The sequence below is a fragment of the Arachis hypogaea genome, chromosome 15 (genome assembly GCF_003086295.3).
Source record: "Arachis hypogaea cultivar Tifrunner chromosome 15, arahy.Tifrunner.gnm2.J5K5, whole genome shotgun sequence".
Classification (NCBI taxonomy): Eukaryota; Viridiplantae; Streptophyta; class Magnoliopsida; order Fabales; family Fabaceae; genus Arachis; species Arachis hypogaea.
Genome location: NC_092050.1, coordinates 85,013,134 through 85,085,222, shown reverse-complemented (window position 1 = coordinate 85,085,222; position 72,089 = coordinate 85,013,134). Strand labels below are relative to the sequence as shown.

General features: G+C 37.1%; 2 non-coding genes across 2 annotated transcripts; one reads left to right on the top strand and one right to left on the bottom strand.

Annotated features, from left to right (window-relative positions):
* Window positions 1-28,814: 28,814 nt before the first annotated feature.
* Window positions 28,815-28,922, bottom strand: LOC112753339 (small nucleolar RNA R71). Its single transcript, XR_003177730.1, has one exon. It is a non-coding gene; the product is annotated as a small nucleolar RNA R71 (small nucleolar RNA).
* A 39,666-nt stretch (window positions 28,923-68,588) lies between these two features.
* LOC112752697 (small nucleolar RNA R71) lies at window positions 68,589-68,696 on the top strand. Its single transcript, XR_003177121.1, has one exon. It is a non-coding gene; the product is annotated as a small nucleolar RNA R71 (small nucleolar RNA).
* The last annotated feature ends 3,393 nt before the right edge of the window (window positions 68,697-72,089 follow it).

The window sequence follows — 72,089 nt, the reverse complement described above, 5'->3', positions numbered from 1 at the left end:
CCTAAACATCAACCACACCCCCCTATACCCTTCATAGCCAATAATTGACCACTTCATTGTAACTCCTTGTGAGACGACCCGGAGTCTAAATACTCCGGTTATTTCTTATTTGGGGTTTGTTACTTGTGACAAAACTCAATATTTTAATTTGATGTGAGGATTGACTATCGGTTTGGACTATACTAACAACGGAATTATATGGAGGAATTCCGAACCGGTAACAATTCTTGCTCATCAAATTAATGGCGCCGTTGCCGGGGAGTTGCAATGGTGTTATGTTATTGGCTATTGTGAATATTGTGAATATGTTTGCCTTTTGCTTATTTGTTAGTTTTTGTTAGTCTTAGGACTTTGTTGCTTATTTTTGTTAGTTTTTGTTTTTGTTTGCTATCATGAATTCTCATCCTCACTTTGGCTATGAGTTTAGTTCAAACTATGTTGTAGGAAATGAAAGCTTCAATGAGGATGTGCATCAAGGATTTGGAGATCAAAAGTGGGAGGAGCCCCAAGCTTATGAACAACCTTCATGGCAACAACCTCCTCTGGATTCTTATGGGTATAATTCTAATCCTAATGGATATCAATCTAATGGATGTGGTGACCCATATTGTGATTGTCAACAACCACCACCACATGCCTATGAACCAACCCCTCAACATGACTTTGAACCACCTTACTCACAAGCCCCCTACTACCAAACACCTCATTATGACCCTAATTCTTATCCACCATACCAACCACCTTATGAGCCATATGAACCATACATGGAACCACCACCATTCCAACACAATTACTCTCAAGAACCACCTCAAATGTATGAAAATCTCCAACCACAAGATGAATACCACTTTCCACTACAACCTCCCATGGAAGAATACTCATGTCCTTCAATCCAAGAGTCATATGATCCTACCCATGATATCCAAGAAGAACAAGAGTCAAGGGATCATTTCAAGGAGACATTGGATCAATTTCAAGCAACCATGGAGTGTTTTGTGCAACAAATGGAAAGAATAGAAAATATTGAACCACCACAACCTCACCAAGATGAACCACCTTCCAATTATCAAATCCCCGGTCGTCCGACCGCTCGGCATTTTTGGGTGACAAGTTTCTAATCCCAACACTTTTGCATTTCATTTTAGGATTCTTAGTTGCATTTTCTTATTTTGCATATGTATATATTATGCTTAGTCAAAATCATGATATTTTCCAAGGATTTTATCTATAGGGCGCCCCAATTGAAAAAAAAAAATTTTAGAACTTGCTTGAATTATATACTTTGTGGATCATGTTCTTGAGCTAAGAACACAAGCATGTGAGATTTGAGCCTAATTGTGTGGTTACATCATATATAACCACTTATTTTCATTCTTGTGTGCATTATTCTCTTCCTATGATTGTAATCTTTGATTTGTTTGATTCTTTATGTCCATTATTTTGTGTATACATGCATTTATATGATTGAGGCCATTGTTCAAATAGCTCACTTACCCAAATAAGCCTACCTTTTATCTTCCATTGTCAGCCAATTTTGAGCCTATGCTTAACCCATTTGTTCTTAATTGTAGCACATTACAAGCCTAAGTGAAAAACAATAAATGTCCCTTGTTTGGATCTTTGATTAGCTTAGGCAAGTGAGAGTGTTTATCATTTGATTTTGGGAGAGTTGGGAACATTGGGTAGAGATAAAAGTGTGTTTACGTTTTTGTTGAAAAAAAAATCATGGGAATTGGGTACATACTGATGTATTAATCATGTGTAAACCATATGCATTGTTGTTCTTGTATACATTTTAGTTTGAAAAAAAAATGAGAAAAACGAAAAGAAAAAAAAATATATATATATATGTATTTATAAAAAGAAAAAAAAGAAAATATATAGAAAAGAAAGAAAAAGAAAAGCAATAAAAAGGGGACAAAATGCCCCAAAGCAAGGATCAATAAAAGTCAATGCATGTGGGTGGTGATCAAAAAGAGAATGCATGAGTGTGTGAAAAAGTGAAGAATGGGTAGTTAGGTTTATTTAGAATTGTATAGGTTGTCATAGGTTAGGTGGGAAGTTTAAGTTAATCAAAGATTCAAATTTCTAGCTCACTTAACCATATGCATCCTACCTTGACCCTAGCCCCATTACAACCTATGGGAAAGACCTCATGATATTTGTATGCATGCATAAAGTAATTTTTGATTGTTAGATGAAAAACAAATTTTGGAAAGTATGATTAGGGGAGAATTGAGTGAATCAACCCCATACACTTGAGCGACTAGAGCGGATACACATCCGGTGAGGGTTCGATCGCTCAATTACATGTTTCCACCCATGATCATCTTTTCTTGCAAGTTTGTAAAATCTTTCAATGATTCAATTCAATTGTGGGTTAATTTGATTGCTAATACCTTAGCCCTTGTGCTTACATGTGTACTCTTGGAAATTGACTTGTTTTGACTGAGCCATTGCATTCATGTAGATGACTTGCACATAGATAGATTGCATTTAGTTAGTAGTTTACTTTGAATAAATGTGATACCCTTTGCCTCTTTCTTGATTTTAGCATGAGGACATGCTTAGTTTAAGTGTGGGGAGATTTGATAAACCCCGTTTTCGTGGTTTATCTTGTGCTTATTTTGGTGGATTTATCCACCTTTTCCCACATTTATTCAATGAATTAGCATGTTTTTGTAATTCTCCCTTAAATTGTGCTTAAATGTAAAAACATGCTTTTTAGGCCTTAAATTGGTAATTTTAATCCACCTTAATTCCATTCGATGCCTTGATGTGTTTGTTAAGTAATTTCAGGTTCATTAGGCAATTATTGGATGGAAGAAATGAGGAGAAAAGCATGCAAGGTGGAGAATGCATGAAGAAACAAAGATTTGGAAGGAACCAGTGGACGCGCACGCGTACAAGGCGCGCACGCGCAAAAGTGGTCTCTCACAAGGACGCGCACGCGTACATGCCGCTTCCGCGCGGTTGAGGATTTGCCAATCGACGCCCACGCGCACGTGGCGCGCACGCGCCGATATTCTTACTTGGCCCACTTAATGGCAAAACGCTGGGGGCGATTTCTGAGCTGCCCAAGCCCAAATCCAACTTGTTTCTGAGTGTATTTCATGCAGAATTGAAGTCCAAGCAAAGGGGGAGCAATTGTTTGGTAGTATAGCATTATGTAGGTTAGTTTCTAGAGAGAGAAGCTCCCTCTTCTCTCTAGAATTAGGTTAGGTTAATTTTCATCTTAGATCTAGGTTTAATTCATGCTTTGATTTACTTTTCCTTTACAACTTCTTGTTCCTCTACTCTTTCTCTTTTTAATTTTGTATCTCATTCTTGTAATTGCTTACTTTGTTGTTGATGCACTTTTTGGTTCTTTTATTTTCAATTCAATGCAATTTATGATTCATGTTTCTTTATTGTTCATTTGAATTGTTGTTGTTTAATTCCTTGCAATTGAGTAGCATAGATTACATGCCTTGCAATTTTATCATGTTTTCCTTTTATGCCTACCAAGTGTTTGACAAAATGCTTGGTAGGATGTTAGAGTAGATTTTGAGCATTCTTGGCTTGGAAAGAGTAATTGGGCAATCTTGAGTCATGAAACCCAACTTATGTTGGTGATCTAAAGTTGTTAGCTAATATTGTTTCCATTGACGCTAATCTTTTGCTAGTTTAATTAGTGAGTTGATTAGGACTTATGGAATATTGTTTCCATTGACGCTAATCTTTTGCTAATCTAATTAGTAAGTTGGTTAGGACTTTTGGATTGAGATTAGCTAGTCTCATTAGACTTTCTCCCTATTTGTTGGAGTTGACGTTATGAGATAAATTCTTGTTTATAATTGTGACATGATTAATTAGTCTTGTTTGACATTCTCCCGGTGTGTGAGTTAACTAAATAAGGCAAATTAATCATGCATGACTAGGATAGAAAGCCTATGACCTCAATCCAATGCCATGAATGTCTCTTTTCTTTAATTGCTTTCTTTATTACTTGCTTTCTTTACTTTTTTTGTCATTTACTTTTCTTGCCTAAACATCAACCAAACCCCCCTATACCCTTTATAGCCAATAATTGACCACTTCATTGTAACTCCTTGTGAGACGACCTGGAGTCTAAATACTCCGGTTATTTCTTATTTGGGGTTTGTTACTTGTGACAAAACTCAATATTTTAATTTGATGTGAGGATTGACTATCGGTTTGGACTATACTAACAACGGAATTATATGGAGGAATTCCGAACCGGTAACAATTCTTGCTCATCAGTTAGAAACCACGTTAGTCTAACTAACGTAACCACTAACGTGGAATGGGAGCTAACTTGCAACGTTAATGAGAAAAGTAATCGCCAATAATGTCATAGAAGCCATCATAGCCCACGTTAAGAGTCACCTTAACTAAGTTAACGTGAACTCTAACGTGGAAGAAGAAAATGAAGCCAACGTTAGTGACACTTACCTTTGTCACTAACGTTGGACCAAGCTCATATTGGCCACGTTAAGAGCCACGTTAACTAAGTTAACGTGGACTCTAACGTGGGAAAGCAAAAGAATGGCCAACGTTAGTGACACTCACCATTGTCACTAACGTTGGACTAAGCCACTTTGAGCCACGTTAGTTGACACGTTAACTTAGTTAACGTGGAAGCTAACGTGGAGGGAGCAAGAATCGCCAACGTTAGTGACACTCACCTTTGTCACTAACGTTGGAATGAGCCACTATGAGCAACATTAACTCCCACGTTAACTACGTTAACTTAGTTAACGTGGAAGCTAACGTGGATTGAAGAATGATGAGCCAACATTAGTGACACTCACCTTTGTCACTAACGTTGGAGATGGCTATCACCACCACGTTAGAAGCCACGTTAACCTAGTTAACGTGAACTCTAACGTGGGAAGTAGGGGCGTTTTGAAATGTTAGTGACAAAGGTAAGTATCACTAACGTTCTCGAAGATGTGGCAAGCCTACGTAAAGGGTCACGTTAGCCACACTAACGTGAACTCTAACATAGGGAGAAAGGAGGATTCTCAACGTTATTGGAAAAAGTAAGTCCCAATAACGTGTGCGAAGGACCAAGAGGCAACGTTAGTGGTCACACTGATGCTACTAACGTTGAAGTTAATGTGGATCATCCTTGGGATTGGAACGTTAGTGAAAAAGGTGATTGCCACTAACGTTCTCAAACCCACACTTTCACTGAACATTAACGCCAGTAACGTCCTAAGCTAAAAGTCCCTGCCTACTTCATACTTTCTCTCTGCAAGTAAAGCTAAGCCCACTGAAGAGGATAACTGCTTCAAACTCAAGATCCAAAGGCCCATATCCAAGATTTGAAGAACCAACTAGAAGATCAGAAGAGTAGTATATATAGGGGTAGTTTTGAATTAGAAAGGGGGTTGGAAATTTGAGAACTACTCTCTGTATAATTTACTTTCTCTGCACTTCTAGTTTAATTTTCATAATGTATTTTCCATCTTTGCTTTCCATTTCCAGAGCTATGAACAACTAAATCCCTTTCATTCGGTTAGGGAACTCTGTTGTAATTTGATGGATCAATATTAGTTTTCATTATTCTTCTTCTATATTTTCTCTTGATTTTACTAGAAAGCTTTCAATCTTCATTCAATTGGGTATTTATCTTGGAAAAGAAGCTATTCATACTTGGATCTCTTCAGAACTTTGGAAGAGGAATGAAGAAATCATGCTAGAAATGCTTTCTCATGTTGGACCAAATTGGGGTTTGGATGGATATAGTGAAATATAATCCTACCAACACTTTGATTTGGAAATACATGTGGTATAATCAGTGACCATACTTCATCTCTTCTCATGAGCAATTGACCAAGGAATTGGAATTCGATCACTTAAGATTGCCAAGGAGATCAATGAATGCATTGATTGAGGAAGAGATGAAAATGAACTTGATCAGGAGAATGCAACATCTCCTAAGCCCAATGAATTTCCCATTTCTGATCTTACCCATTCTCTTTAAATTCTGCAATCTACTTTTATGAGCATCTTCCCCATTCCCATTTAAGATTCTATAATTTACTTTCCGCCATTTACATTTAGATCTTTATTTCCAGCATTTATATTTTCTGCTATTTACTTTCCCGCCATTTAATTTTCTGCAAATCTCAAATCCAATTCTGCTTAGTTAAACTAGAACATTCCTCTAATTAAAGTTGCTTGACCAATCAATCCCTGTGGGATTCGACCTCACTCTATTGTGAGTTTTTATTTGACGACAATTCGGTATACTTGCCGAAGGAAAATTATTGAGAGACAAGTTTTCGTGCATCACCAGACCAATGGTCAAGCTGAGGTATTTAACAGAGAGATAAAGCGCATATTGGAGAAGATAGTCAAGCCTCATAGGAAGGACTGGAGCACCAAGACACCCATCGGGATGAGTCCCTTCCACGTAGTATATGGAAAGGCTTGTCACCTCCTAGTGGAGGTGGAACACAAGGCTTTCCTGGTAGTAAGTGAATGCAACATGGGATTTGAGAAGGTTGGTGCTGAAAGGAAGTTGCAACTGGCAGAACTGGATACCCTTCGACTCGAAGCATATGACAACTCCAGACTATATAAAGAGAAGGTGAAGGCTGTGCATGACAAGCATATCAAGAGAAGACATTTCAGACCTGGGGAGCTAGTTCTCCTTTACAACTCAAGGCTGAGGCTCATGCCAGGCAAGCTGAGATCAAGGTGGGAAGGCCCCTATAGATTAGAGAAGGTAGAGCCATACGGAGTCTTCCACCGGAGTTATCCTTCAAGTTCCAAATTCATCAAGGTCAATGGACATCGCTTAAAGTTGTATCATGGTGAGAAGATGAAGGACAATAAAGAGCTAGAGGTCTTTCCTCTTGGAGGATCCACCAACAGAAGCAGACTGAGCTTGTGAACCGTCCAACTTAAGGACGTAAAAGCAAAGTGCTAGGTGGGAGACAACCCACAATGGTATGATCGTTCCTTTTCATTCTTAGTTTTATTTTCTTTTGTTTTGCACAGTAGTCATTCATAATTTCTGCATATTCCTCTGTATTCTGCATTTTGCATTCTGCATAAAAAAAAGCGCATGACGCGCGGGCGTACACCACGCATACGCGTCATATGTGCTTACGAGAATAAGAAGAATTGAACGGAGAGTTACGCGGGAATGGTGCAGGAAGTGTGAGTTACGCAAAACCAAGATCACGCGTACGCGTCCATGACGCGTTATTTGCAAACTTGGCATTTCACGCTTACGCGTCAAGCACGCGCACGCGTGGATAAGGAAATTGGCGTCAATGAGTGTTTGGCCAGAGAGTTATGTTGGTGTGGGGCTGGAACTGTGCAGGGAGCACAAGCCCTCTCATGCGTACGCGTCTCTGACGCGTGCGCGTCGTTTTCCCATAATGGCCATCCACACGTGCGCGTCCCTGACGCGCACGTGTCATGTGCATTTTTGGCTCTCATGCGTATCAAACAGAGAGTTGTGCGTGCACGGGGCTGCTTTCGCGCCATTCGCACAACCCATATCATGCGTACGCGTCCCTGACGCTTACGCGTCGCTTGGAATTAGTGCGACCCACGCGTACGTGTGCTGTACACGTATGCATCACATGCGACGCCCAATTGAACCCATTCACCGCCTGAATTCAATTCTCCCCTCCCCCAATCCTAATTCTTTTCCAATCCTTCTTATTTCTTCTCTATTCTTCCTCCTTTCTTCCTTATTCTTTCTTATTATCCACTCCGTTCTTCTTCCCTTCATCTTCCCCATCAGTTTTTTTTCTTTCTTTATTGCATTTAGCTATTTTTCTTTCTTCTCAATTTTTCTTTTAGCTTAATTATCCATGGTTTCTTTTTCTTTCTTTTTCATGCATTCTTATCTTGGTATTGGAGTTTATTTGGGTATTACGTTATTAATCTTGAGCTTGTGATTATTATGAGGAGTGATTTGACAATTGACATTTAATTTTGGCTCTCATATACATTTGGATTATATTATTTTCATTCCTATTTTGACATGCACACCAGGTGTTTGTGAAAAGGCTATTATGGCATTTTGAAATCTATTTTGTTTTACTCTTATACTTTAATTCCCCTTTTTCACAACACTTGTACTCCGCATGTATTGGGATTATCATTCACAATTGTCATCATCTACGTGCTCTTTTATTTGGTACGTTTAATTATTGATGCTTGAGTTATGCTTCTCATGCCTATTACTTGCATGCTTTTACTCTCTTGCATCTGATTAGTATGAATTGCCTATTTACTCTTAAGTGATGTCTTACCTACATGTTGTAGCTACCATGTATTTAAGCTATTATCTTCCCTTTGGCATTCATTATCACTTGGAATTTTCTCCCTTCTGGTTTTAGTTATACTAGCGGCTCAACAGACACTTCGTGCCTGTTCAGCTGCTTTTCTATTATTGTGAAGAAATTAATTTTATAATTTTATTTTTAAATTTATAAATTTAACAAAATAATCTAAACATTAAGAATAAAAAAGTTTAAAAACAAAAATAAAAATTTTATAAGTTATTTAACTTTTAGAATGTATAAACATTATAAATTTAAAGTAAATAAGATATTAAACAAACTTATTATGTTGTTATTATGTGTAACAACATAAAAATCAAGATTTAGAAACATTATTTACAATTAACTATTTAGAAACGTTATTAAGTTTATTTTTTTATTTTTAATAGTTTTTAATATAAAGCAAAGATAAAAATTTATATTCAAAACACTCTTTATCTTCATGCATAGTTTCAATTGATAAAAAATATATTTTTTTATTTTATATTTAATATTTTAAACAATCTTTAAGTGCATTATTCTTTCAAAATTATTAATTTATATTTGTATTATCGACTCACTATATCAAACACTATTCTTTCTCTTACTCTATACATATACATGTCATTGTCTCATCATCACTATTATATCAAACACTATTCTTTCCTTCCACATCCTCTTCATCCGATCGTTATTAATTTTTACTAAGTATCATCATCGTAACTTTTACTCTTGTCTATCATTTTGATTTATAACTATCTATTGTGTTAACTTTTATGAGTTGTTGAAGTTTTGCTAAAAGAATTAAGATATAAAGCATTTAAAATTTTTTGAAATTATCAAAATTTGATGTCAGTATGTAATCCTAAAACACAATATCAAAATATATTATCCTATCCAAAATAATAAAAAATAGTACATAATTGTAAATTTTTTAACTAATAATTATAAATTTAATTTGCAGTTTATTATAGTACCTTAGGACAGAAGACAACCATTATTATCCACATTTGACTGCTACTTTATAAGTTTTATATTTATTCTATTGTGCACATCAATTAAACTACACTTTACTATTTCATTTTACATGTTTTGAAATAACGCCGTCATATTACAAGGATGAGATTAATTTTCATAATCTAATACGAATCTTTTTATTATTTTGTTCGTCATTTTAATACTATCCATAAAAAATAGTTAGTTAAAGTGAAACACTATATAAAGAGAGACAGAAAACTTTTAGATTTATCTGGTTTGCTTCTTAAACCTCACTTAATATACTCAAATTTAATAGCTTTGATGGTAGCAATTCTTTGTAATTAGTTAAAATGTTTCAACTTTCTCTTTCTCTTTTTAACTCTCTTTACGATTTTGAACAAATTTAATTTTGTTATTAAAAGACTAATTTTTAAGTTTAGAATATTTTTAACTTCCTATATATAATAAGTATCTTTTAAATTATCTAATGCATAAAAGGTTACAACTTTTCATGTATCTTGAAAGTTAAAAATTAAAGTTAAATTATATTAGTTTTTTTATTAAGTACAAAAATAAATATTAAGTTTAAATGATATTAGTTCTTTTATTAAGGTAGAGAAACTCCATGAAAGGGTAATATTAAGTTCCATGTTCTTATATATGAGAACATGTACCATTTATTATATTATATAAAATTTTTGTACCATATAACAAACGGTGAAAATCTATAAAGTCAATATAAAGAGTTGATCACGACTTTAGTTTCTAATTTTTTTGGACTATATTTACCCTCTAACAAACCATTTCATAAAGCAAATTATAAAAACAAAATAGTCATAAAGTTTATTTTGAAAAATCTAACAAATTCACACTAAATTTATTACAATTTTATTACTCCTATAACCATGATAACACATCTCCCAATAAAAAAAATACAGAGTGTCTGTTATTAAGCGAACATCAATGTCTTCACATTTTTTACCATCTTCATGTTTTGTTTAATTCTATGTTAGTTTTAGTTTATATCCTTTATTTTATCAATGTCTTTATATTATTCACCATCTTTATGTTTTGTTTAATTTTATGTTAGTTTTAGTTTATATCCTTTTGTTTAAACCGCCGTGGTACTCTCACTAATAGTTTGATTTCACTCTAATTATTCTGTTGAAGTCTTTTTTTTGTTAAAAAATAGTTCTATCTTTTTTTTTATTAATTTGATGTAAAAAAAAACTTTTTTTTATTTTATCAATTTGATGTAGAAATAAAAAAAAATTATTTGCTATGTGTTCTTATTTTCATATTATTTTTTTAAATTTTTTATCTAATTAAACTATCTTTTATTTAACATGTCAAGAATTAACTTAACTTCTTTTGTAAGGAGTAGTTTTTAAATAATCTAATTTATAAAAAAATCACATCTTTATATTTATTCAAAAAATAAAAAAATTAAAATTAATATTGGTACTTTTAAATTAATAGAATTAAAATAAAATACAAAAATAATATATTTGAATAAAAATAAAAATATAAAATTTTAAATTTCAAAATATAAAATAATTATAAGATAAAAAATTTAGTTAAAAATAATTTTTGTAAAATACTTTATGAATTGGCATAACTATAAAATGAACTTTAAAATGATGATGTGAGTACTACTGCCCATCACGACAAAAATAAAAGATGGCATAAAATATACAAATTTATTTCTTTTAAAAAAAATTCAATAAATATATACCCAATGCTCTTCATTAAGAATAATTATTTAAGTTTAAATTCATTCTCTCAAATGGTTGATACTATTCAAACTGAATATACTTTAAAGTTTTATGACGATTTGAATAATATGCATAGACTTTCTCTTTCAATATTGAGAAGGTTTTGTACCATAGTTAGAAAAATAAAATAAAATTTGCATAACCCAAGAGATAGAAAAAGACAGAAAAAAATTATGTAATTATTGACACAATTAATACATATACCTATGTATTAATTACAGTAAGAGATCTGACTTTGATAATTATACTTTCTAAATATGAGATTAATAGGATTACCTGAAAAGATAAAAGAGAGTACTATATTTAGTGGAACAAATAAGAGGACACAATGAGTGGGAGTTGTGTGTAAAATAAAAAAATAACCGCAATATGAATGAAGAAAATTTAATAATAATTGCATTTTATTCCAGTTTTTAAAATCCAGTTTTTATTCTCCTCTGAATCAGTCTCTGCAGAGCAACATTAATTCTTACAACCCAGATGTTCAAGCTGGTTCAGAGGTCGGTTGGTGTTGGACTGGTGCGGCCTCAAAGGTTTATGATGCTCATAGTGGTTATTTATGGCTCAGTAAGAAGATGTTTAGTTGGGAGGATAGGGGTAATTGGCTTTGGCTTTGGCGTCAACATGTTCCGGAAAAGCACAAATTTTTGGCCTGGCTATGTCTTCGGGAGGCTCTTCCTACTGCTGCATTTCGTTTTAGAAGGGGCATTTCGCACACGGATAGCTGTCCACGATGTTTCTCAAGTCAGGAGTCGGTTTTACATTGTATTCGGGATTGTCCAAAAGCCCAACTTGTTTGGCAAGCTTTAGGGATCTCCGATCAACCAGTGGATTTGATGAGTTGGTTCTTACATAATAGCAAACAGCGCCCCTTTAGATTCTTTTCTAGTCTCTGGTGGATTTGGTGTTCGAGAAACAACGAGATCTTTCATCCTCACGAGCATTGGACCACAGACAAGGTGATTGGTATGGCTTTGTCCTTAGAAAAGGAGCTCCGAAATTTTTTTGAGTTGCAACGACTATCTATCCCCTCAACCATTAGTGGCTCTTGGATTCCCCCCTCAGTGGGTACCTTTAAAATTAATTGTGATGCTAGCTATCCTGGCAGTGGTGCTCGAGTTGGTTTTGCTTGTGTTAGCAGAGATTGGAAGGGAAGGTGGCAACGAGGCTGTCTGGGAACAATTGAGAGTCGTAGCATTTTGCAAGGAGAGTTGTTTGCTATTTGGAGAGGCCTTCTTTTAGCATGGGACTCGGGACAAAGAGACATTATATGTGAGACAGACTGTGTGGAGGCTTTTACTATTGTCAATAATTTACAAGATTGCTCTGGGTTTACTGATCCTTTGGTGTTAAAAATCCGAGATATCATGTCTTGGAAATGGCGTGCTGATCTTCGGTTGATCTTGAGAGATGCAAATACAGTAGCAGACATCATGGCAAAGACTGCAATGAGGACTATTTCTCCCCAAGTGGAGCTTCCATTGCCTTGGAAGGAGTTTGAGAGTAATATTCAGCGGGACTGCCTTTCTTAAGCAGTTTCTTGTCTTTTTTTTTCTTTCTTAGTTTTTGTTTATTTTCTTTTAAGTCACCAAAAAAAAAATCCCTATTTATCAATAAGGTTAAGATTGTTATACCAAAATTAGACACCATTCTCTTTGTATTCTCTTTATATATTGTTTAAAATTATGAATGTATTGTGTATTTTAAAATTTTTTATTTGTTAAATATTTATTTTAGTTAATTATTATGAAATTCATAATTTTATTTGTTATTAGGCATTTTATATATAGTAGTGTGCAAAAATATATCTTTAAATTTATTCATTATCAAAAATTCTTTGAATAAATATTATATATTACATTATGAAGATAAAATATTTAAAAAAATTATTGTTATTATTTTATCCATTAAATTTATTTTGTGAAATAAATTGTTTAAAGACAGATGATTTCTTCAAAAGTTAAACATCAAATTGTAGTATTGTCTTCATATATTGAACAGAGTACTCGATCTACAGTTATAAAAAAACAAACTTTAGATGTAAAGATGGGATAAGATAAAGAGCACCTCTCTTTTGAATCTTTTTTTTTTTTAAATTAAAAATCAGTACTCAAAAATAAAATAAACTGTGAATATAAAATACTAACCACTTATATTATTATAATATCTATTATTTGGACCAGTTCCATTATCGTGTATTTCTATCCCTGTATTTTTTTAAAAGACAAAATATAGATACCTGTGTTGGCATTGGAGTTGTATCAACTCCCTTGTCAAATCATCTGGCGATGATTTGCACGCCTTCTTGCGAATGATATTGTATTTGTTCTTCAGTGACAACATAATTATTGATATGTTGAATTCTCCCTTTCTTAATAAATGCAGAACCAAAAGATAGCAAGACGCACAGAAAAGGATCGATGACAGTGATGGATATTTATAAGTGGAGCAGTTATTTAATTCCTCACGATTGCGGTAGTTATTTGACTTTTTTGTGGGTTAATGATTTTTTTAATTAAAAACAAAAATGTATTTTTACTATTTTGTCCATAAATTTAATTTGTAAAATAAATTATTTGAGGGCAAATGATGTCTACTAAAATTGGACACCAAACTCTGGTATTGGCTTTATATATTGGTATAGATATATTTCACATTCTTCCTTTTTCTTTCTTCATTAGGCATGGGTACCAAGAAAGGAAACGAGAAGGCCACTGATAAGACACCTGCAAGGAGAGGAACCAAGCGAACACCAGCTAAAGCGTTACTATCTACCAGTGTCAAGCCACCAACAAAGCAGGTAAAGAGGATCATTAAGGTTGATGAAGCAGAAAAAGCCTTTTCCGCACGAGACTCCACACAGTTCACTAACCACTACTGCGAATAGATGTTCCCCATCCTAGCCGAGAGGAACTATAACAATGAGCATCTACTCATTGTTCCAACACACTTTGTTGATTTTGTGGAGCCCCGCATAGAGAGGAGTGATAATTAATTGAATAGGTCTAGGAAGTTGTTTGGACGCTTCAGTGAGAATTCTAAAGCTGAATCACCCGGATGGAATCATGATAATCAACTTGAAGACGGGTGCAAAAGCAAGATTTGGGACCCCGGAATTCATTCTGGCAATCAACACTCTTGGGGCCTTGTAACTTGCTTTAACTTACTTGAAGGCTTTCTGTGCCTAGTTTGGGACCCTGGAGGTTATTGGAATCACAAACATTGGTGGAGATTCCTGGATGAATACAAGCATAAGCCACCATTACAGGAAGCTCATCAAATGTCCAACTTAAGGACTTTAACTAAAAGTGCTAGGTGGGAGACAACCCACCATGGTATGATCGTTCTTTTTTTCATCTTTATTTAGTTTTATTTGTTTTCGAGTTTTATTTTATTTTATTATATTGAACCTGAAGTTTTGCATCACATTCATATTAACATTGCATTCTGCATCTTTTCAGATTAAAAAAAAAAGAAGAAGCATGCACGCGACGCGGCAGCGTCGCTGACGCGTCCGCGTCACCAGTGCAAAGGGAAGAAAAGAAAATGAACAGAAAGTTACGCAAGAGCAAGGCTAGAGGCGTGCCAATGGCACAATTCACCCCACGCGACCGCATCACTAATGCGACCGCGTCATATGGGAATAATGGCCTCCCACGCGACCGCGTGCCCCATGCGGCCGCGTGACCAGGATTTCGACGTAATAATGGTGCACAGCCGAAAGTTGTGCTAGAGTGGTGCTGGACTGGCGCTGGACGCGCAGTCCACCTCACGCGACCGCGTGCCCCACGCGGCCGCGTCACATCCTACTAAGTGGCCACTCGCACGATCGCATCCCCCACGCGATTGCGTCACCCAATATTTGGCAACTAATGATTTTGAACAGAGAGTTGTGCGAGTGCGAGGCTTCCCTCGCGCCAGTAGCATAAAACAGGTCACGTGACCGCGTGACCGACGCAATCGCGTCAATCAGTTTACAACGCAAGTCGCGCGACCGCGTGCCCCACGCGTCCGCGTCGCTTGCGCCGCACAGCTTATCCTAATTTGCCAAATTATCTTATCTTTTCTTCTCCAATCCTAATTTTTCCTCCCTCCTTCCTTACTTACTTCTTCTTCCCTCCTTTCCCTTCTCATTCTTCTTATTTTTCATTTTATTTCACTTAATTTATTTGCACATTTCATTCATTGCATCTTAATTTTGTGCATATTTTTATTTTTATTTTCTTTTCTAAAAAAAAATTATTAATTTTCTTTGGTGTTAAAATTTTCTTATTCAACTGTTGCATCTTCTCTTGAATTATCCTGGTGCTTCATGACTTGTTCTGATTGGGTAATATTATTTAAATCAATGCTAATTTTTATAATACTGATATTCTTTTTGCATTGACATGAACTTACATTGTCTTTCATTACCCACTCTCTTCCCCTTTGTTGCAACATTTTTGCACCACTGGTGTGCCATGTGCTTCTATTGTTTTCTCACTTGCATGTTGTAGCTACCATGTAATTGAGACCCTCATTATTTGGCATTAACCAACCCATGTTTTAATTGTTTCTTATCTTTATTTCTGGGTTACTGTTCTTCTTTTCCTCTTCTTTCAGGCTGGCCACCAAAGACGGCAAAAAGGAGAAACTTATAAAAGGGAGACAAACAAGTCCATCTGCACAATCCTTAAAGAAAAGCATCAGTTGGAACAACCCGTCCACCTGCACATCTCAGCATGCACCGAGGACGGTGCAATCTTTAAGTGTGGAGAGGTCGATATCAATCTCCATGGGTTAGTATTTTCTTCTCAAACAGCAATATTTTATTTTCCTTGTTAGTTGTTGCATTTGCATGTTTGATTGCATGATTATTTGATTTTGTGCATATTTTACCACTTGGTTGAAGTAATATTTTCTTTTTCAAGAAACCTTTTAAGAGCATTTCACTAATTTGAATAAAATTTAATGTTACACTTGTTTGAAGAGATATTATACTGGAACATGGTTTAGAGCTCGAACACACAAAACCAGTGAGATTTTGAGCTTATTTAAATTGGTTGCATTTTATCAACCAGTATTCTGTTTTAGTGTGTATTTTTCTCTCTAAAATTATGATCTTTGTCTTGCTTAATTCTTTATTTCCATGGTTTGATGTATGCATGCACTTATATGATTGAGGCCTTTGTTTCACTGAGCTTACATACCCATATGGCCTTACCCTTTCATTATCCTTTACAAACCAATTTGAGCCTATTTTACCCCTTTTATTCTTACTTTAGCACATCATTAACTCTAAGCTAAAAACAATAATGTCCTTAATTTGAATCTTTGGTTAGCTTAGACTAGTGAAAGTGCTCATGAATTAAGTGTGGGAAAAAGTGATTTGGAAACAATTGGTTTAAGAATTGGGTATTATATATCTTTATGAAAATAAATGTGTAGAACATGATTCATGCATTCAATATCTTAATCATATGCATTGAGAAAATATATATATATATATATATATATATAAAGAGAGCAAATAAGAAAAAGAGGAAAAAATTCCCCAAAGTAAATGTTGGAAACAATGCATATGTACTGTACTTGAAATTAGAATGCATGAATATGTGGAAAACATGGTTAATGGATGGTTAGATATTGTATTATGATTACATGGATTGTCTAAAGTTAGGTGGAAAGTTTAAGTTAATTAAGGATTCATATTTTAGTCCACTTGGCCAAATACAATCCTACCTTGACCCTAACCCCATTACAACCCTTAAAAGACCTCTTGATATGTGTATCTGTGCATTAAATTTATGTTGATTGTTAGATGAAGAGCAAGCCTTAGAAAGCAAGGTTAGTGGAGAATTGAGAGAATCAAACCTAAAACACTTGAGTAATTAGAGTGCATACACTTCCAGTGAGGGTTCGATGCTCGATTTTTTGTTCCCGGCTGTCATGAGCTATTTTCTTCTACAAGTCTATTTGTACTTCATTTTTATAATTTGAATTAGTGAAATCCAGTTCATATTTATTCTTGGAGAACTTATTTACTCTTAACCAAGTAAGTAAAAGCATTTAGCATGTAGTTGCATTCATAGGTTGCATTTCATACATTCTATCATTCCTCTTCATTCTTTATAGCTTCTCTTGAGCTTAGCATGAGGACATGCTAATGTTTAAGTGTGGGGAGGTTGATAAACTACTATTTCATGGTTTATCTTGTGCTCAATTGAGTAGTTTTTATCAACTCTTTACCCACTTATTCATACTATTTGCATGGTTTTATATTTGCCTTCCTCATTATGTGCTTTGATTGAAAACATGCTTCTTTGGTCTTAATTTAGCTAATATTAATCCTCTCTTATTACCATTAGATGCCTTGATATGTATGTTAAGTGATTTCAGAGATTACAGGGCAGGAATGGCTCAGAGGATGGAAAGGAAGCATGCAAAAGTGGAAGGAATACAAGAAGTTGGAGAAATTGCTAAGCTGTCCAGCCTGACCTCTTCGCACTCAAACGACTATAACTTTAGCTACAGAAGTCCAAATGACGCGGTTCCAGTTGCGTTGGAAAGCTAACATCCGGGGCTTCAATTTGATATATAATATGCCATAGTTGCCCTGATGCTAGGCGACGCGACCGTGTGCTCCATGCGGCCGCGTCGCAGTAACAGAAATCAGCGTGTTTGAATTCTTCTCCAGCGATTTCTGGGCTGTTTTCGACCCAGTTCTCGGCCCAGAAAATACATATTAGAGGCTATAAAGTGGGGAAATGCATCCATTCATAAACATGCATTTCCAATTCAATTTAGAGAGAGAGGTTCTCTCCTCTCTCTTAGGATTAGGATTTAGGATTTCTCTTAGTTTTTGGAGTGACTCTCAATCCCAGGTTCTTTATTTTTATTTATTTTCCCAATTCAATTTATGAACATCTATGCCAGATTTAATTTCTTTTGTTAATGCAATTTGAGGTATTTTGAGATTTAATTTTGCTTTGCTTTATTTATATTGATGCTTTTTAATTTAGATATTTTCTTCCTTTTGGCTTTGGTTAAGTAATTGGTAACGCTTGAGCTGTCAATAAAGCAGTGATTGAAATTGGGAGTTGCTCCAATAACTCTAGTCTTTCCACAGAAATTGACTAGGACTTGAGGATTAAGCTAATTAATCCACTTGATCTACCTTTATAGTTAGAGGTTAACAAAGTGAGATTAAAATCCAAATTTCATCACAACTGATAAGGATAGGACCTCCAGTTTTAATACCTTGCCAAGAGTTTATTTTAATATTATTATTATTTTATTTTTCTTATCATTTAACATACTGCTTCCCTACTTTCTAAAACCCCTACCTTACAAGACTCATAACCAATAATAAGAACATACCTCCCTGCAATTCCTTGAGAAGACGACCCGAGGTTTGAATACTCGGTTATCAATTTCAAAGGGGTTTGTTACTTGTGACAACCAAAACGTTTGTATGAAAGGACTTTTGAAGGTTTAGAAACTATACTTGCAATGAGGATTTATCTGCAAATTTCTAGACCACGCAAAAGTTCCTCTCATCAAGGAGACAGTGGGGATTTTTTAGGAGGCAGCCGCGAGAGGCCAACTTATCATGGGTAGTTGAATTCTACTCCAACTTTTACTCGCCTACCCTGCAGACTGTCTATGTTCGTCAGCACCAAGTCCCTGTCTCCGGGAGTGGCATACAGCGAGCACTGGATCTACCGCCTAGTCCAGAGGGATTGGATGCATATCAAGAAGCCTCTTTTAAGCACCAGATGTATCAGTTCGACTGGAATAGCGTCCTGGGAGTTATAGCCCAACCCAACAGTACCAGGATCTATGGGCCGCATCGATCAAAACCTAAGAGCATCTCAGCCCAGTCACTTACCTTGGAGGCTCGCATGTGGATACAAATTATGTCCCACTATATCTTTTCGAGCACTCACGAGTCCACCTTCACAGCGGACATGGCTGTTCTCATCTGTTGCATCCTGACAGAGCAACCCCTCAACCTGCCCCGACACATCTGGCAAGCAATTGGACATGTACAAATTACGGGTAACCTATTTTTCCCCGCCTTGGTTTCAGATTTAGTCTCTACAGCTGTTGTGTCCTATCGGGTGGGAGATACGAAGGTGATGATCCCTATAGCCGACCAGTATGTCCCGCATGGGAAGTGCATCTGGCCACCAGTCCCTTCTGCGAGTTGGCCTGCAGGCCCATCTTTGGATACTCCTCATTCTCCTCCTCTCTCATCATCCACACCACAAGCACCATCCATCCATCATATGTTCCTTCAAATCCTTGAGAGGTTCGACCGGCAAGACCGGCGGATGGAGCAAATGGAGCGCCGTAACAAGTGCCGATACAACTACCTGACGGACCTCATAGTTGGTACTCACCCATCTCCAGAATAGAAGGACACCCCGGACTCCCCTTCATCCAGTCTCACAGGAAGCCAGGGCAAACCAGACAGTGGTGGCGATGCTTCCAGCCCTCCTTTGCTCCTTACTGATGGCACGGAGGACCGTGCCAACCCTTAAGTGTGGAGAGGTCACTCCGTGAATTTCGGAGGTAGTTTCTCTCTTTTAACACCAGCATTTGACTCTTTCTTTTGTTGGATAGGATAGATTGCATGATAATAATTATTTGCATGTATGTTTTGCTTGGTTAAAGTACTGAGTTTCTTTTCAAGACCCATTTTATAGTATTTCACTAATTTAAATTGAAAATTTGTGCTAAAATTGTCTGAGGATTGTAAATTGGAACATGGTTGATAGCTAAGAACACACAACCTGTGAGATTTGAGCTTAATTACATGGTTACATTATTTAACCATAATATTTTATTCTTGTGTGTTTCCTTCTCTATGATTGTAATCTATATTTTGTTCCATTCTATATGTCCATTATTTAGTATATTTGCATGCATACATATGATTGAGGCCATCATTTGTTATTAGCTCACTCATCCCAAATAGCCTACCATTCCATTTACCTTTGTTTGCCACTTTGAGCCTTTTTAATCCCCATTTGTTCTTTATATTACCACATCACTTGCTTTAAGTGGAAAAATAATTAATTACCTGATTTGAATCTTTGGTTAGCTTAAGATAGAGATTGTGTATCAATTAAGTGTGGGAAATTGTGGGAACCTGGGTTAATGGGAAGGTATTGTGTTTCTACTTGATTTGAATATTGGGAATTTGGGTGCCTACTCATATAAGACAAGAAAAACCATTTGCATTGATATGTTATATTTGCTTTCATGTTCAAAAAAAATTTGAATAAATAAATGAATAGGGGATAAAATCACCCCAATGTTAAGTTTAATAAAAGATCAATGCATATGTGGTGAAATTAAAGAAAATTTAGTATATGAGTATGTGATGCAAAAGTGGGAATTTTTGGTGTACGTTAGGTGAGAAATTAGGTTAGCTAAAGATTCATAATATAGCTCACTTGGCCATACATATATCCTCACACCTACCTTAGCCACATTACAACCTTGAAAAGACCTCATGATGTTTGCATTGGTATACTAAATATTTGTCGATTGGTTAGATGAAAGCATGACTAGAGAAGAGTATAGTGAATTAACCCTAGACACCTAAGCGATTAGAGTGCATATACACTACCAGTGAGGGTTCAATGCTTGATTCTATGTTCCCTTCTTTCATGAGCTATCTTCTCACAAGTTTACTTGCCTTTTATTGTGTGATTTGAATTAGTGGAATCTGATTTATGTTTGTCTTGAATAACTTATTTACTTTTGACAAAGTAAGACAGAAACATCTTAGCATATAGTTACATACATAGTTGGCATCTCATGAGTCTTACTTTTTCCCATTCATTCCTTTTGTCTCGTTGAGCTTAGCATGAGGACATATTAATGTTAAGTGTGGGAAGATTGATAAACCACTATTTTATGGTTTATCCTGTGCTATTTAAGTGTTTTAACCTTTATGGGGCAGGAATGGCTTAGAGGATGGAAAGGAAACATGCAAAAATGGAAGGAGCACAAGAAATAAAGGAGATAACCAGCGAGAAGCGATGCGCACGCATGGCTCACGCTTGCGCGTGAATTGGAGTTTACACAGCGACGCATGCGCGTACTTGACGCGTACGCGTGACACGCGAAGATGACCAGTGACGCGCACGCGTGACTAACGCGTACGCATGACGTGCGCAGCCTGCAGAAATCACAGAAAATGCTCGGGGTGATTTTGGGCTGAGTTTGGACCCAATTTTTGGCCCAGAAACACAGACTAGAGCTACGGGACAAGCAGAGACTCAACACACATTCTCATTCACATAGTTTTTAGTTTTTAGCTTTTAATCTTAGAGAGAAATCACTACTTCCTCTAGGGTCTTCATATTCATAGATTTCTAGTTTTATGCTCTTGATGCTTTGATTTTGATATTGAGAAGAGTCACTACCTCCATTGAAGTTGCCATTATTCTAGTTTGTTTTCTTCTTCCTTTACTCTTTTGATTACCTATTAACCCTGTTCAGATAAGGATGTTTATGATTTTGGAATTTATTAATGAAAAGATCTACTTTTACCTTTAATTACTTTTCCGTTATTATTCTATTTAAGTTATCATGTCTTCCTCTTATTCCCTTTATATATCCGCGAAAGTAGTATCCATGTCAATGGAGTAGACTCCCAACTTGACTCGGGGGTTGACCCTTGAGTTGGAATACTCAAGTGTCAATTTCAATTGGAAGTTGTTGGCTAACTCTCTATTGACTAACGCTAATCCTTCCATAGGAGATGATTAGGACTTGTGAGTAAAAGTTAGCTCAATCACTTGACTTTTCTTTATTCGGTAAGGGTTAACTAAGTGAAAACAATAACTTCTTGCTATTACACTTGGGAGAAATTCAACAAGGATAGAACTTCTAATTAATCTTTCCCCGGTCAAGGCTTTTATTTTGATTATATAAATTCTCTCGCTAATTTGCATTGCTTTAGTTTACAATCATTTATTTTTCTGTCCTCCAACTCTTAAAATTTCTCAGAAAATTTCTGACTAATAAAATAGCACTCTTTTGTCAACTCGTTGGGAGACGACCTGGGATTTCTACTCCCAGTATTTTTATTCTAAATTTGTGACAACCCTTTTAAATTGATAAGCGAAATTTTCGTCGGTTAAGAACTGTACTTACAACACTGTTCTATTTATAAATTCTTAATCGGAAATTTTTCAATGGCCTTGAAATTGGCTATATCCACAAACCAGGGGGCTTCTTGGATCATCATCAACTGCTCATCCGGAAAGCTCTCATTTACTGCAAGGTTGTGTGTTTCATCTTCCTTATTTGGGATCCTTAATAAGTGGTCAGCCACTTTGTTCTCTGCTCCACTTTTATCCTTAATCTCAACTTTAAACTCTTGAAGTAGCAAGACCCATCTTATCAGTCTAGGCTTAGATTCTTGCTTGGTTAACAAGTACATAAGGGCTGCATGGTCAGTAAACACAATGACTTTATAACCAATGAGATACGATCTAAACTTATCAAATGCAAAAACTATGGCAAGGGGTTCCTTCTCTGTGGTGGTGTAGTTCCTTTGAGTCTCATTAAGAACCTTGCTAGCGTAATAGATGACATGTACTAGCTTGTCTCTCCTTTGTCCTAGAACAGCACCAATAGCAAAATCTGATACATCACACATCAGTTCAAAAGGTAGATCCTAGCTAGGTGGTGCTATAATAGGTGCGAAGGAGAGCCTACTTATTAACGCATCCAAGGCTTCCATGCTTTCTTTATCAAAGATAAAAGGTACATTAGAGAGAAGCAAGTTACTTAAAGGTTTGGCAATCTTTGAAAAATCTCTAATTACTTTGACATTGCAAGGTGGGGGTAATTTCTCAATCACTTCCACCTTGGCCTTGTCCACCTCTATGCCTTTCTAAGAGATTTTGTGGCCAAGGACTACCCCTTTGATGTCCATAAAATGACACTTTTCCTAGTACAAACTAGGTTGGTCTTTTGGCATCTCTTTAGCACCAAGGCAAGATGGTGTAAGCACTTGGAAAATGAATCACCAAACACAGAAAAATCATCCATAAACACTTCAATAAACCTTTCAATCATGTCTGAGAATATAGATAGCATGCACCTTTGGAATGTGGCAGGTGTATTGCACAATCCAAATGGCATTCTCCTATATGCAAAGACACCATAAGGACAAGTAAAGGAAGTCTTCTCTTGGTCTTTAGGGTCCACTACAATCTGATTGTTGCCTGAGTATCCATCCAAGAAACAGTAATATTCATGTCCAGCTAGCCTCTCCAAAATTTGATCCATGAAGGGCAGAGGAAAATGATCCTTCCTTGTGGCTTCATTGAGCTTCCTATAATCTATGCACATGCGCCATCCAGTCACTGTTCTTGTTGGTATCAATTCATTTCTTTCATTTGGCACAACAGTGATTTCTCCCTTCTTGGGGACTACTTGCATTGGGCTTACCCAAGGGCTGTTTGAGATTGGGTAGATCACCCCTGCTTGCCACAACTTCAGCACTTCTTTTTGAACCACTTCATTCATTATTGGATTTAATCTTCTCTGTGGCTGTCTTGAGGGCTTGGCACCTTCCTCAAGAAGGATTTTATGCATGCACATTGAAGGGCTAATCCCCTTTAAATCTGAAAGTGTCCATCCTATGGCATCCTTGTGTTGTCTCAGTACATTGATGAGATCTTCTTCTTGCTCCTCACTCAAGCTTGAATTAATAATGACTGGGTATGTGTTGTTGTCACCCAAGTAGGCATACTTCAAGCTTGGAGGCAGGGTCTTCAACTCCAACTTTGGTGCTTTCATTTTCTTTTGCTTGTCTTGTCTAGCATGATTGAGCCTTCTATGATTTCTTGTGGTAGTTCACTACCTGATGCTTGTTGATCTTGCTCCATTACTTCTTCATATTGTTCCTCTTCTAGGACTCCTTGAACTAGCTTCTCCGTTGTGGCCACCATCATGCATTCACCAATAGACTCCTTTGGGTTGCTCATTGCTTTGAAAACATTGAATACCATCTTCTGTTCGTGTAGCCTTAGGACCAACTCTCCATTTTGCACATCAATTATGGCCACAGCTGTAGCTAAGAATGGTCTTCCTAGTATGATTTATGCATTGGACTCTTCCTCCATATCAAGCACAATAAAGTCTGCTGTGTATATGAATTCTCTTTATTTTACCACCCCATGAGGAAACTTGAACGTTCTATCAGCTAATTGAAGTGCCATTCTTGTTGGTTTGGCCTCTTCAATTCTCATTATTTTCATCATGGCCAAGGACATAAGATTGATGCTAGCTCCCAAATCACATAATGCCTTCTCAATGCTTATATCCCCTATGATGCAGGGGATTTGAAAGCTCCCAGGATCTTTCATCTTTTGGGGAAGCTTCTTTTATATGATGGTACTACATTCCTCTGGGAGTACCACAGTTTTCTTTTCTCCCCAGTTTCTTTTTGTTGTCATGAGCTCCTTTAGAAACTTGGCATAGAGTGGCATTTGCTCGAATTCCTCTACAAAAGGTATGTTAATTTGAAGCTTCTTAAAGATCTCCAAGAACCTAGAAAACTAGCTGTCCTTCCCATCTTTTCTCAGCCTTTGTGGGTAGGATATTTTTGGTACATAGGGCTTCAAGATTTGCTTTGGTGGAACTGTATCAGGTGCCTCTTCTTCCTTCTTGGTTTCTGAGTGATGAGCGGATAATTTATACCCTTTTTGGCATTATTGTTACATAGTTTTTAATATGTTTTAGTTACTTTTTATTATATTTTTATTAGTTTTTATGCAAAAATTGCATTTCTGGACTTTACTATGAGTTTGTATATTTTTCTATAATTTCAGGTATTTTTTGGCTGAAATTGAGGGACCTGAGCAAAAATCTGATTCAGAGGCTGAAAAAGGACTGCAGATGCTGTTGGATTCTGACCCTCCTGCACTCGAAATGGATTTTCTGGAGCTACAAAAGCCCAATTGGCGCACGCCCAATTGCGTTAGAAATTAGACATCTTGAGCTTTCCAGCAATTTATAATAGTCCATACTTTGCCCGAGATTTGATGGCCCAAACTGGCGTTCAAATGCCCACTATTGACCCATTTCTGGAGTAAAACGCCCAAACTGGCACCAGAACTGGAGTAAAACGCCCAAACTGGCACCCAAGCTGGCGTTTAACTCCAAGAATGGCCTATGCACGTGAAAGCTTCAATGCTCAACCCAAGCACACACCATGTGGGCTCCGGAAGTGGATTTCTGCACTATCTGTACTTAGTTATTCTTTTTTTGTAATCCCTAGTAACTAGTTTAGTATAAATAGCACTTTTTACTATTGTATTAGAGGATTATGATATTATCATCCTTGGACTTGGAGGCTGGCCACACGGCCATGCCTAGACTATTTTCTCTTATGTATTTTCTACGGTGGAGTTTCTACACCTCATAGACTAAGGTACGGAGCTCTACTGTTCTTCATGAATTAATGCAAGTACTATTGTTTCTCTTTCAATTCACGCCTACTTCTTCTCCAAGATATACTCTCGTACTTAATTCAGTTAAGGCAGAATGAAGGGGTGACCCGTGACAATCACCCACTATCTTCGTTACTCGCTTGGCCAAGATCTGGGTGCCTGACAACCACAAAGCGGTCTAGATAATGTTCAACGTAGTCATTGGACGACAGCCGGAATATATTCTCTTGGATCTCTAATACACGGACCGAGTCCGTGTGATTAGGATCTTCGTGGTATAGGCTAGAACCAATTGGCAGCCATTCCTGAGATCCGAAAAGTCTAAACCTTGTCTGTGGTATTCCGAGTAGGATCTGGGAAGGGATGACTGTGACGAGCTTCAAACTTGCGAATGTTGAGCGCAGTGACAGTGTGCAAAAGGATAAGGGTCCTATTCCGATGCTAGTGAGAACCGATAGATGATTTGCCGTGCAGTAGCTGTACCTGGTATTTTTCATCCGAGACGAGAAATCCGACAGTTGATTAGCCGTGCAGAGATCGTACCTGGTATTTTTCATTCGAGAGGATCATACAGCTTGCCATGGAAAGGAGCATGCATGATTGGAAGAAGACAATAGGAAAGTAGAGGTTCAGAAGCAACAAAGCATCTCTAAACGCTTACCTGAAATTTCCACCAATGAATAATATAAGTATCTTTATTTTATTTTATGTTTTATTTATCTTTTAATTATCTAAACCTCGTAACCAATTGAATCTGCCCGACTGAGATTTACAAGATGACCATAGCTTGCTTCAAGCCGACAATCTCCGTTGGATCGACCCTTACTCACATAAGGTATTACTTGGACGACCCAGTGCACTTGCTGGTTAGTTGTGCGGAGTTGTGAAAAGTGTGAATCACAATCCGGTGCACCAAGTTTTTGGCATCGTTGCCGAGGATTGTTCGAGTTTGGACAACTGACGGTTCATCTTGTTACTTAGATTGGATAATTTTATTTTATGTTTAACCTTTTTATTTTTATTTTCGAAAAAAAAAACAAAAAAATTTATATTTGTTCTTCAGAATTTCTAAGAATGAATTCTAGAGCTTATTGAGATATGTTGAAGCCTGGCTGGCTGTTAAGCCATGTCTAATCTTTTCGACCGAGGTTTCCACTTTCCATTGTAGAAAGGACATGTCTATATTTGTTATGCTGAAGCTTGGCTGGCCATTTGGCCATGTCTAATTCTTTTGGATCGAAGCTTTAGACTAACATTGCACGAATCCTAGAATTCTTATTAAAAATTTTGAATTTCTTATTTCTCTTTTTCCAAAATAATTTTGAAAAAAAAATACTAAAAAATTTAATAAAGTCAAAAAAACCAAAAAAAAAATTTATGGTTCTTGTTTGAGTCTTGTGTCAAATTTGAAGTTTGGTGTCAATTGCATGTTTTAATTTTTCTTAGATTTTCGAAAATATATGCATTGTGTTCTTCATGATCTTCAACTTGTTCTTGATGACTTTCCTTGTTTGATCTTTAACTTTTCTTGTTTTGTGTTTTTTGTTGTTTTCCATATGCATTTTCAAATTCATAGTGTCTAAACATTAAAAATTTCTAATTTTAGTGTCTTTCATGTGTTTCTTTTCTTAAAAAATTTTCCAAAATTTGTTCTTGATGTTCATCATGATCTTCAAAGTGTTCTTGGTGTTCATCTTGACATTCAAAGTGTTCTTGCATGCATTATTTGTTTTGATCTTAATTTCTTATGTCATGTGTCTTTTTGGTTTTTTCTCTCTTCCTTCATTAATTCAAAAATAAATAAAATAATATCTTTCCCTTATTTTGCTCATAATTTTTGAAATTTTGAGTTGATTTGGTAAAAAAATTTTAAAATTTAGTTGTTTCTTGTTAGTCAAGTCAAAATTTCAATTTAAAAACTTTATCTTTTCAAATCTTTTTCAAAAATAAAATCTTTTTCATTTTTCTTCTTAATATTTTTGAATTTCTTAAATAAATTTTCAAAATTTTTTTCTTATTTTTAATTCATAATTTTTGAAATTATTGCTAACAATTAATGTTTTGATTAAAATATTTCAAGTTTGTTAGTTTCCTGTTAAGAAAGGTTCAATCTTTAAATTCTAGAATCATATCTTTTACTTTCTTGTTAGTCAAGTCTTCAACTTTAATTTCAAAAATCAAATCTTTTTAGTTTCCTTTTCAAATATTTTTCAAAATAAATTTCAATCATATCTTTTTATAATTTTGATTTCACAATCTTTTTCTAACCTCTTATCTTTTCAAAATTTATTTTCAAATCTTTTTCAATTAACTACTTGACTTTTTGTTTGATTTTAAAAAGTTTACTATTTCTTATCATTTTCAAAACCACCTAACTACTTTTCTCTCTCTAATTTTCGAAAATCACTAACCACTTTTTCAAAATTCTTTCTCATTAACTAATTATTTTAAATTCTAATTTTATTTTATTTCTTTTCTTAAATTTCGAATTCTAACTTAAAATAAAAACAAAAATATTTTTTTCTTTTAATTAAAATTTTAAATACACACACTCTCTCATCTCTTTCTATTTATTTTATTTTATTTATTTACTAACACTTCTCTTCTACTTATAATTCGAACCCTCTCCATCTCTCTGTGTTCGAATTCTTCCTCTTCTCCCTTCTTCATTCTATTCTTCTATTCTTCTACTCATATAAAGAAATCTGTATACTGCGACATAAAGGATTCCTCTTCTTTTCTGTTCTCTTCTTTTTCATATGAGCAGGAACAAGGATAAGAACATTCTTGTTGAAGCTGATCCTGAACCTGAAATGACTCTGAAGAGGAAGCTAAGAGAAGCTTAAGCACAAAACTCTGGAGAGGACCTAACAGAAATTTTTGAAAAAGAAGAAGACATGGCAGCCAAAAATAACAACAATGGTGGAGATGCAAGGAAGATGCTTGGTGACTTTATTGCACCAAATTTTGACTTCTATGGAAGAAGCATCTCAATTCCTGCAATTGGAGAAAACAACTATGAGCTTAAGCCTCAATTAGTTTCTCTAATGCAGCAGAATTGCAAGTTTCATGGACTTCCATTGGAAGATTCTCATCAGTTCTTAGCTGAATTCTTGCAAATCTGTGACACTGTTAAGACCAATGGGGTTAATCCCGAGGTCTACATACTTATGCTTTTCCCCTTTGCTATAAGAGACAGAGCTAGGATATGGTTGGACTCACAACCTAAAGAAAGCCTGATCTCTTGGGAAAAGTTGGTCAATGCTTTCTTGGCCAAATTCTTTCCACCTCAAAAGATGAGAAAGCTTAGAGTGAAAGTCCAAACCTTCAGACAGAAGGAAGGTGAATTCCTCTATGAAGCTTGGGAAAGATACAAGCAATTGATCAGAAGGTGTCCTTCTGACATGCTTTCAGAATGGAGCATCTTATGTATATTCTATGATGGTCTGTCTGAATTGTCCAAGATGTCATTGGACCACTCTACTGGTAGATCTTTTCATCTACAGAAAATGCCTGCAGAAGCCCAGGAACTTATTGAGATGGTTGCAAATAACCAGTTCATGTATACTTCTGAAAGAAATCCTGTGAATAATGGGATGACTCAAAAGAAAGGAGTTTTTGAGATTGATACTCTGAATGCAATATTGGCTCAGAATAAAATATTGACTCAGCAAGTCAATATGATTTCTCCGAATCTGACTGGAATGCAAGCTGCATCCGGCAGTACTAAAGAAGCTTCCTCTGAAGAAGAAGCCTATGACCCTGAGAATCCTGCAATGGAAGAAATGAATTACATGGGAGAATCCTATGGAAACACTTATAATCCTTCATGGAGGAATCATCCTAATTTCTCATGGAAGGATCAGCAGAAGCCTAATCAAGGCTTCAATAATAATAATGGTGGGAGAAATAGGTTTGGCAATAGCAATCCTTTTCCATTATCTTCTGAGCAACAAACAGAGAATTCTAAGTAGAGCCTCTCTGACTTAGCAACCATAGTCTCTGATCTATCTAAGACCACTCTCAGTTTTATGACTGAAATAAGGTCCTCCATCAGAAATTTGGAGGCACAAGTAGGTCAACTGAGTAAAAGAGTTACTGAAATCCCTCCTAGTACTCTCCCATGCAATACAGAAGAGAATCCAAAGAGAGAATGCAAGGCCATCAAAATATTCAAAGAGGCCGAACCTATAGAGGAGGAAAAGGCAGTGATTTCTAATGAGGAAGACCTCAATGGACATCCACTGACCATTAAGGAGTTCACTATTGAGGAACCAGAGGAATCTGAGGCTCATATAGAGACCATAGAGATTCCACTGAACTTACTGCTGCCATTCATGAGCTCTGATGAGTATTCTTCCTCTGAAGAAGATGAAGATATTGTTCAAGAGAAATTTGCTCAGTATCTAGGAGCAATCATGAAGCTGAATGCCAAGTTATTTGGTAATGAGACTTGGAAGGATAAACCTCCATTGTTCATCAATGAACTGAATGCCTTGGTTCAACAGAAATTACCTCAGAAGAAACCGGATCCCAGAAAGTTCTTGATACTTTGTACCATAGGCACCATGACCTTTGAGAAGGCTCTGTGTGACCTGGGGTCAGGAATAAACCTCATGCCACTCTCAGTAATAGAGAAACTAGGGATCTTTGAGGTACAAGCTGTAAGAATCTCATTAGAGATGGTAGACAAATCAATGAAACAGGCTTATGAACTTGTAGAGGATGTCTTAGTGAAGGTTAAAGGCCTGTACATCCCTGGTGATTTCATAATCCTAGACACTGGGAAGGATGAAGATGAATTCATCATCCTTGGAAGACCCTTCCTAGCCACAGCAAGAGCTGTGATTGATGTGGACAGAGGAGAGTAGTTAGTCCTTCAATTGAATGAGGACTACCTTGTGTTTACGGCTAAAGGATCTTCTTCTGTAACCATGGAGAGAAAGCATGAAAAGTTTCTCTCAATACAGAGTCAAAGAGAGCCCCCACACTCAACTTCTAAGTTTGGTGTTGGGAGGCCACCATTAAGCTCTGAGTCTCTGTGAAGCTCTCTAAGAGCTCACTGTCAAGCTATTGACATTAAAGAAGCGCTTATTGGGAGGCAACCAATGTTATTTAATTATATTTATTTATATTCCATTGTCATTTTATGTTTTCTTTAGGTTGATAATCATGTGAAGTCATAAAAATAGCTGCAGAATTAAAGCAAAATAAAAAATAGCATAAAAAATAGCATACCCTAGAGGACAGGTGATGAGCGGATAATTTATACACTTTTTGGCATTGATTTTAGTATGATTTTAGTAGGATCTAGTTACTTTTAGGGATGTTTTCATTAGTTTTTATGTTAAATTCACATTTCTGGACTTTACTATGAGTTTGTGTGTTTTTCTGTAATTTCAGGTATTTTCTGGCTTAAATTGAGGGACTTGAGCAAAAATCAGATTCAGAGGTAGAGGAAGGACTGCTGATGCTGTTGGATTCTGACCTCCCTGCACTCAAAGTGGATTTTCTGGAGCTACAAAACTCAAAATGGCGCGCTTCCAATTTCGTTGGAAACTTGACATCCAGGGCTTTCCATCAATATATAATAGTTTATACTTTGGTCGAGTTTAGATGACGTAAAAGGGCGTTGAATGCCAGTTTTACGCTGCTGTCTGGAATTAAACGCCAGAAACAAGTCACAAACCAGAGTTGAACGCCAGAAATACGTTACAACCTGGCGTTCAACTCCAGAAAGAGCCTCTACACGTGTAACATTCAAGCTCAGCCCAAGCACACACCAAGTGGGCCCCGGAAGTGGATTTATGCATCAATTACTTACTTCTGTAAACCCTAGTAACTAGTTTAGTATAAATAGAACTTTTTACTATTGTATTTTGATCTTTGGTCTCAGTTTTAATCTATTATTCATCTTAGGAGACTATTGATCATGTTTTGGGGGCTGGCCTCTCGGCCATGCCTGAACCTTTCACTTATGTATTTTTCAACGGTAGAGTTTCTGCACTCCAAAGATTAAGGTGTGGAGCTCTGCTGTTCTCAAAAATTAATGCAAAGTACTACTGTTTTCTATTCAATTCAACTTATTCCGCTTCTAAGATATTCATTCGCACTTCAACATGAATGTGACGAACGTGACAATCATCATCATTCCCTATGAACGCGTGCCTGACAACCACTTCCGTTCTACCTTAGATTGAATGAGTATCTCTTAGATCTCTTAATCAGAATCTTCATGGTGTAAGCTAGATTGATGGCAGCATTCATGAGAATCCGAAAAGTCTAAACCTTGTCTATGGTATTCCGAGTAGGATTCAGGGATTGAATGACTGTGACGAGCTTCAAACTCGCGAGTGCTGGGCGTAGTGACAGACGCAAAAGGAGGGTGAATCCTATTCCAGCATGATCGAGAGCCTCAGATGATTAGCCGTGCTGTGACAGAGCATTTGGACCATTTTCACAAGAGGATGAGATGTAGCCATTGACAACGGTGATGCCCTTACATAAAGCCAGCCATGGAAAGGAGTAAGATTGATTGGATGAAGACAGCAGGAAAGCGGAAGCTCAGAGGAACGAACGCATCTCCATACACTTATCTGAAATTCTTACCAATGATATACATAAGTATTTCTATCTTTATTTTCTGTCTATTTATTATTAATTTCGAAAACTCCATAACCTTTGATATCCGCCTGACTGAGATTTACAAGGTGACCATAGCTTGCTTCATACCAACAATCTCCGTGGGATCGACCCTTACTCACGTAAGGTTTATTACTTGGACGACCCAGTGCACTTGCTGGTTAGTTGTATCGAAGTTGTGAATGAAAAATGATTTATTAAGACGTGCGTACAGAGTTTCTGGCGCCGTTGCCTGAGATCACAATTTCGTGCACCAACAGGCTTACTGGCGTTTAAACGCCAATAAGGATAGCAGAATGGGCGTTTAACGCCCAGTCTGGCAGCATTCTGGGTGTTAAACGCTAGAATTGGCAGCCTGACTGGCATTAAATGCCAGAAAAGGGTGTCTGGTGTCTGGCTGGTGTTAAACACCAGAAATGGGCATCAGCCTGGCGTTTAACGCCGGAAAATGGTGTCTAAGGGGCGTTAAACCCCAGAAAGGGGCATCAGCCTCGTGTTTAACACCAGAAAAGGTAGCAAAGTTGGCGTTAAACGCCATAAATGGTATACAGAGGGCATTTAAATGCTAAAATGGTGCAGGGAGCAGAATTTCCTGACACCTCAGGATCTGTGGACCCTACAGGATCCCCACCTATCCCAACTCTCTCTCTCTCCTCTTTACACCTCTCCATAACACTCTTCCCCAAATACCATTCACCTATCAAATTCTACCCTCTTCCCCACAACCTCTTCACCACTCACATCCATCCATCATAAAACCCCACCTACCTCACTATTCAAATTCTAAACATTTCCCTCCCAAACCCAACCCCTCATACACGACTTCCCCCTCTCTCTCTTACCCTATAAATACCCCTCATCACCACCTTCAATTTCACACATCATACACACTCCAACCCCCCTTGGCCGAAACCAACATACTCCTCCATCTCCTCCATTTCTTCTTCTTCTAATCATTTCTTTCTTCTTTTACTCGAGGACGAGCACACCTTTTAAGTTTGGTGTGGGAAAAAGGTATGCTTTTTATTTTTCCATAACCATTAATGGCACCTAAGACCGGAGAAACCTCTAGAAAGAGGAAAGGGAAGGCAATTGCTTCCACCTCCGAGTCATGGGAGATGGAGAAATTCATCTCAAAGGTCCATCAAGACCACTTCTATGAAGTTGTGGCCAAGAAAAAGGTGATCCCCGAGGTCCCCTTCATGCTCAAAAAGAGTGAATATCGGGTGATCTGACATGAGATTCAAAGAAGAGGTTGGGAAGCTCTCACCAACCCAATCCAACAAGTCAGAATCTTAATGGTTCAATAGTTCTATGCTAATGCATGGATCACTAAGAACCATGATCAAAGTATGAACCCGAACCCAAAGAATCGGCTCACAATGGTTCGGGAGAATTACTTGGATTTCACTCCGAAAAATGTGAGGTTGGCATTTTAACATGCCAATGATGCAAGAAGATCGTCACCCTTTCACTAGAAAGGTCAACTTTGATCAAAAGTTGGACAAAGTCCTTATGGACATTTGTGTGGAAGGAGCTCAATGGAAGAGAGACTCCAGAGGCAAGCCAGTTCAATTGAGAAGGCTTGACCTCAAGCCCGTGGCTAAAGGATGGTTGGATTTCATCCAACTCTCTATCAATTCTACTAGCAACCGATCTGAAGTTATAATAGACCGGGCTATCTTGATCCATAGTATCATGAATGGAGAGGAATTAGAAGTTCATGAGATCATACCTCTAGAACTCTACAAGGTGGCGGACAAGCCCTCTACTTTGGCAAGGTTATCCTTCCCTCATCTTATTTGTAACCTATGCAATTCAGCTAAAATTGTTATAGAGGAAGATATCCTCATTGAAGGAGACAAACCCATCACTAAGAAGAGGATGGAGCAAACAAGAGAGCCCACTCATGGACCTCAACAAGAGCATAAGGAAGTTCCTCATCAAGAAATCCCTGAGATGCCTCAAGGGATGCATTTTCCTCCACACAACTACTGGGAGCAACTCAACACTTCTTTAGGAGAATTGAGTTCCAACATGGGACAACTAAGGATGGAGCACGAAGAGCACTCTATTATCCTCCATGAAATCAGAGAGGACCAAAAGGCCATGAAGGGGGAGCAACAAAGGCAAGGAAGAGACATAGAGGAGCTCCAGCACTCCATAAGATCTTTAAGAGGAAGAACTAGCCGCCATCACTAAGGTGGACCCGTTCTTTAATTTCCTTGTTCTTATTTTTCTATTTTTTCAAATTCTATGCTTTATGTCTGTCTATGTTTGTGTCTTTATTACATGATCATTAGTGTCTAGTGTCTAGTGTCTATGTCTTAAAGCTATGAATGATTCCATGAATCCTTCACCATTCTTAAATGAAAAATATTTTTATTTGCAAAAGAACAAGAAGTAAATGAATTTTTAATTTTATCTTGAAATTAGTTTAATTATTTTGATGTGGTGGCAATACCTTTTGTTTTCTGAATGAATGCTTGAACAGTGCATATTTTTTATAGTGAAGTTGATGAATGTTAAAATTGTTGGCTCTTGAAAGAATAATGAAAAAAGAGAAATGTTATTGATAATTTGAAAAATCATATAATTAATTTTTGAAGCAAGAAAAAGCAGTAAAACACAAAGCTTGCGAAAAAAATGCAAAAAAATAAAGAAAAAGAAAGAAAAAAAGAAAAAACAAGCAGAAAAATCCAATAACCCTTTAAACCAAAAGGCAAGGGTAATAAAAGGATCCAAGGCTTTGAGCATTAATGGATAGGAGGGCCCAAAGGAATAAAACCCTGGCCTAAGCGGCTAAATCAAGCTGTCCCTAACCATGTGCTTGTGGCGTGAAGGTGTCAAGTGAAAAACTTGAGACTGAGCAGTTATAGTCGTGATCCAAAGCAAAAAGAGTGTGCTGAAGAGCTCTGGACACCTCTAACTGGGGACTCTAGCAAAGCTTAGTCACAATCTGAAAAGGTTCACCCAGTTATGTGTCTGTGGCATTTATGTATCTGGTGGTAATACTGAAAAACAAAATACTTAGGGTCACGGCCAAGACTCATAAAGTAGCTGTATTCAAGAATCAACATACTGAACTAGGAGAATCAATAACACTATCTGAATTCTGAGTTCCTATGGATGCCAATCATTCTGAACTTCAAAGGATAAAGTGAGATGCCAAAACCGTTCAGAAGCAAAAAGCTACTAGTCCCGCTCATCTAATTGAAACTAATCTTCATTGATATTTTTGGAATTTATTGTATTTTATCTTCTTTTTATCCCATTTTATTTTTAGTTGCTTGGGGATAAGCAACAATTTAAGTTTGGTGTTGCGATGAGCGGATAATTTATACCCTTTTTGGCATTATTTTTACATAGTTTTTAGTATGTTTTAGTTACTTTTTATTATATTTTTATTAGTTTTTATGAAAAAATCACATTTCTGGACTTTACTATGAGTTTGTGTGTTTTTTCTATAATTTTATGTATTTTCTGGCTGAAATTGAGGGTCCTGAGCAAAAATCTGATTCAGAGGCTCAAAAAGGACTACAGATGCTGTTGGATTCTGACCCTCCTGCACTCGAAATGGATTTTCTGGAGCTACAGAAGCCCAATTGGCACGCTCCCAATTGCGTTGGAAGTTAGACATCTTGGGCATTCTAGCAATATATAATTGTCCATTCTTTGCCAGAGATTTGATGGCCCAAACTGGCGTTCAAACGCCCACCATTGACCCTTTTCTGGAGTAAAACGCCCAAATAGCCACCAGAACTGGACTAAAACGCCCAAACTGGCACCCAAGCTGGCGTTTAACTCCAAGAATGGCCTATGCACGTGAAAGCTTCAATGCTCAGCCCAAGCACATACGAAGTAGGCCCCGGAAGTAGATTTCTGCACTATCTGCATTTAGTTATTCATTAGTAACTAGTTTAGTGTAAATAGCACTTTTTACGATTGTATTAGGGGATTATGATATTATCATCATTGGACTTGGAGGCTGGCTGTAACGGCCCAAGTTTCAGCATGTCATGATCATACTAAAAGTTGAACGTTACCAACTTGTTTCCCCAACTTAAGTAATATTTAATAAATATAAGCCTGTTCGTTGTTAACACCTCGCGAGTTTCGAGTAATTTTTTTTAAAAACAATAGTAGTTTAGAGTCGCATACATAGAGTATAAAAACGAAACATGAGTACACACATTCAAGGAATTGTAGAAGGCAATACATAGAATATCACACCACAATATACATCATAATGCAGAAGCAGCTCATTTATACTAGTAAGGAATTATAACACAGCATCCTTCAGTTAGTGACTCATATAATATATACACATATATACATAAGACGTCCCGGGGCCTGGCCTGTCCAAAAGCCCCTAAGCTGGCACCCAGGCTAGGCTAACTCTATGACATGCCTATTCCCTCTGAGCATGCTAGTACAAGTGAGGGAAACACTCTAAGGTACCGTGGTTAGAATGGACGCCTCAAAAGTCTCCTCGTCTCTGATCCAAAAGCCCCTCATAGAAAACTGTTGGGTAGGTGATGATGCCTGCTTGCTGGTGCCCCATCTGGCTCATTACTACCAGAAGAGATATCCTCGATCTCAGGGCCACGTACTATATAATTACGTACACAAGGTGCCGCACATCGGATGTAATACTCGTAGCTGCGCACTGGGTCGTCGTGGATGTACGGATGATTAATCTCGTAGGGCAGGACTCCCATGTCCATCTGAAGAGGTGTAAGGGGTAAGAACTGGGGAGTTCTTAGTAAGATCGGGGTTCATAGTTAAGTCCATTTATAATGTCCGCTTGCAAGTTTCTAAATCCTTTGAAAATTGATGGTTTAACAATCAAATATTCAAAACCTTATCAAAAGAAATCAGTTAATTAACCATAAATCCAAACTTCTTTTCCAGATATAAGAATCTGAAAAGTTTTCTAATGGTATGAATGACCAACTTGTCCCAAGCATAGGTTCAATTAAGTCTATGCTGTAAGAGTTTGATTTTTCATACTTTACTAGACTATAAACATAAAAGAAGTTACCTACGCGGTATAAATGATCATCTTGTTCCAAGCATAGGTTCATTAAGTCTATGCTGAATCAGTCAGATACTTTATACAAAGCTAGACCTCAAACAAACCAACCACAGCCTTAGGCCCAAACAACTCAATCAACATCCAATTACCACAATCCAAACAATCAGTTACAAACACAAGTAATGAAGTTTAAACACAATCAAGAGCAATTACGTCAAGTATAGCAGTTAGCAATTAAACAGAGTTGTTCACATAGGCAAACCAATTAAAATATGCACAAACAAGTATGATGCATGTCTGATCCTACTGCAGGTAATGAGCTCATTTGTCGGTTTCGACCCGCACCCGACGCAATCCGACCCTCCAGGTCAGATAAGGCCTTCCCAGAACTTAATCCCAGATTAAGTACCGCATAACCTCTACTAAGTACTCTCGACTTGCAGGGCTGGTATTTGTTCAAATCTCAATATACCGCAGGTATGCTAATCAGGCCTCTACCAAGCATTCAGCTTGCAGGGCTGGTACATCTCTACCGCAGCCTGTCTGGGAACCAACATCACAATACAGGCGTCCCCGCATAATATTCACAAGCATCGCCCGAAGGCTCATAAGTCACATATAACCATACTTTTCATCACTTAGTAATCATCTTCATCATCTTTCCACAATCATAAATCAAGCATCACAACATCACAGTGAGCTCATTTTACAATTCTCTGCTTACTCTGTAAGGTCAAGCACACTGCTGTATAGCTTTTAATTCCTTTTCTTTCCAACATGTATGAAAGTTTATAAAACCACTTTCATTACCATACATACCTCAATACTTTCTCTTGAACTCTTCCTTAGGTGTTTAATAAAGAGAATTAAGGAATTCTTGACTCAAAACTGCCTTCCTGAGGCTTTTAGGAAAAACTGTCTTTTTATCAATATTTTATTATTATTAATAAAATAATATTTTAATATTTTAATATTAAAATAATAATATTTTATTCAACTTTCAAAAATTGCATTTTGACCCCTAAACTTTTTGGAAACTGCATTTTGACCCCTTAACTTTTAATATTTGCACTTTGGCCCCTTAACTTTTCTTTAATTAACTTCCAGCCCCAAAATTTTTAATAATTATAATTTGACCCCAAAATCCTCAAAACCAATGTTTTTCTTGTCCTTCAAAGACCAAAAATATTTTTCCAAAAGTTCATCAGATTTCAGCTTGATTTTCAACTAGTTTTTCAATCTTTTCTGTAACCGATTTTTACCTGATTTTGACCAAACCAAAGAGCAACGTTTCAGCCATCAAATACACATCAAAAACACATCAAATATCATGAATTTCATGGCTGGAAAGCCACGTTTTCCAGCAGCAACAACAACAACTTCAGACCCATCAAAAACTTGATTTTCAAGCATTAAACAACAAGATCTCATGATCAAACCATCACACAAACACTCAAAATCAAGCTTCAAGCAACAAGAGCTGATTTAACACTTCAAGAACCAAACCAATCATTGATTAATTTACCAAACCTTACCTCCTTTGCAGCTGCCAAGAATTGAACCAAGAATAAGCTTCCAAAAGCACTTTTACGTCTATTTTAACATCAAAAACAAATTTAGAACCATATGAACCATGAAGGCTGAAGCTTCATGATGGTGAAAAGTAGGTTTTCCTCACCTCAAGGCAGCTAGAAATCATGTTTTCTTAGAGCCTGTTGTGATTGAACAAGAGATCTTAAGAGAAAACATGAAGAAAACATCATCAGCTTGAGTTCCCACCATGGATGAAACTTCAAGGAGGAGGAGCAGCCATCATGCCTTGATTTACTCCATGAAAATTGATATAGAAATGAAGAGGAGGAAGAGGTGATCATTTTGGTCGGATTAGATTTTTGATAGGGGTTTTAGTTTGAAAAAGAACGGAGAAAGAAGCTTAGGTGTTCATGGAAGTTTTCATGGAAGTTCTTCCATTTCTCTCTCAAGAATTTCGAATTCTAACTTGTTTAGAAATTAAAAATGATAGTAATGATGATACATGGGAGAACGTGGGGTTTGGATAAGCATTATCCTAAATTTTGGTGTAAAAATATCTCAAGAAAGGATAATTACGGAAGCTAGATGTATTAGAACACAAGTATTTCTTACTTTCTCCTTAAGAAAGCTTTGCTTGGAGAGCAAGAAAGGAAACATGTGGTGGCTAACTCTGGGAGAGCCACGTGTCACTGGGTGCTGACTCATCAGAGTTTAATAATAAAATATCATTCTGAAGATAATTACGAAAATTAGATACATCAGATTATACTACTTAAGGATAAGCATGAGCTTTACTAGTATAAATAATACTAGTAACATGATAATCATGAGAATAAAAGATATATGATGAAGCATTAGCATTGCTAAGTTCATCTAAGAATGCCGGTATTATCCATTACCGGTAGATTTCTAGCTCAGTTATTATATTACCAAACACAGATCAACATTAACCACATTAGAGAAAATAATAATATAATATTCCAAATAAAATAATAATATATGAATATTATATTAATATAATTTTTCTCTCGAAATTCGAGACCGGCTCGTCACATAGAGACAAACTACGGAAATCATAATTTTGAAATTCGGACCCGAAGTGGTTCAAAAACGCAACTTTTTGCGACGTGCCTGCTTAGATTAGGAGAGGTGTCTGGTGCAGTCAAGCTGCTGACTCAGCAGCTTGATGACATAGCACCTGTGTAGTGGAGGTGATTATATGCACTAAAATTCCTAAAAATTCCATAAAAATTCCGGTTGATCCCGAAAAAGCGCCGTTTCTTCGAGGCTAAAGGCTAGGCCGTTACATTCTACCCTCCTAAAAGAAAATTTTGCCCTCAAAATTTTAATTACCTCTAAAGAGAAACAGATAGTCTTTCCTCATTTTTTCTTCTAGTTCCCATTTGTACTCTTCAATACTAGTTTGTTCCCACACCACCTTAACCAATGGTACTGTTTTCCTTTTCAGCTGTTTGTCACTTCGTTCCACAATTCTGGCTGGTAAAGTTTGATATGTTAATTCGGCTCGTAGCTGAGCTATCTTTGGTTGTAAAATGTGGCTTTTGTAGGGATTATATTTCTTGAATTGTGTAACAGGAAAAATATCGTGAAGGTTTGACAAATAAGAAAGGAGGGCTATTTAGTATGCTACTGGATCGACTCTTTTAAGAACTTGAAAAGTACCTAAGTATCGTGGACTCGATTTCTTAGTTCTAAGAGCTCTACCTATCCCAATTGTAGGTGTCACTCTTAAGAAAATATGGTCACCGTTACAAAACCCTAAGGGCCTATGCCTAATATTTGCATAGGTCTTCTGTCGAGTTTGAGCAGTTTGATTCTCTTCTCGAATGTGCTTAATCCATTCAGCAGTCTCTTGTACTAATTCTGGCCCCAAAATCCTACCTTCATCCTTGTCATATCAGCATAATGGTGACTGACACTTTCTTTCATAGAAGGTTTCATACGGTGCCATTTTGATGCTTTGTTGATAACTATTATAATAAGCAAACTCAACCAACAGCAAATATTTGTCCCTATTACCTTGTTGATCTTTCACCCAAGATTTAAACATATCTTCCAAAGTACGAATCGTTCATTTTATCTACTCATCAGTCTGTATGTGATATGTTGTACTAAAATGCAGCTTTGTCTCTCTTATTCCTAATTTTAAGCTTTCAAAGACTGAGATCATCTCTTCTTCCTTGATCATCATCAGGGATATGCCCAAACTCTTTCGACTCAAAGCATCTGCGACTACATTTGCCTTTCCAAGATGATAGCTTAACTTAAAGTCATAATCTTTTAGGAATTCCATCCATCGTCTCTGCCTCATGTTAAGGTCTTTATGATCAAAGATATACTTCAAGCTCTTATGATCAGAGAAAACTTTCAATTGAGCTCCATGCAAATAGTGTCTCCAGATCTTGAGTGCAAAAACCACTGCCACTAATTCTAGATTATGTGTCGGATAATTCTTTTCATGAGGTCTCAGCTGTCTCAAAGCATATGCCACTATATTCCTATGCTGCATCAATACGCATCCAAATCTCTTAAAAGAATCATTATACTACACCTCAAATGGTTCCTGTGGGTCTGGTAACACAAAAACTGATGCCGTCGTCAACTTTTCCTTTAAAGTTTCAAAACTTTCTTCGCACTCTTTTGTCCATTCAAACGGAACTTCCTTCCTTGTGAGGTAAGTCAAGGGTAAAGTTATCTGTGAAAAACCTTCAATAAACCACAAATAATATCCTGCTACCCCAAGAAACTACGAACTTTTTTAACTATTGTAGGTTGTTTCCATTGTATCATTGCATCATTCTTTGAAGGATCTACCATTATACCATCTTGTGTGATCACATGTCCCATGAATGCCACTTTTTCCGAACAAAGCTCACACTTTAACAGTTTCATATACAGCTTCCATCCTCTTAGTATCTAGTTTGAAAGGCAGTCTTAACCATCCGAGTCCTTCACTCAAATTTGATGGTAACTCGACCGCAAAGAAATCTTAGAGAATACTGTCGCACCTCTCAGCTGGTCCATTAGATCATCTATCCTCAGTAGTGAATACTTATTCTTGATTGTAATCTTGTTCAGTTGCAGATAATCTACACACAATCTCGTCCCACTATCTTTCTTCTATACCAGTAACACTGGAGCTCCCCATAATGATACACTCAGACGAATAAACTTCATTCTCAATAACTCATCTAACTATTTCTTCCACTCTGCCAGTTCCAATGATGATATCCAATACAATGCTATAAAAATTGGTTTGGTTCCAAGCACCAAGTCAATACTGAATTCTATCTCTCTCTGGGGTGGAAGTTCAGGTATATCATCAGGGAAAACATCAGGAAACTCCTTTACCACTCAAATTTGCTCCAAAGCTTGTTCATCACTCTTTGAGCTAGCAGATAATAGAAGATAACCCTCTAATCCACTACTACCAAAGGTAACTCTTACGGAATTCGAATAGAACATACACGACTCAACTCACTCAATATGCATGCCAAATGTTTGGGAATATAGCATTTCGTTTAGAACAATCAAGCAAAACATGATGATTAGACAACCAATCTAGACCTAAGATAATATCTATACCATATAAAGGCAAGTCGATCAGGTCATGTATGAAAGTCCTAACCTCAATAACAAAAGGTACCTGTTGACACACTCGTCTAGTCAAGGCATTATGAAATATAGTTGTATGGATAATCAGATCATAATTTAATACAGTAGAATCTAATCCCTACTCATGCGCAACAGTCGCTGAAATAAAAGAATGTGACGCACCAGAGTCATACAATACAGTTAAGAGTCGAGATTTGACATAACACTGACCATGGATTAGGGAGTCTGATTTCATTGCATCATCAGCAATCATGGCAAACACACGTCCCTGCTGTCGCGGCCTATCTATTCCTTGTATTGGCTTCTTCGGACAGTCCTTAGCCATATGTCCAGGTTGACCACAAGAAAAACAGATAATGCCTACAGGTTGACAAGGTCTACTTCCATGCTCCTTTCCACACTGCCTACACACTGGTCGCACTTGTGTCTGCTGAGATTGCTTACCCATATCCTATCTGATTCTTCCTCCATTACCAGTATTACGCTTTCCCAAACGATCAACTGCTGAAGTAGTAGCAGTCTCCGTTTCACGCACAGCCTCAGCCATAGCGTGAATCATAGTAAATAGGTTATCATCGTTTCGTACAGAATGTTAGCGGTAGTCTCTCCCCAAGTGCTGTGTCTCTGTGAACTCATCCTAATCTTGTTCACACCAAACAATCGATACCAAGGTGATCAGTCTGAATACCTCAAGTTGGGCATGAACATTCTCAGAATGAAGGCACAAAGACAATCATGCAACACATATCACATGGATATCCTATAAGCATGAGACGCACAATAGAGCATGCAATGAAGCATGATCCAGTCCATTCCTCAGGCTCTAATAGGAAGGACAGCTCTGATACCAAATTGTAACGGCCCAACTTCCAGCATGTCATGATCATACTAAAAGTTGAACGTTACCAACTTGTTTCCCCAACATAAGTAATATTTAATAAATATAAGCCTGTTCGTTGTTAACACCTTGCGAGTTTCGAGTAATTTTTTTTTAAAACAATAGTAGTTTAGAGTCGCATACATAGAGTATAACAACGAAACATGAGTACACACATTCAAGGAATTGTAGAAGGCAATACATAGAATATCACACCACAATATACATCATAATGCAGAAGCAGCTCAGTTATACTAGTAAGGAATTATAACACAGCATCCTTCAGTTAGTGACTCATATAATATATACACATATATACATAAGACATCCCGGGGCCTGGCCTGTCCAAAAGCCCCTAAGCTGGCACCCAGGCTAGGCTAACTCTATGACATGCCTATTCCCTCTGAGCATGCTAGTACAAGTGAGGGAAACACTGTAAGGTACCGTGATTAGAATGGACGCCTCAAAAGTCTCCTCGTCTCTGATCCAAAAGCCCCTCACAGAAAACCGTTGGGTAGGTGATGATGCCTGCTCGCTGGTGCCCCATCTGGCTCATTGCTACCAGAAGAGATATCCTCGATATCAGGGTCACGTACTATATAATTACGTACACAAGGTGCCGCAAATCGGATGTAATACTCGTAGCTGCGCACTGGGTCGTCGTGGATGTACGGATGATTAATCTCGTAGGGCAGGACTCCCGTGTCCATCTGAAGAGGTGTAAGGGGTAAGAACTGGGGAGTTCTTAGTAAGGTCGGGGTTCATAGTTAAGTCCATTTGCAATGTCCGCATGCAAGTTTCTAAATCCTTTGAAAATTGATCGTTTAGCAATCAAATATTCAAAACATTTTCAAAAGAAATCAGTTAATTAACCATAAATCCAAACTTCTTTTCTTGATATAAGAATCTGAAAAGTTTCCTAATGGTATGAATGACCAACTTGTCCCAAGCATAGGTTCAATTAAGTCTATGCTGTAATAGTTTGATTTTTCATACTTTACTAGACTATAAACATAAAAGAAGTTACCTACGCGGTATAAATGATCATCTTGTTCCAAGCATAGGTTCATTATGTCTATGCTGAATCAGTCAGATACTTTATACAAAGCTAGACCTCAAACAAACCAACCACAGCCTTAGGCCCAAACAACTCAATCAACATCCAATCACCACAATCCAAACAATCAGTTACAAACACAAGTAATGAGGTTCAAACACAATCAAGAGCAGTTACGTCAAGTATAGCAGTTAGCAATTAAACAGAGTTGTTCACATAGGCAAACCAATTAAAATATGCACAAACAAGTATGATGCATGTCTGATCCTACTGCAGGTAACGAGCTCATTTGTCGGTTTCGACCCGCACCCGACGCAATCTGACCCTCCATGTCAGATAAGGCCTTCCCAGAACTTAATCCCAGATTAAGTACCGCATACCCTCTACCAAGTACTCTCGACTTGCAGGGCTGGTATTTGCTCAAATCTCAATATACCGCAGGTATGCTAATCAGGCCTCTACCAAGCATTCAGCTTGCAGGGCTGGTACATCTCTACCGCAGCCTGTCTGGGAACCAACATCACAATACGGGCGTCCCCGCATAATATTCACAAGCATCACCCGAAGGCTCATAAGTCACATATAACCATACTTTTCATCACTTAGTAATCATCTTCATCATCTTTCCACAATCATAAATCAAGCATCACAACATCACAGTGAGCTCATTTTACAATTCTCTACTTACTCTGTAAGGTCAAGCACACTGCTGTATAGCTTTTAATTCCTTTTCTTTCCAACATGTATGAAAGTTTATAAAACCTCTTTCATTACCATACATACCTCAATACTTTCTCTTGAACTCTTCCTTAGGTGTTTAATAAAGAGAATTAAGGAATTCTGGACTCAAAACTGCCTTCCTGAGGCTTTTAGGAAAAACTGTCTTTTTATCAATATTTTATTATTATTAATAAAATAATATTATTAATAAAATAATATTAACAATAAAATAATATTTTAATATTTTAATATTAAAATAATAATATTTTATTCAACTTTCAAAAATTGCATTTTGACCCCTGAACTTTTTGGAAATTGCATTTTGACCCCTTAACTTTTAATATTTGCACTTTGGCCCCTTAACTTTTCTTTAATTAACTTTCAACCCCAAACTTTTTAATAATTATAATTTGACCCCAAAATCATCAAAACCAAAGTTTTTCTTGTCCTTCAAAGACCAAAAATATTTTTCCAAAAGTTCATTAGATTTCAGCTTGATTTTCAACTAGTTTTTCAATCTTTTCGGTAACCGATTTTTACCTGATTTTGACCAAACCAAAGAGCAACGTTTTAGCCATCAAATACACATCAAAAACACATCAAATATCATGAATTTTATGGCTGGAAAGCCACGTTTTCCAGCATCAACAACAACAACTTCAGATCCATCAAAAACTTGATTTTCAAGCATTAAACAACAAGATCTCATGATCAAACCATCACACAAACACTCAAAATCAAGCTTCAAGCAACAAGAGCTGATTTAACACTTCAAGAACCAAACCAATCACTGATTAATTTACCAAACCTTACCTCCTTTGCAGCTGCCAAGAATTGAACCAAGAACAAGCTTCCAAAAGCACTTTTACGCCTATTTTAACATCAAAAACAACTTTAGAACCATATGAACCATGAAGGCTGAAGCTTTATGATGGTGAAAAGTAGGTTTTCCTCACCTCAAGGCAGCTAGAAATCACGTTTTCTTAGAGCCTGTGGTGATTGAATAAGAGATCTTAAGAGAAAACATGAAGAAAACATCATCAGCTTGAGTTCCCACCATGGATGAAACTTCAAGGAGGAGGAGCAGCCATCATGCCTTGATTTACTCCATGAAAATTGATATAGAAATGAAGAGGAGGAAGAGGTGATCATTTTGGTCAGATTAGATTTTTGATAGGGGTTTTAGTTTGAAAAAGAACGGAGAAAGAAGCTTAGGTGTTCATGGAAGTTTTCATGGAAGTTCTTCCATTTCTCTCTCAAGAATTTCGAATTCTAACTTGTTTAGAAAGTAAAAATGATAGTAATGATGATACATGGGAGAACGTGGGGTTTGGATAAGCATTATCCTAAATTTTGGTGTAAAAATATCTCAAGAAAGGATAATTACGGAAGCTAGATGTATTAGAACACAAGTATTTCTTACTTTCTCCTTAAGAAAGCTTTGCTTGGAGAGCAAGAAAGGAAACATGTGGTGGCTAACTCTGGGAGAGCCACGTGTCACTGGGTGCTGACTCATCAGAGTTTAATAATAAAATATCATTCTGAAGATAATTACGAAAATTAGATACATCAGATTATACTACTTAAGGATAAGCATGAGCTTTACTAGTATAAATAATACTAGTAACATGATAATCATGAGAATAAAAGATATATGATGAAGCATTAGCATTGCTAAGTTCATCTAAGAATGCCGGTATTATCCATTACCGGTAGATTTCTAGCTCAGTTATTATATTACCAAACACAGATCAACATTAACCACATTAAAGAAAATAATAATATAATATTCCAAATAAAATAATAATATATGAATATTATATTAATATAATTTTTCTCTCGAAATTCGAGACCGGCTCGTCACATAGAGACAAACTACGAAAATCAGAATTTTGAAATTCGGACCCGAAGTGGTTCAAAAACGCAACTTTTTGCGACGTGCCTGCTTAGATTAGGAGAGGTGTCTGGTGCAGTCAAGCTGCTGACTCAGCAGCTTGATGACATAGCACCTGTGTAGTGGAGGTGCTTATAAGCACTAAAATTCCTAAAAATTCGATAAAAATTCCGGTTGATCCCGAAAAAAGCGCCGTTTCTTCGAGGCTAAAGGCTAGGCCGTTACACTGGCCACACGGCCATGCCTAGACTATTTTCTCTTATGTATTTTCTATGGTAGAGTTTTTACACCTCATAGATTAAGGTGCGGAGCTCTGCTGTTCTTCATGAATTAATGCAAGTATTATTGTTTCTCTTTCAATTCACGCCTACTTCTTCTCCAAGATATACTCTCGTACTTAATTCAGTTAAGTCAGAATGAAGAGGTGACCCATGACAATCACTGATGCACGGAAACTTGTCTCTCAACAATTTTCCCTCAGCAAGTATACCGAATTGTCGTCAAGTAAAAACTCACAATAGAGTTAGGTCGAATTCCACAGGGATTGATTGGTCAAGCAACTTTAATTGGAGGAATGTTCTAGTTGAGCTAAGCATAATTTGATTGGAGATTGCAGGAAATTAAATGGCGGAAAGTAAATGGCAGGAAATGTAATTACTGGAAATAAAGGACTGAAATGACGGAAAGTAAATTGCAGAATCTTAAATGGGGAATGGGGAAGATGAACATAAAAGTAAATGGTAGAAAGTAAAGAGAATGGGTAAGATCAGAAATGGGGAGTTCATTGGGCTTAGAAGATGTTGTATTCTCCGGATCAAGTTCATTTTCATCTCTTCCTCAATCAATGCATTCATTGATCTCCTTGGCAATTTTAAGTGATTGAATTCCAATTCCTTGGTAATTCAATCTCTCAAATCTTGATCAATAGCCAATTCCTTGGTCTAATTGCTCATGAGAAGAGATGAAGTGTGGTCATTGATTATACCACATGTATTCCCAAATCAAAATGTTGGTAGGATTATATGTCACTATATCCATCCAAACCCCAATTTGGTCCAACATGAGAAAGCATTTTTAGCATGATCTCTTCATTCCTCTTCCAAGGTTCCGAAGAGATCCAAGTATGAATAGCTTCTTTTCCAAGACAACTACCCAATTGGATGAAGATTGAAAGCTTTCTAGTAAGATCAAAAGAAAAGAAAGAAAAAGAATAATGAAAACTATTACTGATCAATCGAATTACAACAAAGCTCCCTAACCCAATGAAAGGGGTTTAGTTGTTCATAGCTCTGGAAATGGAAAACAGAGATGGAAAATATATTCTCAAAGTAAAACTAAAAGTGCAGATAAAGTAAAATTATACAGAGAGTAGTTCTCCCAATTGCCAAAAGCTCCCTTCTCTAGTTCAAAACTACTCCTATATATACTACTCTTCTGATCTTCTAGTTGGCTCTTCAAGTCTTTGGATATAGGCCTTTGGATCTTGAGTTAAAGCAGTTTGGAATCTTTAGTGGGCTCAGCTTTACTTGCAAAGAAAGTGTGAAGTAGGCATGGACTTTAGCTAGGACGTTAGTGGCATTAACGTTAAGTGAAAATGTGGGTTCGAGAACGTTAGTGACAATCACCTTTTTCACTAACATCCCTAGCCCAAGATGGTTCACGTTAACTTCAACGTTAGTGCCACTAACGTGACCACTAACGTTGCCTCTTGGTCCATCGCAAGCGTTATTGGCGTTCACCTTTGCCAATAACGTTGCTCTTAGCCCCCCTTTTCTCACGTTAGAGTCCACGTTAGTATAACTAATGTGGCTCTTAACGTGGGCATGCCTTAGCCTCGAGAGCATTAGTGACACTTACCTTTGTCACTAACGCTCCAAACACCCCTTCTCACGTTAGTGCCTCACATTAATTGTCTTAACGTGGCCACTAACGTGGTGGTGATTGCCATCTCCAACGTTAGTGACAAAGGTGAGTGTCACTAGCGTTGGCTCATCATTTCTTTCCTCCACATTAGCTTCCACGTTAATGCAATTAACGTGGCTCATAGTGGCTTGGTCTAACGTTAGTGACAAAGGTGAGTGTCACTAACGTTGGCGATTCCTTGCTCCTCCCACATTAGAGTTCACGTTAATGTAGTTAACGTGACTCTTAACGTGGCCAATTAGGCTTAGTCCAACGTTAGTGACAAAGGTGAGTGTCACTAAGTTGGCATTGTCTTCCCTTTCCACGTTAGAGTTTACGTTAACTGAGTTAACGTGACTCTTAACCTGGCCAATTGCCAATATGGAGCGTTAGTGGTATTCACTTTTACCACTAATGCTGGAGCTCCCTTTCTCTCCATGTTAACTACCACGTTAATGTAGTTAACGTGGCAATTAACGTGGGCCATGATGGTTTCGAAGGCGTTATTGGAAATCACTTTTCTCATTAACGTTGTAAGTTTATTCCCATTCCACGTTAGTGGTCACGTTAATTAGATTAACGTGGCTGCTAATGTGGTTTTTCCTTGCTTCCTTTGTCCTGAAATCAAGCAAATAAAGTGCATCAAAGCTCTAATCCAAGTTATGAGACATGCATTATCCAATTTGTCATTCAATTCATGCATAATTCTCATAAAATCACATGAAATTCATAATATTTTCTTGAATCAAGATGTAAGTGATTATCTACCCAAAACTTGCTTATTAACTAAGAAAATGCATGAAACTACCCTAAAACAGTAAAGAAAAGGTCAGTGAAACTGGCCAAAATGCCCTGGCATCACAACACCAAACTTAAAGCTTGCTTGTCCCTTAGCAAGTACTGAAACATGAGAATGATGAATAAAATGACAAGAGAAATGAGTCATTATTATGGAAGTCATGTCCTTTGTTTTATGGGGTTTCATGCATAGCAACTTAGGTTCATTCCTTCATTAGCTTTCATACCTTTACCATGCCTTGGAATACTCACTTGATTGCGCCCTATGAGACTTTTATTCATTGATCCATTTGTCTTCTCAGGGTTTGGTTGTGTTCTTTAGACTAGGTGCTCTGTAAGGGGCCGACTCTTTAATATAAGCTTTCAGCCAGCACTCCCGAACCAGTTGGTTCAAGATGCTAGGTGTTAAGACACCCCTAAGGACCTACTCCCTCAAGTCTCTTTCCCCCATACATTCACACCACAGGCACATGGTTTGTTATTTTTCTTCTTGAGACCTTGGTGTCCAGCACCTCTTTGGGTTATTAAGTGCTCTGTAGCAAGGGTTACTCTTGATAGTGGACTTTCAGCTGATAATCCCGGGTTAGTTAACTCAAGTTACCAAGTGATAAGGCACCCCTGAGAGCTTATTCATCCAAGTATATTCTTTCCACAGGAGCACCACAGACACATGCCTTAAGATTCAACCCTTGGTGCCTAGCCTTATTTCTTACTCTTTTTCTTTATTTTTCAACTTTCATTTTTCTTTCCCCTTTTCTTATTAGGATCTTGTTATTTAGCTAGTCTCATGGGGTGTGTTTCAAGCATATGATTCAGGACAGATAGTTGCCTTCCTACCTTGTTGGTGAACCAACTTAGCTAAGTAATTACTACACCACAAACTTAAGAACTTACTCCACAAATTGAACATCACTCTGGTCTTTCATAACATCTCTTTTTATTTGACTTAAAGGACAAGCATACAAGTAGGCAAGGTGAAAATGCAGCAGATAGCTTGGCACAGCACACATATGACAAAGGCGGCGAAAAACGAACATTAAATCCTAGTGATGTAAACTAAAGAGTAGCTAATAATCAGGGATACATTCAGACTTCCAATTTGAGCATTTCCAAGCATATGGAATCAAGTAACAATACAACCTTTTGGTGGTGACTTCTAGCCATCCCTTTGTTGTCATCGTCCACAGCTTTTGCATCCTTCTTCGCCTCCTTGGATGATGGTGCACCGTTGTTCCCGAAGATTTAATTGAATTCCTGCAAAGTTATTGGAAGTTGCTTGTTCCCAAAGTACTTGAGAATTAGTTAGCATGCATGTATGCTTGTAAGTTTCTGAACTTGATTTGGTGTGTGAATACCAAACTTAGTTCCTTGCCTAATGCAACAGATTGAATACATGCAGAGGATCTTATGTGCTTTTATTACTAAAACGACTATGAACTAGAAACTAAACTCTTGTCAAGTGGTTTCCCTGATTGGTTGGGGCTAGCAATTTGCTCTTGAATAGGTGTAGTGTGATTCTAACTGAAATCTTTGGTGGAACACCAAACTTAGAGTTACACATTCACTCTTCGATTGTTTTGGTGTGCAACACCAAACTTAGCTCCTCGCAATACAGGGTAAACTACTTGTAACTTTTATTGAAATGATCATGAAAAGGAAACTACCTTAGGTTGGGTTGCCTCCCAACGAAGTGCTCTTTTAGCGTCGCTAGCTCGACGATTTCTCCATCAGTTGAGATGATATTTCACTTTGGGGCTTTCCCCCATGTTGCCCATGTAATGCTTGAGCCTTTGTCCGTTCACAGTGAAAGTCCTCTTTGAGATTTCCTCCATGATTTCTATGTGTCCATACGGCGAGAACTTTGTGACAAGAAATGGTCCAAACCACCTTGATTTGAGTTTCTCAGGGAAAAGTCTCAATTTGGAGTTGAAGAGGAGCACTTGCTGTCCCTTTTCGAAACTCCTGGGTGTCAGATTGAGGTCATGTCTTCTCTTTGCCTTTTCTTTATAGATCTTGGCATTTTCATAGGCTTGAGATCTGAATTCCTCCATTTCCTACAGCTGCAGGACTCTTTTTTCACCAGTGGCAAGGCTATCAAAATTTAGTAGCTTGAGAGCCCAGAGGGCTTTGTGTTCAAGCTCCAATGGTAAATGACAGGCCTTTCCATACACCAGTTGATATGGGGACATCCCGATTGGTGTTTTGAATGTCGTTCTGTATGCCCAAAGAGCATCATCTTGCTTCTTCGACTAGTCCTTTCTTGATGCTCCTACAGTCTTTTCCAGAATCCTTTTTAACTCTCTGTTAGATATCTCGGTTTGCCCACTTGTTTGGGGGTGATAAGGTGTGGCAACCTTGTGCTTTACCCCGTATCGTAGGAGAAGAGCTTCTAGTGGCCTGTTACAAAAATGGATCCCTCCATCACTGATGAGCGCTCGTGGGACTCCGAACTGGCTAAAGATATTCTTTCTGGGGAAGTTCATAACCACCTTGTTATCATTTGTTGGGGTTGCAATGGCCTCTACCCACTTGGAAACGTAATCCACTGCTACTAGGATATACTTGTTTGAATATGAGGTTGGATCGATTTCCAAGCGTGTCATTCTTTCAATGTTGCATGGCAACATTTTCCAATGCATTCCCCTTGAAGACACGTGTATAGTCCTCTTCTTTTGAAGTGGCCGAACCCTTCCTCCTTCAATTGTCCCATCAATTTTCCTACAAAACAAAAGAAATGTGATTAATGAATTTGTGGATAGTGGCGGCAAAATTTAAAAATGGGATAACTACTTTTTAAAGTTTTTGTTTCTAACTAACTAAGTGCTATTCATGAATGCAAACCAACTGACTATTTAATTGTCCATGTATGCAACATTGGTGATACCAAACTTAGTTTGTGTCCATGTGGTGTACAAAGTTTTGTTCAAGGTTCTAAGAGTGACATGATATGAATTACATTCATGTCCTTTTAGTGTGCCTTGAACACCAAACTTGTTCTTCACTATATGTTGCATAAAAGGATTCATTCAAGTATATGTCAGAGTTGAATTGGAATTCATGAACCTTGCATTATTAACTACTTAAAAGCATATAAAACATGGGTTGCCTCCCATGAAGCGCTTCTTTAGCGTCACAAAGCATCTCCAAACACTTATCTGAAATTCCCACCATTGAGTTACATAAGTATCTTTATTTTATTTTATGTTTTATTTATCTTTTAATTATCTAAACCTCGTAACCAATTGAATCTGCCTGACTGAGATTTACAAGATGACCATAGCTTGCTTCAAGCCGACAATCTCCGTGGAATCGACCCTTACTCACGTAAGGAATTACTTGGACGACCCAGTACACTTGCTGGTTAGTTGTGCGGAGTTGTGAAAAGTGTGAATCACATTTTCGTGCACCACTGAGTCATTTACAGCTTCTTTTTCTTGCAAGTTGTGGTTTGAGGAAGTCTCCTCCACCACCTTCCCACTTTCTAGTGTCATGGCCTTGCATTCCCCTCTTGGGTTGGCCATGGTGTCACTGGGAAATGTATGTGTAGGCATTGGTATCTGTTTAGACAAGCTCCCCAGTTGTGATTCCAGTTTTGAAATTGATGTCCCTTGGTTCCTTATGTTGGATCTAGCCCCCTCTTGGATTGCATCTATCTTTTTCTTACCTTGGAATTGTCTATCTGCAACAGTGGTAATATTCCCTGCCAATTGTGACATGGCAGCCTCCAACCTTGCAAAGTTATTGCTGTTATCACATGGTTGTGGGGCTGAGGATGATACATCTTGAGGATAGTTGTTGCATGCTTGTTGGTTGGAGTGGTAGGGTGCAATTTGTGAGTTATGGTAGGGTCTATGGTTATTAGATTGATGGCTGGGGTTGTTGTATTAGCTATTGTGGTATGGTTTATGATCTTGGTTGTGGTTTTATTAGTTTCCCCACCCAAAATTCGGGTGGTTCTTCCAACCTGGGTTGTATGTTTTGGCATTGGGGTCATATGGTGGTCTGGAGGAATTGTTCACATAGTTGGCTTGCTCCCATTCACATTCATCTTTCGGGTTTTCATCTTCTTGTATAGGTGCTTGAGCATAAATAGATGAGACTTAATTCTTCTCAATTTGCTTTGTTAGGGCTGCTAGTTGAGCTGTGATCACCTTGTTTTAAGCCAGCAGAGCATCCATGGAGTTGAGGTCCATTACTCCCCTTCTTGGGTTTCTATCGGAAGCATAAAGTACTCATTATTGGCCACAGTTTCGATTATGTCTATGGCCTCTTCAATTGTCTTCTTCTTGTTGAGTGAGCCTCCTGAAGAATGATCTAAAGCCTTCTTTGATTCTTGTGACAAGCCTTCATAGAAAATATGCAGCTGTACCCATTCATTGAACATATCTGGAGGGCATTTTCTTGGCAACTCTTTGTATTTCTCCCAAGGTTCATAGAGAGTTTCTCCATCTTGTTGTCTAAAGGTTTCCACCTCAGCTCTCAATCTATTAACTTTTTGAAGGGGGGTAGAATCTTGCCAAGAACTTATTTACTACTTCTTCCCAAGTTGTCAAACTTTCCTTGGGAAATGATTCCAACCACTTTGATGCCTTATTCCTGAGAGAGAAGGGGAACAACAACAGCTTATGGGTATCTAGGTGGACACCATTAACCTTCACTGTATCACAGATCTTCAAGAATGTGGTTAAATGTTGGTTGGGATCTTCTTGTGCACTTTCTCCAAATGAACAATTGTTTTGAACAAGGGTGATGAGTTGAGGTTTTAACTTGAAATTGTTAGCATGAATGGTTGGTTTTAGGATGCTACTTTCACAATTTCATGGGTTTAGGTTGATGTAAGAGCCTAGAACTCTTCTCTCCTGGCCAACATGGTTACGAACACCTTCCCCAACATGATTATGTATTTCCTCCTCCATAGTAATGTCTAGATCTTCCTCCACTACTTCTTCTCTAACTATTCCTTTACCTCTTGCTTCCTTCCTTAGTCTAAAGAATGTCCTCTCAGATTCACTATCATAAGAGGATGAAGTTTCTCCTCTTCTACCTGTCACACATTCAGTAACAAACAAGCAAAAGACAAGTGAAGGAATCACTCTTGTTAAGACTTATGGTTAGATTGATTGGTGTAGTTGATCAAACAGGTAGTGGGTTAGTATGCTAAAATTGAAATATATACAGTGAATCAGCTGGAAACATCAAATGCTAAAGGAAAAGAAGAAAATAAGAAACTAAAATTAAAGGATTTAGCAAGGTAAGTAAAATTGCTTAATCTAACTACCCATCAATTTAGTCATTGTCAGATTTAAACCAATCCCCAGCAATGGCGCATAAAACTTGATGACCGAAACTCCCTCACTATATAATGAATCCGTTCCATGGCAAGCGCACCAAAGTATTGCAAGTAATAACCCACTAGGAGTGGGGTCGAATCCCATAGAGATTGGTAGATTGAGTAACTTTAATCAATGGATGAATTAGTCAAGCTAATCAATAGAGATTGTTGAGTGCAGAAATTTAAATAGCAGAAATGTAAATGACTTAAAAGTAAAGGAAAGCAATAAAGTGCAGAAAAGTAAATGACAAGAATGTAATGTGCTAAAACATAAATGACTGAATCGTAAATGGGGAATGGGTAATAACAGAACATAAAGGAAAGCTATAAAGAATAGGAAAGATAAGAATAGGGAAAATTCATTGGAATTGGGAGATGTTGTTCTCTTGGGATTAGACCTAGATCATATCTTCTTCAATCATACAACTCATTGACCTCTTGGCAATCATGATTGATTGAACCCCAATCCCTTAGTGATTCAATCTCTCAAATCTTGATAATTAGACAATTCCTTGGTCTAATTGCTCATGAAGAGAGATATGCTTGGTCCCTGATTATACCACACATCCTTATAGATCCAAATAGTGGGTGGATTTCATGTCACCATATCCAATCCCAAAATCCAGATCTACTCAAGTGTGAGAAGGGATTTTAAGCATGGTTTCATGTTTCCTTTTCCAAGGTTCCCATGAAACCCATTTTGCATTCAACCTCTTTCCCAAGATGATTGAACACTAGCATGAAGAACGAAATTCCTTCAAGAAAATCAAAGAGAAGATGAAGAGAAGAAGAAATTCACTATCATTAATCCATCAAGTACAATAGAGCTACCTCTCCCAATGAGAGGGAGTTTAGCTAGTCATACCTTAGAGAAAAGTATAAGAGATGGAGAATGTAACAACCCTGATTTTCGAGTATGCGAGATCATTTCCGAAGGCACGGATTTTGCCAGAAGATCAGTAAAGGGAACACCTCTTCTATATCAACAAGTATCTCAATCCTCATTGTCATTATGTCATCCTTAAGCTAGAACCTTTTCTGAGGCAAGTTCGATAACGCGGTCACGAAGAACCTAGTTTTTGAACTGTATCGGTTGGCAGTTTTGATTCTGATTTTCGTAAATAGTCTCTGTTTGATGAACCGGACTCGATTCATGAGAGGAGAGATATAATAGTATAATATTATCATTATATTAGTATTATAAAATGCTTGAATGATATTATAAGGTTACCTGGTCTGTTTTAGTTAAAAACAGAAAATCGGTTTAACCGGGTTTACGGTTTACTGGTGCAGCTTAGCACCAGCACTCTCTGATGACTTTAGCAATGCTAAGGCCTCATCATACATGTTCTATTCTCATAATAAATATGTTACTAGTGTCATTTATGCTAGTAGCTCAAAAAATAATTTTTAGAGATGTTTTTACAAGTGTTCGGATACATCTAGTTTTAGTAGTTGTACACCAAAGATATTTTAATATTATTTTAACCCACCTCCAAGCCAACCAATTACAACTCACCTTACACCCCCAAGACCCTCCAAGGCTGGTCATTTACTCCCTTTGGCCGAAATTGAAAGGAGAGAAAAGAGAGAAAACTTCATGAACACTTAATCTTTAAAGCTTGATTTCTTCTTAACCAAAACTTAAATCAAAACTCTAATTTCACCAAAATGATCCTCTCTTCTTCCTCTACATAACCATGTAACTTATCAAGGCTGGAAATAAGGTGATATGGCTGTTCCTTTCCCCTTTCAATTCGGTTTTCAAGGAAAACCATGCAAAACATGTGTTTTCTTGATGTTCTTCCTTAGGAATCATGCTTAACTTGACTTGAGGGCCAAGAAATGTGAATTTTCAGCAAGTCTAAGGTGAGATATCTCTTCCTAACATACTGAGTGAGATTTGGTCAGTTGAGAGTTTTTGGATTTAAAGTTGTTTTTGATGTGATTTAGGAGGAAAAAGTGCTAAAGGACCACCTGAAAGTCTAACTAAATTAGGAGCAGCAAAACCAGGTAGGGTGTCACAAAATTAATCTTAATTATTTGTACTTGAGTTGTGCGAATGTTGTATTATTTGGCTGTGCTAAAAATTGGTTGCATATATGATTGATTCTTGGTGAAAATTTGGTGAAATTTTGATGAAATTTGATAAAATTTAAGCTTTAAAGTTCATGTTCTTAGGTAGCTGGAAAAACGAAATCCTAAACTTAAATTGAGGTTCAATTAATGTTGAAATCATGTAGAAAAGATGGGGTTTTAGTGGCTGCTAGTTTATTATGAATTATAGTAAAAATCGGTTGCTAAAAAGACTGAAAAACGAGTAAAAACAGAGAAAGAATCTAAAGAATTTATGAAGAACATGAAGAACACTTTGAGTGATGAAGAACAATGAAGAATACCTTTTTGATCCATAAAAGGGCAAGGAAGTAAATATTTTGGTGTTTGGGGGGTTATTTTGTAATTTCTGAAAGTTAGGGTGGTAAAAGTAGAAATATTAAAAGTTACGGGCGGTAAAAAGTGAATTTTAAAGGTTAAAAGTAAAAGTAAGTTAATTTTCGAAAATTTAATGATAAAATAATAAATAATAATAAAATATTAAATAATAATATTTAATTAAAAATAATATTTTAATAAAAATAATAAAAAAATAATGCGGAAAAGGCAGTTTTCTGTAAAAGCTTTAGAAAGACAACTTTAAGTGTAGAATCTCATAATTACATTCATAAAACACTTAGGGAGTGGTAAAAAAATATTAGTGAGGCAAAGATAAATAAAAGATAAAAAGTTGAAGAAAAGATAAAAATCGAAGAAAAGGTCTGTAAAGTTTTAATGACAGAAAAACAGACAGAGACTAGTGAACGAACTAGGGCAACATAGTTAGTCATGGAATTGTGAATAGGGTTAGGTATTATATGAAAAGTTAAACTATTTCAGTATAGACTTAATGAACCTATACTTGGGACAGGCTAACTATTCATACCGAAATTTACATAAGCTTTAAATACATACGTTAAGCAGAGAAATCAGAGCAGAGTAAAGAAAACACAGAGAACAGAGTAACCAGAGAAAAGTAAAGAGATACAGAGAAAAGAGTAATCAAAGCAGAGTAAAAAGACAAAGTGAAAAGAGTAATATGATAAAGAGAAATGGTTTGAGCCAAGATATTGTGAAATTGAAAGATGTAAAGTTTGTATAGTATGATTGAATAGAGAAAGAAAGAAGTACTGCATAAGAATGTGAAAGTGATGATGAATAATGAGAATGATATTGAATGATGATAATGAGAAAAGAGTAATATAACAAAGAGAATAGAGGAGAAGAGTATAAAAATAAAGAGTTAAGCCTTGTGGCATGATATTTTATTATATGTTCATCTGATGCTTTTCTATTGGCCCTAGAGGTCCTGTAGGCCCAAGTTCACCTACAGTAAGTTGTTATTCCTGTAGGCCGAAGTTCACCTGCAGTGAATATCAATTGTGTATCTCAGGGTGTTGCTCCTGTAGGCCGAAGTTCACCTACAGAGAGTTGTGATACCTGTAAGCCGAAGTTCACTTACAGGGGCGCTATTTCTGTAAGCCGAAGTTCACTTACAGAGCTGCTATTTCTGTAGGCCAAAGTTCACCTACAGAAAGTTGTTGTGATTAAACCATTTCTGTAAGCCGAAGTTCACTTACAGAGGTGTTATTTCTGTAGGCCGAAGTTCACCTACAGAAAGTTGTTGTGTTGTGTTTAGACTATTCCTGTAAGCCGAAGTTCACTTACGGGAGTGCTATTTCTGTAGGCCGAAGTTCACCTACAGAAAATAAGCCATATCTAGGACTAGTTCCTAGGTAATGTCGGGCTGCAGGGTGTAAACCGACACGTGAGCTCATGTCCTGCATAGGACAGACATGCATCATACTTGGTTGCGCATTTCCTCTGTTATGATTGTTGTTTGAATGTATGCTTCCTTTGTTTTCATTCTATTCTCTGTGTGTGTGTTTTGTTTTCTTGCATTCTTTTGTTTGTGTTTTGTTTTCTATTTTCTCTATTTATCTGTTTCTTCTGTTTATTGTTTCTCGGTATTCTGCTATTTATCTGCTAAACAACACGGAATTAATGAACTTAACTAATAACCCCGGCCCTACTAAGAACTCCCCAGTTCTTACCGCTTCTCTCTCCCTTCCCCCTTCAGATGGAAGCATGAGTTTGCTTCCGTAATTCACTGACGATCATACGCAAAAAAGGATTCTGCTCTAGGTAGTCCTCTGAGTCTACAGTGAACTCTGTTTCTGTTTATATGTATATACTGTGAGACCAGCCAACGTCTGCACCCCGTTCGTATACGCACTTTAGCCTAAATCCTGTGTACGAGACTCCTATTGTGTGGCTACTTGATGAGGTACCGGAGACACGTTATATGGCAATGTCTGATCGTGCAAAGGAGTAGTAGATGATGTTCTACCATTTGCTGATGTTCCACCTAATTTGATTTTTGAAGACTTAGAACGTACTTTTCCTCGCTTTAGTAGTTTAGAGGGACTAGGTGAGTATAGAGTCTAGGCTAGCCTGGGGGCCAGCTTAGGGACTTCTTGAACAGGTCAGGGCCTAGGATGTTGTATGTATATATATGTATATAGTTATTATCTAGCTATACCTATGGGTGTTGTAACACTAAGTCTATACTTAAATAAAAGTTGGATCACTGAATGTTGTTGACTGCCTGTGATGTATTTATGTGTGGTTGTTTATAACCTTTTTATCTGTTATCAGTTGTGAATTGATTATGAATGATTTCGTCTATTAATCCAAATATATAAAAAAAAAATCCCCCGCAAATTAACTACGTTTTTAACAACGAATCAGGCTCATATGATAAAAATAATAGATAATAATTAGGAAGACAAATTGGTAGCGCTCAGTTTCTGGTATGATCTAGACATATTGAAAATTGGGTCGTTACAATTTGTTATCAGAGCAGTTCGTTCCCAGTAGAGCCTGGGGAGGGGACTGACTATGCTTCGTTGCATACTCTGCTTGTGTGTCTCATGCTGTTAGGGTATCTTTAAGATACATTTGGCCTGAATGTCTATGAGTGCTCACTTTGGGAATGTTCATACTTAACTTGAGATATTAAGACTGATCACCTTAATGTTGATTGTTTGGTGCGGATAAGACTTTAATGACTGTGAATAGGCATGGTTTAATCGAGTTCTGAACGACAAATTCGTGTGAGGCACAACTATTCTTATAGCTGTTATGATCTCCATGGCCATGGCTATGTGATATTTAGATGCTGTAAGGAATGAACTGTATCTTCGTCAGGATGGCTTGAAGGAAATAGACTGCTTAAAGATGGATTCTTGCATGCGGCTGAAATTTTGAGGGCAAAATTTTCTTAGGAGGGTAGAATGTAACAACCCTGATTTTCGAGTATGCGAGATCTTTTCCGAAGGCACGGATTTCGCCAGAAGATCAGTAAAGGGAACACCTCTTCTATATCAACAAGTATCTCAATCCTCATTGTCATTATGTCATCCTTAAGCTAGAACCTTTTCTGAGGCAAGTTCGATAACGCAGTCACGAAGAACCTAGTTTTTGAACTGTATCGGTTGGCAGTTTTGATTCTGATTTTCGTAAATAGTCTCTGTTTGATGAACCGGACTCGATTCATGAGAGGAGAGAGATAATAGTATAATATTATCATTATATTAGTATTATAAAATGCTTGAATGATATTATAAGGTTACCTGGTCTGTTTTAGTTAAAAACAGAAAATCGGTTTAACCAGGTTTATGGTTTACTGGTGCAGCTTAGCACCAGCGCTCTCTGATGACTTTAGCAATGATAAGGCCTCATCATACATGTTCTATTCTCATAATAAATATGTTACTAGTGTCATTTATGCTAGTAGCTCAAAAAATAATTTTTAGAGATGTTTTTACAAGTGTTCCGATACATCTAGTTTTAGTAGTTGTACACCAGAGATATTTTAATATTATTTTAATCCACCTCCAAGCCAACCAATCACAACTCACCTTAAACCCCCAAGACACTCCAAGGCTGTTCATTTACTCCCTTTGGCCGAAATTGAAAGGAGAGAAAAGAGAGAAAACTTCATGAACACTTAATCTTCAAAGCTTGATTTCTTCTTTACCAAAACTCAAATCAAAACTACGATTTCACCAAAATGATCCTCTCTTCTTCCTCTACATAACCATGTAACTTATCAAGGCTTGAAATAAGGTGATATGGCTGTTCCTTTCCCCTTTCAATTCGGTTTTCAAGGAAAACCATGCAAAACATGTGTTTTCTTGATGTTCTTCCTTAGGAATCATGCTTAACTTAACTTGAGGGCCAAGAAACATGAATTTCCAGCAAGTCTAAGGTGAGATATCTCTTCCTAACATACTGAGTGAGATTTGGTCAGTTGAGAGTTTTTGGATTTAAAGTTGTTTTTGATGTGATTTAGGAGGAAAAAGTGCTAAAGGACCACCTGAAGGTCTAACTAAATTAGGAGCAGCAAAACCAGGTAGGGTGTCACGAAATTAATCTTGATTATTTGTGTTTGAGTTGTGTGAATGTTGTATTATTTGGATGTGCTAAAAATTGGTTGCATATATGATTGATTCTTGGTGAAAATTTGGTGAAATTTTGATGAAATTTGATGAAATTTAAGCTTTAAAGTTCATGTTCTAGGGCAGCTGGAAAAACGAAACCCTAAGCTTAAATTGAGGTTCAATTTGTGTTGAAATCATGTAGAAAAGATGGGGTTTTAGTGGCTGCTAATTTATTATGAATTATAGTAAAAATTGGTTGCTGAAATGACTGAAAAATGAGTAAAAACAGAGAAAGAATCTGAAGAATTTATGAAGAACATGAAGAACACTTTGAGTGTGATGAAGAACAATGAAGAACACCTTTTTGATCCATAAAGGGCAAGGAAGTAAATATTTTGGTGTTTGGGGGTTATTTTGTAATTTCTGAAAGTTTGGCTGGTAAAATTAGAAATATTAAAAGTTACGGGTGGTAAAAAGTGAATTTTAAAGGTTAAACGTAAAAGTAAGTTAATTTTTGAAAATTTAATGATAAAATAATAAATAATAATAAAATATTAAATAATATTATTTAATTAAAAATAATATTTTAATAAAAATAATAAAATAATGCGGAAAAGGCAGTTTTCTGTAAAAGCTTTAGAAAGACAACTTTAAGTGTAGAATCTCATAATTACCTTCAAGAAACACTTAGGGAGTGGTAAAAAAATATTAGTGAGGCAAAGATAAATAAAAGATAAAAAGTTGAAGAAAAGATAAAAATCGAAGAAAAAGTCTGTAAAGTTTTAATGACAGAAAAACAGTCAGAGACTAGTGAATGAACTAGGGCAACATAGTTAGTCCTGGAATTGCGAATAGGGTTAGGTATTATATGAAAATTTAAACTGTTTCAGTATAGACTTAATGAACCTATACTTGGGACAGGCTAACTATTCATACCGAAATTTACATAAGCTTTAAATACATACGTTAAGCAGAGAAATCAGAGAAATCTAATGAAAATGCATAAAATTACCAATGTTTGATTGAATCAAGACAAGCATGAAATTCTCACTCAAACACTTATTTGTTGCCTAAAAATGCATAAAAACCAAATAAAAACTAATGAAATAGGCTTGTGAAACTAGCCTAAGATGACTTGTCATCACAACACCAAACTTAAATCTTGCTTGTCCCCAAGCAAGCAGTAAAGCCTAAGGAAAGTTAATGGAAGCAGAGAAGTGTAAAAGCCCTTTATTGGAAGATATTGAATACTGATTGATGGGGTTTTCATGCATTGTATCTTATAGATTTTTATTCTGTGACTGAGACATCAACACTCCTTTGGATCCTTACTTGAATTACACAAAAAATGAGACTTGTTATTGCTTGGTCCTTAGTTTTTCTTGCTCTCTTTCTTGGCTGAGATTTATTGTTTGCTGAGGCTTAATGCTATGTGGTAAGGCAGCTTTTTAGAGTAAGCTTTCAGCTAGCATTTCCGCCCCAGTTGGTTCAAGATGCTAGGTGTTGAATCACCCCTATGGGCTTATGGTGCACGAAATTGTGTTGTCCTGTTCTTTGTACTCGTGTGAGAGTAACAATATATAATTGTATTGAATCCTCATTGTGGCTCTATGTGTGGACACAACTCCGTACAACTAACCAGCAAGTGCACTGGGTCGTCCAAGTAATACCTTACGTGAGTAAGGGTCGAATCCCACGGAGATTGTTGGTATGAAGCAAGCTATGGTCACCTTGCAAATCTCAGTTAAGTTGACTCATATGGGCTACAATATATTATGTAAATAAAACATAAAGAATAGGGATAGAGATACTTATGTAGATTCATTGGCAGGAATTTCAGATAAGCGAATGGAGATGCTTTTCGTTCCTCTGAACCTCTGCTTTCCTGCTATCTTCATCCAATCAGTCTTACTCCTTTCCATGGCTGGCTTTATGTGATACATCACCACTGTCAATGGCTACTTTCGGTTATCTCTCGGGAAAATGATCCAATGCCCTGTCACGGCACGGCTAATCATCTGGAGGCATCACCCTTGTCAATGGCTTCATCTTATCCTCTCAGTGAATAATCTGCTCACGCACCCTGTCACGGCACGGCTATTCATCTGTTGGTTCTCGATCATGCGGGAATAGGATTTACTATCCTTTTGCGTCTGTCACTAACGCCCTGCAATCGCGAGTTCGGGGCTCGTCACAGTCATTCAATCATTGAATCCTACTCGGAATACCACAGACAAGGTTTAGACCTTCCGGATTCTCTTGAATGCCGCCATCATTCTAGCTTTCGCCATGAAGATTCTGGTTAGGAGATCTAAGAGATATTCGTTCTAGCTTAATTCATGTAGAACGGAAGTGTTTGTCAGGCACGCGTTCATAAGGGAGAAGGATGATGAGCGTCACACATAATCATCACCTTCATCACGTTCTTGGGTGTGAATGGATATCTTAGAAGCGAAATAAGATGAATTGAATAGAAAACAGTAGTACTTTGCATTAATCTTTGAGGAACAGCAGAGCTCCACACCTTAATCTATGGAGTGTAGAAACTCTACCGTATGAAAATACATAAGTGAAAGGTCCAGGCATGGCCGAGAGGCCAGCTCCTCTGATCTAAGAACCAGGCGTCCAAAGATGTCTAATACAATAGTAAGAGGTCCTATTTATAATAAACTAGCTACTAGGGTTTACATGAGTAAGTATTTGATGTAAAAATCCACTTCCGGGGCCCACTTGGTGTGTGTTTGGGCTGAGCTTAAGTGTTGCACGTGCAGAGGCCATTTGTGGAGTTGAATGCCAGTTTCTGTGCCAGTTTGGGCGTTCAACTCTGGTTTTGGATCCTTTTCTGGCGCTGGACGCCAGATTTGGGCAGAAGGCTGGTGTTGAACACCGGTTTACGTCGTCAATTCTTGGCCAAAGTATGGACTATTATATATTTCTGGAAAGCCCTGAATGTCTACTTTCCAACGCAATTGGAAGCGCGCCATTTCGAGTTCTGTAGCTCCAGAAAATCCACTTTGAGTGCAGGGAGGTCAGAATCCAACAGCATCAGCAGTCCTTTTTCAACCTCTGAATCTGATTTCTGCTCAAGTCCCTCAATTTCAGCCAGAAAATACCTGAAATTACAGAAAAACACACAAACTCATAGTAAAGTCCAGAAATATGAATTTAACATAAAAACCAATGAAAACATCCCTAAAAGTAACTAGATCCTACTAAAAACATACTAAAAACAATGTCAAAAAGCGTATAAATTATCCGCTCATCACAACACCAAACTTAAATTGTTGCTTGTCCCCAAGCAACTGAAAATCAAAATAGGATAAAAAGAATAGAATATACTATAAATTCAAAACTATCAATGAAACATAGCTCCAATCAAATGAGCGGGACTTATAGCTTTTTGCCTCTTGAATAGTTTTGGCATCTCACTTTATCCATTGAGGTTCAGAATGATTGGCATCTATAGGAACTCAGAGTTCAGATAGTGTTATTGATTCTCCTAGTTCAGTATGATGATTCTTGAACACAGCTATTTTATGAGTCTTGGCCGTGGCCCTAAGCACTTTGTTTTCCAGTATTACCACCGGATACATAAATGCCACAGACACATAATTGGGTGAACCTTTTCAGATTGTGACTCAGCTTTGCTAAAGTCCCCAATTAGAGGTGTCCAGGGTTCTTAAGCACACTCTTTTTTTTTTTTGCTTTGGATCTTGACTTTAACCGCTCAGTCTCAAGTTTTCACTTGACACCTACACGCCACAAGCACATGGTTAGGGACAGCTTGGTTTAGCCGCTTAGACTAGGATTTTATTCCTTTAGGCCCTCCTATCCACTGATGCTCAAAGCCTTGGGATCCTTTTTATTTGCCCTTGCCTTTTGGTTTTAAGGGTTATTGGCTTTTTCTGCTTGCTTTTTCTTTTTCTTTCTATTTTTTTTTTCGCCTATTTTTTTTTCTTTTTTTTTTTTCTGCAAGCTTTGTTTTTTTGCTGCTTTTTCTTGCTTCAAGAATCATTTTTATGATTTTTCAGATTATCAAATAACATGTCTCCTAGTCATCATTCTTTCAAGGGCCAACATATTTAACATTCTTAAACAACAACTTCAAAAGACATATGCACTGTTCAAGCATACATTCAGAAAACAAGAAGCATTGTCACCACATCAATATAATTAAACTAAGTTCAAGGATAAATTCGAAACTCATGTACTTCTTGTTCTTTTGAATTTAAAACATTTTTCATTTAAGAGAGGTGATGGATTCATAGGACATTTATAACTTTAAGACAAAGTTACTACTACTAATGATCATGTAATGAAGACACAAACATAGATAAGCACATAACATAGAAAACGAAAAACAGAGAAAGTAAGAACAAGGAATGAGTCCACCTTAGTGATGTCCTTGAGCTCTTCTATGTCTCTTTCTTGTCTTTGCTGCTCCTCCTTCATTGCTTTTAGATCTTCTCTGATTTCATGAAGGATGATGGAGTGCTCTTGATGTTCCACCCTTAGTTGCTTCCAATAATTGTGTGGAAGAAAATGTATCCCCTGAGGTATCTCAGGGATCTCTTGAATTGCAGTCAAATGTTCTACCATTAAGCTATAGAACCTTGATGGAAGCTTTTGTCTTCCCTTTCTTCTTTCTAGTGGTTTCTCTGGTCTTAGGTGCCATCAATGGTTATGGAAAAAAACAAAAAAGCTATGCTTTTACCACACCAAACTTAGAATGTTGCTCGCCCTCGAGCAAAAGAAGAAAGAATGAAGAAGATATGGAGGAGATGGATGGGAGTGTGTATTCGGCCATATGGGTGGGATTGGGTGGGTAAGAGATGTTGAATTTTTGAAGGTAAGTGGGTGTATGGGTGTGAGTGGTAAATGGAAGACAGAAGGGATGAGTGTTTATTGGGAATAGAGGATGATTGAGAAGAGAGAAGAGAGTGAGTGAAGGTAGGTGGGGATCCTGTGGGGTCCATAGATCCTGAGGTGTCAAGGCATTTACATCCCTGCGCCAATTTAGGCATGTAAAATGCCCTTGCACACAACTCTGGGCGTTCAGCGCCAGGTTGGTGCCTATTTTGGGCGTTCAACGCCCCTTTGCTGCCATTTCTAGCGTTGAACGCCAGAACCATGCTTGTTCTGGGCGTTCAGCGCCAGGATGCTCCCATTCTGGGTGTTCAGCGCCAGAACTATGCTCTGTTCTGGCGTTTGAACGCCAGACAGATGCTCCTCCAGGGTGTGATTTTTCTTCTACTGTTTTTGATTCCGTTTTCAATTTTTATATTTATTTTGTGACTCCACATGATCATTAACCTAAGAAAACATGAAAAACAATAAAAATAAGAATTAGATAAACATTGGGTTGCCTCCCAACAAGCGCTTTTTTAATGTCAATAGCTTGACAGTGGGCTCTCATGGAGCCTCACAGATGTGCAGAGCTTTGTTGAGACTTTCCAACACCAAACTTAGAGTTTGGATATGGGAGTTCAACACCAAACTTAGAGTTTGGTTGTGGCCTCCCAACACCAAACTTAGAGTTTGACTGTGGGGGCTCTGGTTGACTCTGCTTGGAGAGAAGCTTTTCCTGCTTCCTCCTCATGGTTGCAGAGGGAGATCCTTGAGTTTTGAATACAAGGGAGTTCTCATTCCATTGAAGGACTATTTCACCTCTGTCAACATCAATCACAGCTCTTGCTGTGGCCAGGAAAGGTCTTCCTAGGATGATGGATTCATCCTCTTCCTTTCCAGTATCCAGGACTATGAAATCAGTAGGTATGTAAAGGCCCTCAACCTTTACTAATACATCTTCTACTTGTCCATAAGCCTGTTTTCTTGAGCTGTCTGCCATCTCTAGTGAGATTTTAGCAGCTTGCACCCCATAGATTCCCAGTTTCTCTATTACAGAGAGGGGTATGAGGTTTATTCCTGAACCAAGGTCACACAGAGCCTTAAAGATCATGGTGCCTATGGTACAAGGGATTATGAACTTTCCAGGATCCTGTCTCTTCTGAGGCAATGTCAGTTGATCCAGATCACTTAGTTCATTGATGAACAAGGGAGGTTCAACTTCCCAAGCATCAATGCCAAATAATTTGGCATTCAGCTTCATGATTGCACCAAGAAACTTGGCAGTTTGCTCTTCAGTGACATCCTCATTCTCTTCAGAAGAGGAATACTCATCAGAGCTCATGAAGGGCATAAGGAGGTTCAATGGAAGCTCTATGGTCTCTAGATGAGCCTCAGAGTCCTTTGATTCCCCAGAGGGAAGCTCCTTATTGATCACTGGACGTCCCAGGAGGTCTTCCTCCTTGGGATTCACGTCCTCTCCTCTCCTCACAGGTTCGGCCAGGGCACTTATGTCAATGGCCTTGCACTCTCCTTTTGGGTTCTCTTCTGTATTGCTTGGGAGAGTACTAGGAGGGATTTCAGTGATCCTTTTACTCAACTGGCCCACTTGTGCTTCCAGATTTCTAATGGAAGACCTCGTTTCATTCATGAAACTTATAGTGGCCTTAGATAGATCAGAGACTAGATTTGCTAAATTAGAAGCATTTTGTTCAGAGTTCTCTGTCTGTTGCTGAGTTGATGATGGAAAAGGCTTGCTATTGCTAAACCTGTTTCTTCCACCATTATTAAAGCCTTGTTGGGGCTTTTGATCCTTCCATGAGAAATTTGGATGATTTCTCCATGTTGAGTTATAGGTGTTTCCATAAGGTTCACCTAAATAATTTACCTCTGCTATTGCAGGGTTCTCAGGATCATAGGCTTCTTCTTCAGAAGATGCCTCTTGAGTACTGTTGGATGCAGCTTGCATTCCATGCAGACTCTGAGAAATCATATTGACTTGCTGAGTCAATATTTTATTCTGAGCCAATATGGCATTCAGAGTATCAACTTCAAGAACTCCCTTCTTCATAGGCGTCCCATTACTCACAGGATTCCTTTCAGAAGTGTACATGAACTGGTTATTAGCAACCATGTCAATGAGTTCTTGAGCTTCTGCAGGCGTTTTCTTTAGGTGAATGGATCCACCTGCAGAAGTGTCCAGTGACATCTTTGATAGCTCAGATAAACCATCATAGAATATATCCAGGATGGTCCATTCTGAAAGCATGTCAGAAGGTCACTTTTTGGTCAACTGTTTGTATCTTTCCCAAGCTTCATAGAGGGATTCACCTTCTTTCTGTCTGAAGGTTTGAACATCAACTCTAAGCTTGCTGAGCTTTTGAGGAGGAAAGTACTTGGCTAAGAAAGCCGTGACCAGCTTATCCCAAGAGTTCAGGCTGTCTTTAGGTTGAGAATCCAACCATAATCTAGCTCTGTCTCTTACAGCAAAAGGGAAAAGCATGAGCCTGTAGACTTCAGGATCTATTCCATTAGTCTTAACAGTATCACATATCTGCAAGAATTCAGTTAAGAACTGAAAAGGATCTTCAGATGGAAGTCCATGAAACTTGCAGTTCTGCTGCATTAGAGAAACTAATTGAGGTTTAAGCTCAAAATTGTTTGCTCCAATGGCAGGAATGGAGATGCTTCTTCCATGTAAATTGGAATTAGGTGCAGTAAAGTCACCAAGCATCCTCCTTGCATTGTTGTTGGGTTCGGCTGCCATCTCCTTTACTTGTTCGAAATTTTCAATCAAGTTGTCTCTGGATTGTTGTAATTTAGCTTCTCTTAATTTTCTCTTCAGAGTCCTTTCAGGTTCTGGATCAGCTTCAACAAGAATGCCTTTTTCTCTGTCCCTGCTCATAAGAAAGAGGAGAACAAAAGAAAAGAAGAGGAATCCTCTATGTCACAGTAAAGAGGATCCTTATTGTTAGTAGAAGAAAAGAAGAAGAAATTCGAACACAGATAGAGTAGGGGGTTCGAATTTGGTGATGATGTGAGGAAGTAATGTTAGTTAATGAATGAATAAATAGAATAGGATGAGAGAGAGGGGGGGGAATTTTCGAAAATTATTTTTGAAAAGGAGTTAGTGATTTTTGAAAATTGGTTTTTGAAAGTTGTAAGTATTTTTGAAATTTTTTTTTTTAATAAAAACAATTAGTTAATTAAGAAGAAATTTTTGAAAAAGAGGGAGATATTTTCGAAAATTGAGAGAGAGAGAGTTAGTTAGGTGGTTTTGAAAAAGATAAGAAACAAACAAAAAGTTAGTTAGTTAGTTGAAACAAATTTTAAAAAGATAGGAAGTTAGGAAGTTAGAAAAGATATTTTGAAAAGATATTTTTGAAAAAGAAGGAAGATATTTTCGAAAATGAGAGAGAGAGAGTTAGTTAGGAGGTTTTGAAAAAGTTAAGAAACAAACAAAAAGTTAGTTAGTTAGTTGAAACAAATTTTGAAAAGATAGGAAGTTAGGAAGTTAGAAAAGATATTTTGAAAAGATATTTTTGAAAAAGATAAGATAAGAAGATATTTTTGAAAAGATATGATTGAAATTAGTTTTGAAAAAGATTTGATTTTTAAAATCACAATTAATGACTTGATTCATAAGAAATCACAAGATATGATTCTAGAACTTAAAATTTGAATCTTTCTTAACAAGCAAGTAACAAACTTCAAATTTTTGAATCAAAACATTAATTGTTTATATTATTTTCGAAAATTTGATTAAAAATAAGAAAAAGATTTTTGAAAAATATTTTTTTTGAAATTTTCGAAAATAACTAAGAATTTTGAAAAAGATTTGATTTTTGAAAAAGATTTTGAAAAAGATAAGATTTTCAAATTGAAAATTTGATTTGACTTATGAGAAACAATTTGATTTTAAAAAATTTTTGAAAAAGTCAACTCAAATTTTCGAATTTGATGAGAGAAAAAGGGAAAGATATTTTTTTTTATTTTTGAATTTTTATGATGCAAGAGAAAAACACTAAAAGGATGCAATGCATGAAATTTTTAGATCAAAACAATGAATGCATGCATGAATGCTATGAATGTCAAGATGAACACCAAGAACACTATGAAGAACATGATGAACATCAAAAACATATTTTTGAAAAATTTTTAATGCAAAGAAAACATGCAAGACACCAAACTTAGAATCCTTTAATGCTTACGCACTAAGAATTCAAGAATGCATATGATAAACATGAAAAGACACAAAACAAAAATTCATCAAGATCAAACAAGAAGACTTACCAAGAACAACTTGAAGATCATGAAGAACACTATGAATGCATGATATTTTCGAAAAAATGCAAGATGCATATGCAAGTGACACCAAACTTATAATGTGACTCAAGATTTAAACAAGAAACATGAAATATTTTTTTATTTTTATGATTTTATGATTTTTTTGGATTTTTAACTTATATTTTTCGAAAATTATTTAGAAAAAAGAAAAATAAGGATTCAAAATTTTTAATATGAATTCCAGGAATCTTATGCTCTAAAGCTCCAATCAAAGGGTCAGGCATGGCTTAATAGCCAGCCAAGCTTTAGTATGTAACTCACACATGACACGCCTGACATTCCTTGCATTCAACAGCCAATTGGCTAAGAAAAACAAAGAAGCTCTTCTCTTGAGTATAAGGATTGAGACATGGCTTTACAGCCAGCCAGGCTCCAACATGCTTCATGAAACACTAGAATTCATTCTTAAAAATTCTGAAGCCATAGAATAATTTATTTTTGAAAACATTTTTATTTTTTTTTTTTCGAAAATATTTGGGAAAAAGGAAGCAATGAATTCATAGTCCTCAATCAAAATCCTGGGAGTTAGACATGGCTTAATAGCCAGCCAAGCTAAAACATGTTATCTGAAACACTAGAATTCATTCTTAAAAATTTTGAAGAAAAATATAATTTTGAAAACAAATTTTTTTTTTTCGAAAACAAAGAAGAAAATTTTGAAAAATTTTTGAAAATTTTTTGAAAAGAAAACAAAAAGAAAATTACCTAATCTGAGCAACAAGATGAACCGTCAGTTGTCCAAACTCAAACAATCCCCGGCAACGGCGCCAAAAACTTGGTGCACGAAATTGTGTTGTCCTGTTCTTTGTACTTGTGTGAGAGTAACAATATATAATTGTATTGAATCCTCATTGTGGCTCTATGTGTGGACACAACTCCGTACAACTAACCAGCAAGTGCACTGGGTCGTCCAAGTAATACCTTACGTGAGTAAGGGTCGAATCCCACGGAGATTGTTGGTATGAAGCAAGCTATGGTCACCTTGCAAATCTCAGTTAAGTTGACTCATATGGGCTACAATATATTATGTAAATAAAACATAAAGAATAGGGATAGAGATACTTATGTAGATTCATTGGCAGGAATTTCAGATAAGCGAATGGAGATGCTTTTCGTTCCTCTGAACCTCTGCTTTCCTGCTATCTTCATCCAATCAGTCTTACTCCTTTCCATGGCTGGCTTTATGTGATACATCACCACTGTCAATGGCTACTTTCGGTTATCTCTCGGGAAAATGATCCAATGCCCTGTCACGGCACGGCTAATCGTCTGGAGGCATCACCCTTGTCAATGGCTTCATCTTATCCTCTCAGTGAATAATCTGCTCACGCACCCTGTCACGGCACGGCTATTCATCTGTTGGTTCTCGATCATGCGGGAATAGGATTTACTATCCTTTTGTGTCTGTCACTAACGC